The sequence below is a fragment of the Cryptomeria japonica genome, chromosome 7 (assembly GCF_030272615.1).
Source record: "Cryptomeria japonica chromosome 7, Sugi_1.0, whole genome shotgun sequence".
Taxonomy (NCBI): Eukaryota; Viridiplantae; Streptophyta; class Pinopsida; order Cupressales; family Cupressaceae; genus Cryptomeria; species Cryptomeria japonica.
Window position 1 is genome coordinate 726,738,385 of NC_081411.1, and position 72,089 is coordinate 726,810,473.

Here is a 72,089-nt window from a genome sequence, read left to right on the forward strand (position 1 = left end):
AGGGTCCCATTGTTCTCTATCTCACAATGTCCCTCAAACCAACGTTTTTGCTCTCAGATTACTGAGCAAAATGGTTTAGGGATGGCAAATATGAGAACGAGAGATGCTTTTTTTAGATTTTAGTATGAGATGTGTTGTAAGCTATGTATGATGCTAAAATGCAATAAACTAACTATAAGATGACAAGATGAGTATGAATACTATCCTAGCATACTATATTTAGTCTATAATTGAACTAAAATGATAAAGAAAGTAATCTAAACATGCATATTAGTCTAATTTATGATCTAAAAGAGGCTAAATGATGAGCATATATGAAATGAAAGCTTGAAAGAATTTGAGCATAAGTGTGATGCTTCAAATTTGAAAGATGATTGTTTTGAATGGAGGAATGAGAGCTCTATTTATAGCACAAAAAGGGCAATGGATGGTCAAGATTGAAAGGTTTAATCAAGGGCTAGGTTTGAAAGTTGGGGATCCATGTGCACAATTTGTACCAGTGAAATGGTGACAAGTGTCAACATAGGATTGGGTTGAGAGAAGAGGTTGGAGGCATTAAAGGCCTGAGAAGACCTCATGGTTATCTAAAGGCTAAGGGTCAAGTCTAAGTTCGGCTTACCCACTGGATTAAGAGTTAATCCAAGGATAAACCTTTGTGCAAATGATTAAGAGATAATCATGGTCAAAGCATTAATGGCCTGATGAGACCCTTGGGTTGGATAGAGGTTGAGTCAAAACAAATGTTTTAACCATGTGGGAAGGTTTGAATTAACCATTAATGGTTATTGGAGACTTTAGGGATTAAGTGGTTGAAGGTTGGAAGCCTTTAATGGTTTTTAAAGACTTTAAGGGTTTTAGTGGTTGAAGGTTGAAAACCTTCAATGGTTATCCAAGACTTTGGGCCATTTGAGAAGTGACCTCCCTTTGCTTAGGGATGCGACAAAATTTAGAGGAGGGTTAGTTTAATTAGAAGCGATTAGAAGATTCTAGAAGGGATTAGGAAGGGGTTTGGGATTTTGTAAGTGGATGGAGGGATAATAGGATTTAATTGAAATTATTTAATTCAATTTGGTTGCAATTTGGAGAAATTAAATAAATTTGATTTATTCAATTTGGGATAACTATTTAATTAAATTTGAATTTAATTAAAAGTGGATAGGGGGATTTAATTGAATAAAATGATTTATTCATTAAATGGGTATAGTGAATTTTATTTAAATAAATTGAGTAATTTACTTAATAAAATAGAAGAATGTGGATAATTTAATTAAATTGAATTTAATTAAATAGAGAAATGAACATAAAATATTCATTTAGGAATGTGGTCATTTTTATACGTCTACATTTTGCCCCTCTTTGAAGTGACTTGTGTGCACATGTTATTTCAAAGAAAATGATGTGTTTTTGTGATTTTATGATCAAATGCAATTTTTGTTGTGTCGCTCTTATGATTTGTAAGTTGTGCCCCAGATTTGATGTGATGCCCCAGATTCGATATTTGATGTGATGCCCCCTCGGGAGATGAATCAATATTTTTTGAAATTTTTTTGATTTAAATTGATGAAGTTGGTATGATGTGTAGGATTCTGTACTTGTAGAAAGTGTGTAAATTGATTCATCTCCCGATAAATTACAAATGTTTTGGTATAGGGGAGACCCGCGACCATATTACAGGTCCAGTTGGCTAACCCTAATCTCATTTTCCTCCTATAAAAAGGGAAAAGGGCTTGATTTAAAGTCATTTGTGCTTGTTGACTTTTGAAGAAAGATAATTTGCTCTGGAGAGAAAATGCCTATTCCCTATCACAGACACCGTTTTGAGCGCGTTCGGAGGTACCGGAGACCAGTAGCGCGTGGTCCACCAGTAAGTCAACATCTTTGACCCCTTTTGGATTTTTTGTTTTGTCATTTTTAGCTGTTTTTTGATTTTTAAAGTTCGGACAAATCGTTTTAGCACGTCTAAGCTCTAATGTAGCGCATACGAAGTATAGAGTAGCGCATAGATGTCAATTTTAGGGGTTGCATCCGAAATTGTTTTGCTAGCGCATAGGTCATTTAGGTTAGCGCGTGCACATGGAATAGCGCAGGTGTTGTGTCTAGTAGCACGTAGGACTAATGGGGTAGCGCGTAGGACTAACCTAGCGCATAGGAGTCACAGAAGTTCGCATGGAGCAAGGGGTTTAGCGCGTAGGTATAACCTAGTGTATAGGGCTGAAAGGGTAGCGCTTAGGAAGAGTAGATTAGCGCGTAGGACTAACCTAGCGCATAGGATGAAAAGGGGAGCACTTAGGGAGGGTAGATTAGCGCGTAGATAGAGTCTAGCACATAGATTAGATTGGGTAGCGCAATGGAGGAAAAGAGTAGCACATAGACATAATCTAGCGCATAGGGCAAATTAGATAGCGCAGGGGAAGAAAAGAATAGCGCTTAGATATAATCTAGCGCATAGGGCAGATAAGCTAGCGTGTAGGACAAGCAGTCTAGCGCATGGGATTGTTTTAGCATTTTGGAGGTCTGTTTTAGCGCATCCATGAAAAATTTGTAGTTTTGGCCGATTTTGAAAAGTTGTGTTTTCGCATGCCTGTCGTGTTTTTGATGCATTTATCCAAGATGAGTATTTGTATAACTTGTTTTGATGTGCAATTTTCCAAGTGATGTATAGATATCAAGTTGTTTGTGTTGATCAGAACATGATTATTTGCATTATCTGTTTCGAGTTCAATGTGTGTAAAAGCCTGAGTTGTTTTACAAGCTGATATGGGTTGGAAACTTGAGTTATTTTACAAGTTTTGATATGGGTGGGAAACTTGAGTTGTTTTACAAGTTTATGTGATTGTGGTACTTGAGTTGTTTTACAAGTTTTGATATGGTTTTTGAGAACTTGAGTTGTTTTACAAGTTGATATGAAATGATAGGATTTTGAACTTTGATTGTAGATGAGCAAATTTGTTTCATATTTTTGATGTAAGTTTGATTTTGGTATCTTTGTGTTTATGTGAAAACTGATATTGGATATGTTTTGTTTGTTGACAGGAGCATTTGGTTATTGTGTAGTCAAGCGAGAGATTCCCGAGACCATGGACGTTGATACCACGTCTGTCATAGGTAGACTTGGATATTATTGAGAGATGCGGATTGACCTCGCTTCTAGATATGCCTCGGTTCACTGTGAACCAGGGACTGTTGACAACATTGGCAGAGAGGTGGCATAGCGACACGAACACCTTTCATTTTGCCACTGGAGAGATGACCGTGACACCAGAGGACTACTATCGTATTCTGCGCATTCCTGTGGTAGGGGCACTGCTACCCTACGAGCAGATAGAGGGCGGCACAAAGGCACTGCGCCGTATATTTCATGATGAGAGTGTCTGTGGCTATGAGATCCCTTGGCAGGAGTTTTTGGATCTGGATTATGCATCGCTGCCATCTGTATTGGCAGGATTCATTGGAGGATTTCTTTGTCCTGATCGCAGGTCAAAGGGATTTTCAGTAGGATGGGGGCTGGTCTTGGAGCAGATGGTGACACAGGGGCAGAGATTTGCATGGGGGTCAGCGATGTTGGCCCATCTTTTCAGGAGCTTGCATGAGGTAGTATACCTCGGTTATGGGAGTTTATCAGCAGGTGTTACCCTATTACAGGTATGGTGCTGGGAGCACATCCCAGTAGCGAGGCCATTGGCAGACAGAGATAGGCCCGTAGGCGCAGCATACGCCTATGGATATAGAGGCCTAGTTGTCCAGCGTAAGCTGAGCATACTAGAGCACTGGAGGAGAGTTTTTGATGACATAGATACGGTCATTTGGAGACCGTATACAGGTTGTGAGGTGTGGGCAGAGGATGGGATAGAGATGTCGTTCATTTTTATGATGAGGTATCTGATTGGGAGGACTCCGTTTGTTATTGAGCGGTTTGTGGTTACCCGAGTTTTGCGGCAGTTCGGGAGGCAGCAGGGGATTCCACAGGGGGCGTGCTTGTATGCACGGCGGTAGCTGGATGTGGCCAATTGGGGGCCGACTATTCACAGTGTCGTGGCCATAGAGGATTTTACAGGGTTAGCTGGACAGGTCTGGGACTATGCCCTAGAGATACAGGATGTCGGGATGACAGAGGAGTTCGCTCGTTTGTTTACTGCGCGAGCAGTGGCGAGGATCTCAGATCCCGAGGAGATGAGGCCAGCATTTGATTCAGATGGAGAGGAGGGGGGAGATGATGGAGATGATGGAGATGATGGAGGAGGTAGAGGAGCCAGGGGGAGGTAGGGTGGCAGAGGTGTGCAGCGGGTGGTACGACAGGGTAGGATTGAGAGGGGGAGAGGAGGTTTGGCCATTGGAGCTGGGAGAGAGGGGGGAGTGACAGAGGTTTTGGCGGCGGTGGGGGGTGAGGAGGAGATGGTGAGACCAGCTCAGAGGAGGAGGATAGATATACTCCCACCTCTAGTACCGAGGACAGGGCGAGTGGGAGGGGTTCCTCCAGCACAGGGACCATTGCGGGTTCGAGTGCCGGGTCATGTAGAGGATGCACAGATCCGGACCTTACAGATTACTGTGCAGTAGCTACAGGCACAGATTTTGACCTATCAGTAGCAGATTTCATAGTTGACCATTGAGAGAGATATGGAGATAGAGCGGCGGGGTCGAGCGGAGGAGGCCTTGGCGAGTGTATAGAGAGCAGTGGCGGGTGGTCCATTGAGAGACACCCTGAGAGAGCTGACATGGAGAGTACAGGAGGTCGAGTATTATAGGCGGCATTATGAGGATTCAGTACCTAGAGAGCGACGTGTAGTGAGTTTTGCACAGTCGAGATCGAGTCAATCTCGAACTGCTGGGACACGATCTGAGAGCCGAGGAGTGACAAGGCCAGCGAGACAGGACCCTCCTGCAGATCCGGGGTGAGTGTATCTGGAGCTAGGCAGGATCCTCCTGGAGATCCAGGGGCAGGTGCATCCGGAGCTAGACCATCTCCATCAGGGGATAGTCACACTTGAGAGACATAGTCTCTATTGTATTTTGAGTAGTGTATTCTTTGTACTGGACACAGTTTTGACACATTTTGTAGATTTTGATCATTTTTTGAGATATATATATAGAGCACCATTTTTTATCAATGTAATGTGTTTTATGGATGAATGTTTATGTGTACCACTTCCTTTTATATGATGATGTAATGTTTTCATATAGGATGCAATGTGTGATGCAGGATGTATGTTTTTATATGCTGTGAGATGTATCTTGAAAATAAGATGTATGATTTAATAAGCTGCTATATGTAAAATGATGTAAAAATGATATGATGTGCGACTAATTTATAAAATGATATGCAACTAATTGTAAAATGATATGCAACTAATGGTAAAATGATATGCAACTACATGTAAAATGATATGCAACTAATTATTTTTGGAGTATCTCTCATTCTGTATTTGCCATCTGATATAACCATTTATTTTCTTTCTTTGTAAATATCATCATGGAGCATTTATTGATTTTTGGATATGTTGAAAATTTATACAAGCATAATGGTATAATTAAACCATAATGACCTGAGTAAAATTTACATGATAGTTAATTTTGCAAGATAGCACAAGCGTCAAGGTATAATTGAACCAGGATGACCTGAGTGCGTATTGCGTAAACATACAAGATTAAATCATTTATATGCGTGAAATGGAATCAGGCCTTCAGTGATATGGATCACGTCTCGAGGCAAATATTCACATAGTACAAGTGATCGCCTCCCAGACAGAAGACTAAGAAAATTTTGGAAGTTCCTTATGATCTCTGGCTTTTGAAGCTTTTGATGAGATAAGGAGAAGATTCCAATTTATTTAAAAAGTTCAAAATGCAAAATAATCAAGACTTTAATGTGATAATGCAACATTGAGTACTTCAAAAAATCATCCATCCTTGAGATTTTTGTGTATTGTTTGTGTTTTGGTTGTTTGTGATGAAGCGTAGTTGTGTTTGTTGGATGTCCTGTGTCTGAGTTTTGCAATAGTTGGAATATCTTGAATGTTTGCAAGTGTTTGAATAGTTTAATGCCCCTAGATGAGTGTTCTTCTAGATATGATTATGTACAGTGATTTCCAAGCCATGGTGGAATGTGGTAGATGAATAACTCAGGATAGTGACTACACTAAGTATGTCCTAGACAGATATATGCTAAGTGTCGGGTGATGGTCAAGAGTGTTTTGATGGATAAAATGGCATGGATATAGATAAAGGAGCTGGTCTTTCACAAGGGCGCCTGTTTACCAGGTTTTCACCATTTGTTTTTATTGTACTTTATATTTTTGCTTTTTCTAGATTTTTTTGATTTTTTTGTTTGTTTTTGGCTTTTTCCGTGCACTAGGCTACCTTAAGTATAGTACTTCTTCAGATGAATGCTGTTAGTTGGATCATCGAGCACATCTCCTTCAGAATTTGTTAGCTGATAGGCACCTGATCCATAGAATGAAATGATGACATAGGGACCCAACCAATTAGGTTCAAATTTCCCTTTCTTTTCTCTATCTTGCTGGTTTCTTGGATTTTCTTTTAGGACTAGATCACCAACCTTGAAATTACGAGGAATGACCTTATGATTGTAGCTCCTACACATGCGTTGCTGATGTGCTTTGAGATGAGTATAAGCATGTTGGCGTCTTTCATCTAATAGTTCCAGTTCTTGCAGTCGGTTAACTCGATACTCCTCATCTGGGATCAAACCTTTCAAAGAGACTCTAAGAGATGGAATTTCTACCTCCAAGGGTAAAATAGCCTCTGATCCATATACCAATGAATATGGTGTTGCCCCTGTAGGTGTGCGAATGCTGGTCCTGTAGGCCCAAAGTGCTGGATTGAGTTGTACGTGCCAATCTTTGCCTGCATCATTTACTGTTTTCTTGAGGATTTTTAGGATTGTTTTGTTAGATGCTTCTGCTTGACCATTTCCTTGTGGATAGTATGGTGTAGAAAACCGATGTTGGATTTTGAATTTTTCACATAGTTCCTGTACATCTTGGTTTTTTAAAGGTCGTCCATTATCTGTGATGATTGAACTTGGAATACCATATCTACAGATCAGATAATTTAGGATAAAAGAGGCAATTTGTTTCCTAGTCACTGTGGTCATGGGAACTACTTCAATCCATTTGGTAAAGTATTCGGTTGCAGTTATAATGAACTTGTGTCCATTTGAAGATGAAGGATGTATTTTGCCAACTAGGTCCAGTCCCCACTGACAAAAGGGCCATGATGTTGTAAAGGGCTGCAGTTCTTGTGCTGGTGCATGTATCAGATTGCCATGGATCTGGCATTTAGGACATTTCTTGGCAAAGTGATATGAATCTTTCTCCATTGTAGGCCAGTAGTATCCCATCCGTAGAAGCTTTTTAGCAAGAGTAGTGCCACTTGAATGTGTGCCACAAATACCTTCGTGAAGCTTGTGTAAAGAGAAATCGGAATCATTACAATCAAGGCAACGAAGACGAGTACCATCGAGACCTCGACGATATAGAGTATTAGCGATAAGGGTGTAACGGGCAGCTTGTCGAATAAAGTTACGTTTTTGGTTACGGGATTGGTCAATGGGTAAGATATTATGCTTGAGGTAGTCGTATATCGGTCCATATAGCGGAGAATCGAAACCAGTCAAGGCATAGATAACATGGGATTCGGAGTGGTCATAGGCGGGGGACAACAGTTGCTCTACCAGAAACTCATAACGACTCTGTTGCTCAGGAATTTGTAGTAGCGAAGTGATTGTAGCCATTGCATCGGCTGCTTTGTTGTTCAACCTTGGTATTTGCTCAAAGGTGATGTGCACAAAATACTATTTGAAGTCATCCACCATTCATTTGTAAGGTAGTAGCTTGTCGTCCTTTGTCTGATAGTTGTTATTAATTTGATTAATGACCAGTTGTGAGTCTCCATAGACTTTTAACTCTGTGATTTTCCATTCGACGACCATTTTGATGCCGATGACCAGTGCTTCATATTCAGCCACATTATTTGTGCATGGAAACATAAGTCTGTATGATTTTGGCATAGTGTGTCCTTCAGGAGTGATGAACAGAATGTCGGCACCTGAACCATGTTGAGTATAGGATCCGTCAAAGTATAGGGTCCATTGTTTAGTAGAAAGAGCGAGTACATCCCTGTCTAGAAATTCAACCTCCATGGTTTGTTTGCCTGGTAGCGGTGCTTCGGCCAATTGATCTGCAATTGCTTGTCCTTTGATGGCTCATCTTTCTGTGTATTGGATGTCGAATTCACTGAGAATCATGACCCATTTAGCCAATCGTCCTGTAAGAGTGGCTTTGCTGAGTAGATATTTGAGAGGATCAATTTTTGCAACTAGCTTTATGGTGTGTGCTAGCATGTAATGTCAGAATTTCTGAAATGCAAAGACTACTGTTAGGCAAGCCTTTTCAATAAATGTATAGTTGAGCTCATAGCCATTCAATGTTCTACTGATGTAGTATATGGCACGTTCCTTTCCTTGTTGGTCTCCTTGTGCCAATAGTGCCCCCAGTGAAATATCTGTTGTTGAGATATATAGAATAAGTGGCTTTCCAGCAACTGGTGGTACTAGAACTGGTGGATTCATCAGATACTGTTTAATTTGGTAAAAAGATTCTTCACACTTAGCCTCCCATTTGAAGGGTACATTTTTGTGTAGCAAATGGTTAAATGGTAGACTTTTATCTGCTAGCTGAGCGATGAATCGCCTGATTGATTGAAGCCGTCCTTGGAGAGATCGAAGTTGACTGATATTCTTTGGTGGTGGCATATCCATGATGGCTTGTACCTTTGATGGATCAACTTCAATACCTTTAGCTGAGATGATATAACCTAGTAGCTTGCCTGATGTAACCCCGAAGACACACTTCTTAGGGTTGAGTCGGACTTGGAATTTTTGCAACCGATCAAAGATCTTTGTTAGGATGCCAAGATGTTCAACTCTGGTGAAAGATTTTGCTAGTAAATCATCCACATAGTCTTCCATAAATGTGTGCATCATATCATGGAAGATGGTTGTCATTGCTCTTTGATAAGTGGCCCCTACATTCTTTAAGCCAAAAGGCATGACATTCCAACAGTACATCCCCCAAGGACAGGTGAATGTTGTTTTGTCTTGATCTTCAGGAGCTATTTTGATTTGATTATAGCCTGAGAAACCGTCCATTAAGGAGAGCATTGCATGGCCTGCTGTGAGATCTACAATTATATCAATACTTGGCAGAGGAAAGTCATCCTTTGGGCAAGCTTTATTGACATCTCTGAAGTCAGTATATATTCTGATACTACCATCTGGTTTTGATACTGGAACAATGTTAGAAATCCATTCTGCATAGTCAATAGGTCGGATAAATCCGACATCTAATAATTTCTTTAATTCCATTTTGACCATGAGTGCTACCTATGGATTCATCTTTCGTAGTTTTTGCTTGACTGGCTTGACTCCTACAGAGATGGACAAGTGATGCATGATTAGGTGTGGATCTACTCTGGGCATGTCAACATATGACCAAGCAAAGTTGATTTGCTGTTCTTTAAAGAAGATGACGAATGCCAATCTTTCTTCCACTGTTAGAGATTCTACAAGATGTATATTTCTGGCTGCTTCTGTGGTACCAATGTTGATTGATTGAGTGGGCTCAATCAATATGGGCGATTTCTCTTGAAAGTGCTTAGGAAGAGTGTCAAGTCTCCCATCGTTAGGTGCCTTAAAAAGGTTTTCACCCTCAAATGCGTCCTTTATTTTTACTTTTTTGTGATCTATAGCTGCCATTGACTGGTTTTCAGCATTAGATTCATCATTTGATGCATTTTTGCAATTGAGAGACTTGGCACTCCCTGATTGACAGATATCATTATTCCGTTCACTAGTAGAGCCTATTTCTGGATTTACGGTACATAGGTAATGGACAATAGATGCATCATCTAGGAAAATAGGTATATCACTTGTTTCAGGTTCGTCCCAGTCGATTAGGTCAGGAAAGACAAGTGGTAAAGAATCGTTGGGTGGATCAAGTTCGGCTACTGTAAGTGTTAGGATAGAGTTTTCATCGTGTTGGGTTTTTGGTTTAAAGAAATTTAGGATTGCGTCGAGGTCCTCGATGGTATCATCTTCCACATAGATTTGTTCATAATGTTTCTGTTCACTTTCCGGAGCGTCATAGATATGTTGTGGTCCAAATTCAAGAGGTCTATCCTCTGCGTTATGTTCTTCCTAAGAAAGGGATATAGAATCAGTATCATCCAGGATATCAGTAGTAGCATTGGAGCAGGTACCCCATTCATATTCATTGGAATCTGTTTCATAGGCATCATCCTAGATTCTATATGTGCTGTAAACAGGGGTGTTGTACGGTGAAAACAAATCTTTGATGATGGATACTATTTTGATATTTTGTGTTGATTCTATATCGGACCCATCTTCTACTTGCTGGATTTGTTCATAAACTGTGCTTCTTCGGGGAGTAATAATGGTATTTGAAGATGTCCTGATTTGTTCTTGAGATATTGGTGTTTGAATATGAGCTACTGCTGCAGATAGGGCCTTCTTATGACTTAGAAGTTTTTCCTGATGTAACTTCTGATCTTGACGTTCTCGTGCCTTACGGATTGTTTCTGTTGATTCAAAGAGAGCTTCCTGCCAGGATTCTTCCTTGTATTTCTTCTTTTCCTTCCATTGAGGTTTTGCATTTGTGTGTGGCGGCCGTTTCAATAGGAAAGTGAATTTAGAACCTAATCCTGCTTTATTTCTATTAGGTTGTGAAGGAAGATCTATAGGTTTAGTGACTCCTTCTTGGCATTTCCCAATAGGTCCTTTACCGTCATATCCCATTTGTTTCATGATCAAGTAGCCTTTTCCATACATGTGTGTTGGTAGCACAATGTCTAGAGCGGCCGCTCTATTAGCTTCTTCTTCATCTTTGTATAGCCAGTTAAGAACATCCTTATCTTCTGATTCATGTGCTAGAGTCCCTTATTGGATGAAGGTACCATCAAATTTAGTTATGGGCTGAGTTGCCAGATGTGTTGATACAGTAGGTAAACCATGAGATCTAGGTGACGTTTGCAATCTGGTCAAACATAAAGGCTCCATAGAGTATTCGCCCATGCCTTGGTCTTTGATTTGCATTTTCTGTTTGAAGTCTCCCCATAAGGAGTTGGATTTTGCTGTTGGTGGATCAGATGTTGAAGACCGTTGCTTTTCTCTGTTATAAGGAACCAAACTGTCTTGGGCTGCCCCCATTGCATTGCAATGTTGAAATGGATTGTGATCAGCTGATATGGAGATTTCCTATCCATCATAAGGAAACTTGACACACTGGTGGTATGTAGAAGGTACTGCTTGCATTTCATGTATCCAGGGTCGGCCTAATAAGATATTGTAGGTGAGATCAATATCTAAAACTTGACATATAGTATCTTTTTGCATTGGTCCTACTTGAATAGGCAATATCACTGTTCCTTTAGAGGACCTTTCCTCATCATCATATGCTTTTATGGTAATCTTTTTACATGGATCAATAGATTCTTCTGAGAAGCCTAGTGCACGAATAAGCTTTAAAGTACATATATTAAGTCTGGCTCCTCCATCTATTAAGACTCTTTTGACACGGTGTTTGCAAACAATGACTTCAATATGTAGAGGAGTATTATGCGAATGACTCAATGAAGTATTATCATGCTCTGAGAAGGTGAGGTTATGAGATTCTGTCATGTGGGCAACCATAGCTTGGAATCTGTCTGTATCCAGATTTTGAGGTACATTTGTTTCTAATAGTGCTTGCTCCAATATGTCTTTGTGTTTTGGAGATAGTTTCAACAATTCCAAGATAGATATCTGAGCCGGAGTCTTACGTAATTGGTTAACCAAGTCATATTGGATCTTTGGTGTGGTAGTTGGAGGTGCAGTGTGTCCCTTCAAGACATATTTCTGAGTCCGAGTTGTTACATTGATAGATTCATGATCACGTTTATCTCGAATAGTTATAACATTGATTTGATGGTCTTCGGCTTATATGTGATTGATTGTGTTGTTGTAGATGTGATTAATACGAGCTCCGCATGTATCATTTGAAGTTGATGCTCCATCTTTGTTGTAATTTGGGAGAGGATCTTTGAAGGCTTTGTGATCATGATTTGTTTTGAGACCGTCCACCGTTAAGTCACCTCGATCAATCATGTCTTGGATTATGTGTTTCAATCTCATGCACTTGTTTGTTTTATGACCTTTGTTGCGATGAAAATCACAATAGTGTGAATCATTCCACCAAGGTGGTTTGATTGGGGGTTCATAATTGTTGATTGGAGGCAAAGAAAGAATCTTGTTTGCCAATAGTTCTCTGAATGCGGACTCTAATGATTGGCCCAATGGTGTGAAGATACGTTTCTGGAAATTGTTGGTGTTGGTGCGTGAATTGTTATTAGGCTCTGGATTCAGGTTTTTGTTTTGATTATCGTTAGCGTTATTGGTATTGAGTTGTCCTTGAGCATTATATGTGTTAGCACTGGGAGTAGCATTTTTAGGATTTTGAGTATTTTGAGTATTTCCTGATAAGGCAAGCACTGGCTGTTTACATTTGGGATCATATGATTCATTGTTGCCCTCGTTTTTGTTTCGTGTCCAAAATCGAGTTTTGTCTAGATTGGTGTTGTTTTGGTTATTGTAGTTTGATGAGTTTGTGCCTTCTTTGTAGAACTTGAGTGTTTCCTTTTTGACACAAGCTTCCTCTACTTGGATGCCATTTTCGATCAATTTGTCAAAGGATGGGATGCATTGGAGTTTGAGTCTGTAACTCATTTCACCATTCAAGTTATCAATGAAGATTTCCATTTTCTCTTTTTCAAGAATATCTCGAGGATATCTTGATACCATGCGTCGCCAACGTTGAAGGAATAACATGAATGTTTCATTGTTCTTTTGTTTGGTGTTGCAAATATCTAGCATGGTCATGGCATGTTGGATGTTGTAAGAATAATGGGTGATTAATTTGTTAACCAATTCGTCAAATGATCTAACAGGTGGTGTAATCTTGGATAACCATTCCATTGTTTGTCCTCCCAGACTTCTTGGGAATAACCTCATCAGATAAGTGTCATTATGAGCAAATTCAAGACTCATGGTGCAAAATTCTCAGACATGATCCCGAGGATCACCTTTCCCATCATATTTATCAAATTTGGGGATGTCTGAGTTTGGAGGAAAAGGTATCATGTTTAAGCTTCGGTCAAATGGATAAAGATAGATTTCATTTATAGAGTACCGCACTGTTGTCCCTTGTTGCATATCGTGCATTTGTCTTTGCAACATTTGCATTTGTTGAGTAAGAGCAACCAAGGGCACATTATCTTGCCGAGGGAAGAGTTCTTCCCTCGTATTTGTTCTCAACTGAAAAGGTGTAGTAAATGGTATGTGTTGTTCTGGGGTTTCGAACGCGGGTACTCGCATTTCTGGTATATGTTGTTCTGGAATATGTTGTTCAGGTATGCGAGTTTCTTCTTCTCGTTGTCGTTCTTGATATGTATATTGTTGAGACTCAGTTTGAAAGACATTTGCATCAAAATCTTCAGGAAGTTTGACGCCTTTGCTTGTAAGCATGAGTAGATATTTTTCTTTGTCATTTTCCATGAGCTTTTCGACAAGTTTTTGGAAGGAAGGATTTTCTTGACATTCCTGGAGAAGTGCGTCAGTAATTTCAGGTTCTTCTACGGGTGGAATTTCAAAAGGATTTGATAATCTGCGATTCATACTTGATTCTGCGGTTGTCTCGCTTTGTTTGTTTCATTGAGAGTGAGTGATAGGCATTTCAATAGAAGATTTCAGTGATGAAAGGTACAAATTCCTCGTTGATGTTTTGCTCTGGCATTGGTGGTTCTGGTCGAGATGTGTTATATGTGATGCACTCGTTGGGTAGGAATGCTGGATTGATCTTTCCTCCGCGGTTTATCTTTTGATTAAAAGCAGATTTTTGACAGTATGCTCTTGTTTTCAAGGGTTCTTTGTCAAATTCGCTGGATTTGTTTTGGATATAACATTTGATGTGATGAAGAAATACCCAATGGGATTTGAAGAGTTGACGATTGATGTATAAAAATTTATTTTTCTTGATGAATTTGGAAAAGCTAGGTTGTTGTTTCTTCAACGTGATGTTACGATAGAGGTTCTTTCTTCTCAGAATGAGCGGATTAGTCATGCATGAGTGATCAATGATTTCCTTTGATTTGTTTGGATTTAGTTGATTTTTGTTTTGAAAATTTCAAATCTTACTCTATCAAAGTGAAGGCTGCCCCTTCACGACAAAGTGTGTCAAATGATATGGATAAAAGCTTCCCGATCTGGAAACTGGATTTTGACAATTTGGAAAATTTTTAGACAAGTGTTTGTGAGATAAAATCCGTAAGATGTTAAAGGATTTGATTGATACTAATGATGAAAATGTTCCGGATTATGATAGGAAAGACGTCCTCTATTGCTCGATTCGTTTTCAGATTCTGACAACTTTGTTTGACACAAATTTGACTTGAGAAATAGTTTTAATGATTTGTTTTTGTCACTCTGGTTTGATAAAAGATGTGTTTTGATGAAAAACTGTTTTCAAAATATTTTTGAAATTTTCAAAATTTTCAGTTTTTCAACTCTCTATTTTTCTACCTTTTCTTACGCGCTAAAGTAGAGGTTTGATGCGCTATCTAATTTTCCTGATGTGCTAAAATGTTTCTCACACGCACTAGTCTGCCCCCGATTACGCGCTAAAGTATTGATTCTGGAAAAAATTTGTTCTTTGATTGTGAAAGATGTACGCGCTAGACTGGGCTTCAGAAGCGCTAACTGTTTAGGCCAATGCGCTAAAATAGGCTTTCTATGCGCTAAGATGTTTGCTTCACGCGCTAAGACAGGCTTTTTGAAATTTGCTGTGAAGTTTGTTTGGAAAACAACGCACTACACTGTGCCTCCTATGCGCTATTTGTTTTGGTTAATGCGCTAAAGTAGGCTTTCTACGCGCTAAGATGTTTGCTTCACGCACTAAGACAGGCTTTTTGAAATTTGCTGTGAAGTTTGTTTGGAAAACAACGCGCTACACTGTGCCTCCTACGCGCTATCTATTTTGGTTAATGCGCTAAACTAGGCTTTCTGCGTGCTAATCTTTTCCTGATACGCACTAGAATTTGTTTTGCACGCGCTAAAGGATTATTCTCTATTTTGCTTTGCAGTTGAAATGCTACTGTTTTTGTTGTATGCGCTATTTTGTTTTGTGGATGCGCTAAAATAACTGTTTTACGCGCTAAGATGTTGCTCTTATGCACTAAACTGCCCTGATTTTTCCTTTTTGGTGTTTTTGTGAAGATTTTGATTTTTGTTGAGAGAATTTTTAAGTGTGATGGATGATTTTCTGAAATACAAAATGTAAGCACGACACACAAAGTATAATCATTTCACTTAATCTAACATAAAGTGTATGTTCTGTTGAGGATGTGTTCAAATCCCCAATGTTTTAACAGGTTGGATACAAGATAAACACTTCAGAAAGACTCTTTATTCAAGGGTCATAAGTAACATCATAGCCCACTAGTCTCAATACTCCATCAACTCAAACAGTCGTGTCACCCCCTAGAGGCCCCTTGTTTTGCCTTTTGCCAGAAGTTAACCCAAAGTGAATTGCTTCACAGTTGAGTAGTTATCTTAGGAGATATATGGTGAGTAATCTTGGGGGCGGATTCTTCCCCACCCTTGCACTATGATGTTATAAATGTTTGGATACTGACTTAGCTCAAAGTTTCTAATACTAAGGTTCTTAATTAGGCTTCCTGTTCGACCGTCAGTGATAAACTCCCTCAGGAGGCTTCCCAACCTTTAGAACAAAGGCTTTACGTATCTCGAGGATACTGGGGGAAGGCTAATCACTGCGCGCAACCGTTGAAAAGGACTTTCATCACTTTTCACATTTGATTATAGTGGGTTGGAATTCTTGGCGTCAAAGCCGTTCCCCACTTAGGTCGTTCCCTTCACACCGGCCATAAATGGCTTTAAGAGTTGATTGCAACTCCTCAGGAAGGCAGGCCTGCTAAAGGTTTTAACTGCTTGAAATACTGAAAGCATAAGAGTGGTTTGGCTTTTTGATCACCCAATTAAGGGGAGAGCATATACCTTCCACTTTCGAGACAAGGCAAATAAGTTTGTTCTTTTTAAACTCCAAGACAATAATTTGCTAACTTCTATTTGGAGATGTTGCTCCAAAAAGCATGGTGTTCTTTTTAATCCTTCATAGCAATAATTGTCTAATCTATGGAAAATAAATCGTCAACAAATCAAATTTGATTTTGGAGGTCAACAAAAGAAAAACGTTTTTGCTGTAAAAGCAAACTTCCTCGCTTTACTTGCAAGAAATTGTTAAAATCCTGCAAATAAACAGAACAAGAAGACGGTTAGTTTGTTTCGGGGGACTTCCACAAGTCTAAAATTTTGAAATCGGTTACAAAAAATCTTTTTGTTTGTTTTGTTTGTGACGCGCTACAGAATAAACTGTACGCGCTACAATACTTGTCAGATGCGCTACAGTTTCTTTTGCATGCGCTATTCTGTTGCCCTGATGCGCTACTCTATCTATCGTACGCGCTAATTCTGTGTTTTATTTTTCCCGCAATCCGTTATGCAGGAAAAATTTGAATCTTATGCGCTAACTATTGGTTTCAACGCGCTGTAATATGTTTGGAAAGCGCTAAAAGGTTAGGTGGATGCACTAATCTGTTAGGTCAATGTGCTAATCTGTATTTTGCCGGCGTCGACACCTATAAGAAAATTTGTCAAATAGTGTCATGTGCTGAGGAACCGTGTTTACGCGCTAAGACAGAAAGTACACGCGCTAAACAATAGGCTAGAAGCGCTAAACTGTTGGGCAGATGCGCTAAAATGTCTTTTCAACGCGCTAATTCTGGTTTCCCACGTACCTGCAAAAGTCATCAAATTCAAAAAACCTTGTGGTCGTGGGTTCGATCCCCACGGTGGGCGCCAGAAATGTATGCAGGAAAAGTGGGCTGATAGAATTCAATATGTGAAAATATTACTAATACTAGTCCACACACACACACAAGACTTCTTGATGCAAGCTATGGAGTAACGTAGTGTTACTCAGCTTCCCAAGGAGGGTCCCATGGTTCTCTATCTCACAATGTCCCTCAAACCAACATTTTTGCTCTCAGATTACTGAGCAAAATGGTTTAGGGATGGCAAATATGAGAACGAGAGATGCTTTTTTTAGATTTTAGTATGAGATGTGTTGTAAGCTATGTATGATGCTAAAATGCAATAAACTAGCTATAAGATGACAAGATTAGTATGAATACTATCCTAGCATACTATATTTAGTCTATAATTGAACTAAAATGATAAAGAAAGTAATATAAACATGCATATTAGTCTAATTTATGATCTAAAAGAGGCTAAATGATGAGCATATATGAAATGAAAGATTGAAAGAATTTGAGCATAAGTGTGATGCTTCAAATTTGAAAGATGATTGTTTTGAATGGAGGAATGAGAGCTCTATTTATAGCACAAACAGGGCAATGGATGGTCAAGATTGAAAGGTTTAATCAAGGGTCAGGTTTGAAAGTTGGGGATCCATGTGCACAATTTGTACCAATGAAATGGTGACAAGTGTCAACATAGGATTGGGTTGAGAGAAGAAGTTGGAGGCATTAAAGGCCTGAGAAGACCTCATGGTTATCTAAAGGCTAAGGGTCAAGTCTAAGTTAGGCTTACCCACTGGATTAAGAGTTAATCCAAGGATAAACCTTTGTGCAAATGATTAAGAGATAATCATGGTCAAAGCATTAATGGCCTGATGAGACCCTTGGGTTGGATAGAGGTTGAGTCAAAACAAATGTTTTAACCATGTGGGAAGGTTTGAATTAACTATTAATGGTTATTGGAGACTTTAGGGATTAAGTGGTTGAAGGTTGGAAGCCTTTAATGGTTTTTAAAGACTTTAAGGGTTTTAGTGGTTGAAGGTTGAAAACCTTCAATGGTTATCCAAGACTTTGGGCCATTTGAGAAGTGACCTCCCTTTGCTTAGGGATGTGACAAAATTTAGAGGAGGGTTAGGTTAATTAGAAGCGATTAGAAGATTCTAGAAGGGATTAGGAAGGGGTTTGGGATTTTGTAAGTGGATGGAGGGATAATAGGATTTAATTGAAATTATTTAATTCAATTTGGTTGCAATTTGGAGAAATTAAATAAATTTGATTTATTCAATTTGGGATAACTATTTAATTAAATTTGAATTTAATTAAAAGTGGATAGGGGGATTTAATTGAATAAAATGATTTATTCATTAAATGGGTATAGTGAATTTTATTTAAATAAATTGAATAATTTACTTAATAAAATAGAAGAATGTGGATAATTTAATTAAATTGAATTGAATTAAATAGAGAAATGAACATAAAATATTTATTTAGGAATGTGGTCATTTTTGTACGTCTACACTTACTATTAGGATATCTGCATCAGGAAATTCGATGTGCAAAGGCATCTCATTTTGTAAAGGTGCATCAGCCAATTGATCAGTGATGACTTGTCCCTTGATAGCTTTCTGTTTAGCATATTCTATTTCAAATTCACTTAGTATCATAACCCTTTTGGCTATTCTCCCTAACAATGTTGACTTTCTCAACAAATATTTGAGAGGATCTATCTTTGCTATTAGTTTCACAGAATGAATCAACATATAATGTCGTAGCTTCTGAGTTACAAATACAATTGCTAGACATATCTTTTCAATTGAGGAATAATTTAATTTGTAGCCAACAAGCATTCTACTGATATAGTAAACTTTTCTTTCTTTTCCTTCATCATCATGTTGGGCTAGGAGAGCACCTAATGATACACTTGTTGCTGAGACATAGAGTAACAATGGTTTCCCTTTGGTTGGTGATATCAATACTGGAGGACTCATAAGATGTTCTTTTATTTGCAAGAAAGCTTCTTCACATTTTAGATCCCATTTGAATGGAATATTTTTATGTAGAAGATGGGTAAATGGAAGACACCTATCGGCCAACTGAGAAACAAATCTCCTGATTGATTACAAACTTCCTTGCAAAGATTGCAATTGACTTATGTTCTTGGGTGACTCCATCTCCATGATAGCTTTGACTTTTTCAAGATCTACTTCAATGCCACTAGCTGATATAATGTACCCAAGGAGCTTTCCAAAGGTTACCCCAAATGCACATTTCTTTGGATTTAATCTCAATTGATATCTTTCAACCCTGTCAAAAATCTTGCTTAAAATGTTCAAATGTTCTTTTCTTGTGTGAGATTTTGCAGGTATGTCATCAACATAATCTTCCATAAATGTGTGCATCATATCATGGAAAATTGTTGTCATAGCCCTTTGATAAGTTTCTCCTGCATTCTTAAGCCCAAATGGCATAACATTCCAGTGATATGTTCCCCATGCACAGGTGAAAGTTGTTTTCTCTTGATCTTTAGGTGCTATTCTTATTTGATTATATCTTGAGAAGCCATCCATTAATGAAAACATCTCGTGTCCTGCTGACAAGTCCACTATGATATTAATGTTTGGTAGCGGGAAATCATCTTTTGGACATGCTTTATTCAGGTCTCTGAAATCTGTACATACTCTTATGCTTGTGTCTGGTTTTGATACTGGTACAATACTTGAAACCCATTCTAGATAAGCAACTAGTCTTATGAAACCCACTTCTAATAGTTTCTTCAGCTCGGTCTTTACAAGAAGAGCAATGTGCGGATGCATCTTTCTTAGCTTCTGCTTAACAAGTTTTTCTTTTAAATCCACATTAAGATGATGCATGATAAGATCAAGATTAAGTCTTGGCATATCGACATAAGACCAAAAAAATTTATTTGTCTTTGCTTAAAGAATTACATGTATTCTTTCCTCTCTTTTTTTGATAATGAGGCAGCAAAATGAAGTATTTTAGGATCCTTTGATGTATCAATGTTTACTGCTTCTGTTGGTTCTATTAGGATAGCAGATCTCTCTTGAAAATATGTAGGAAGAATGTCAAACTTTCCATCTTCTAGCACCTCAAGGAGGTTTTCACCATTAGATATGTCCTTTGTTTTCTCTTTTGATTGATCTAATGTTTCCATGAAATGGTGTTCAACAATAGGTCTCTTTCCTTATTTTATTTCTCTTTTGTGACTAGACAATTTGGCATTCTCCTAACTATGAGAAACATCACTTGATTCTGCAATGGAAGATATCTTAGTTGGGATGGGTTCAATAGTGTTAAGGTACATCACTAAGTCATGATCATTGGAAAAGACATTCAATTCGGGGTTGTCTAAATTATCCTGATCAATTAATTTAGGATGAAGAAGGGGTAAATCGTAATCACTGTCATCATTAGGTGTTTCAATGTTCATGACATAATGATCATAGTTTGGCATAGAATAGGTATTGTTTAAATGTTTTTGAGAATTGTCTTTCCCAAGCGTTTCCAAATTAGTCTTAACAAAATTAATATTAGCATTGTGTAGTTCACACTCAAGTGGTTCTTCAACTGACGTTTGTCCCTTAAATGAATGGATTATGTCCACATGCACATCTTTAACACTGCAAATTCCTTCTTGATTGACCTCATCTGTATTTTGGAGTTGACATACTTGTGTATGTGATAAAGAGGATTCTTTTTCTAGATTTTGTCTTCTTTCAAATTCAACTTCTTTTGGGCTAATAGTCAATCCAACTTGACTATCTCTTAATTCTTCTATGGTTCTTGCACATCTGATCTTTGTTTGCGCTTCTTGTGGCATTGCTTCTCTATCTTTATCATTCCCTTTTCTTTTTGCATACGCCTCTTTTCTCTGAAGTTTGACTCTCTCTTGTCTTCTTTCTAACTTCATCTTTTGTTCTGCAATAGACAAGTCTTCTTTCATGATAGCTGCTTGATCTTCATTGTTTTCCTTACTTGATGTAGTAGATAAGACATCTGGACCCCATTCATATTCATTGGAATCTATCTCTGAATCTTGATCTAAGATTACTTCACTATACCATACTGGAATGTCGTATGGTGCAAAAAGTTCTCTGATTTCTATCATCTCTATTTTAACTACTTCTGGAATATCTTGTTCAGATTTTGCCTTTGTTTGTATTTTCAGAACTTGTTGACAAGATTTTTTGTCACCTTGGATGATTATCTCCTCCTCTTTCTTTTCATGTTCTTCTTGCTTCTTTTGTTTAGTGGTTACTGTTTCGGCCGCTTGATGTAGCTTTTCTTGCCAATTTTCTTCTTTAGAAACCGATTTCTTTCTCCATTTTTGTTGTTGATGATTATGTTGCTTTTGATTAGACTTTAGATATCCTAGCCTAGATTTATCTTTTGTGTATTGTGAATGCAGACAAATAGGTTCTCAAATACCTTGATGTTGCTTACCAATTGGTCCTTTTCCTTCATATCCCATCTTTTGCATGATTTCATATCCTTTGCCATATTGTTTTATGGGAATATTGACTTCTGCTATCATTGCTATAGTTTTGTCTTCATCCTTGTATAACCAACCAAGAGTGTCTTTGTCTCCACTTTCCTCTATAAGAGTTCCAGCACTAACAAATGTTCCTTTAAACATATGTTTTGATCTTTCTAATGGCTTTGATTGAATATCTGTAGGCTTTCCATATGACTTAGGGGAAAGTGGAAAATTATGCAAAGAATATTTTCCCATTCCTTCATCATTTAACTTGAGCTTTTCTTCAAAAGTTTCCCATAACTTTTCTTGAATTTCTTTGGTAGGATATACTAATTCTCTATTATGTGGAATTCTTGTATCTTGTGCGGGTTTCAAATTATTGCAATATTGACTGGAATTTGCAATTATAGTGATTTCTTTTCCTTCATGAGGAAATTTCACACATTGATGATATGTAAAAGGAACTGCTTGCATCTTGTGAATCCATAGCCTTCCTAGAAGAATGTTGTAAGAGAGGTTCAAATCTAAAACCTAACACAATGTATCCTTTTCCACAGGTCCTATCCTTATTGGTAGCACAACAGTTCCTTTAGAAGAACGTTCTGCTTCATCATAAGTTGTGATGGTTATTTTCTTTTTCGGGTCTACTGCATTCTTTGAATATCCCAAAGCTTTTATGAAACTTAATGCACAAATGTTTAAGCCAACTCCTCCATCTATGAGCACACATTTGACATGATTTTTAATAATGGAGACTTCAACATGTAAAGGAGAATTGTGAGGATGTTGTAAGGACGCGTCATCATTTTCAGAAAATGATAACCAATGAGGAGCTATGAGGTGTCCTACCATTATCTGGAACTGATCTACATCCAAATCTTTTGAAACTGTTGTTTCCACTAAAGCTTTCTCCAAAATTTCCTTATGCATAGGTGAAACATTGAGAAGTTCCAGAATTGATATTTGAGTGGGTATTCGTTGTAATTGCTCTACTAAATTGTATTGTTGTGATGTGGATGTTGGGTCTTTTGCTATACCTGGAAAAGTAACCTTTGCTTTGCTTCTTGTGATAACATTGATTGGTTCTGAAGATGGATTTTCATTAACAATGATCACATCTACCACATCATCATATTTATAAGTATAATTAATTTTGGCTTTTCCTTTGTCATCTTTTAATTGGGACGGTTCACCTTTGCCATAATTTGGAAGTGGAGTTTTAAAAGCCAAGTGTGATTTGTTTGTCTTATGGCTATCCACTGTGATGGTTCCATTATCAATTAGATCTTGGATAAGGTGTTTCAATCTCTAACAATCATTTGTTAAGTGTCCTTTATTCTGATGAAAATTGGAAAAATGATTGTCATTCCACCAATTGGGCTTGACTGGTGGTTCATAACTTCTTGCTTCTGGTAAAACAATCAATTTGTTGGCAAGCAAAGTTTTTAGGGCTGATTCCAAGGATTCTCCAATGTTTGTGAATTTCCTCTGAATATTGGAAAAAAAAGACTTGGCTTTATTGTTTTCTGGATTGTTATTGCTTGGGATTTGACTTGATAGGTTAAAAATTGGTTGTTGTTATTTTGTAGCACTATTATCGCCATTCCCTTCATTGCTAACATTCCTATTCTTTGACCAGAACTTGGGTTTGTCATTGATGTTGTTGTTGTTGTTGTTGTTGTATGAATTATTGTAAAGTTTCAGTTCTCCTTTCTTTACCATGGGATTCTCTATTTTCAGACCATTCTCGATCATTTTGGCAAAAGAGGGAGGACATTGCATCCTTAGTCGATAACTTATTTCATTGATAAGATTATCAATGAATATGTCCATTTTTTCTTGATCAGGTACATCTCAGGGATACCTATTAAAAATGCATTTCCATCATTGTAATAAAATCATAAAGGATTCACCATTCTTTTGTTTAACATTGCAAAGATCCAGCATTGTTATTTCATTCCTTATATTGTAGGAGTATTGTGAAATAAACCTATTCACAAGTTCTTGAAAGGATTTGATTTCGGATGGTAATCTTGAAAGCCACTCCATTGATTGTCCATTTAAACTCCTAGGGAAAAGATGCATAAGGTAAGTTTCATCATGAGCAAATTCCATGCTCATAGTACAAAACTCCTTGATGTGATCTTGAGGATTAGATTTTCCATCGTATTTGTCATATTTAGGAATCCCGCAATGTTATGAAAATGGTATCATATTCAGATTTTTATCGAAAGGATATGGGCATATATCTTCTAATGAATATTTCTTGGACCTTGTCCCATTTTTCATGTCTTGTATTTGTTGTTGTAGAGTTTGTATTTGTTGAGTAAGGTTTGACAATGGATTATCCACATAGTTTCTCCTTGTTTCTTCATGAGTTCTCTTATCACTACATTCTTTTCTTGTGTCATCATTTTCTTTCCTTGTTTCTTCATGAATTTCTTTGTTTATGTCCTTGTTATTTGGATCATCTATGTTTTGGGTGTTACTTGCCTCCACATCTTGTTTCAAGCTTTCTATGTTAAAGTCTTGTGGTAGTTTAGCTCCAGATTTTGCCAACATCAAGAGATATTTTTCTTTTTGTTTTGCTAACAATTTTTCCATTAGCTTATCAAATTTGAAATCTTTCTCAAGGTCTCTAATGGTGCTATTGACTGCTTCTTCATCAACAACAGTAAATCCAAAAGAGTGGAATATAGGAGTATCTTCTTCCTCCATTTGTTGTTGTTTTCTAAGTTGTTTGTGTTGGGCTCTAGTCAAAAATGACATGTGATTATTTTAAAAGTTGTTGAAAGTTCCAAAGAACAAAGTCAATAGGTGATTATTGGTTTAGGAAGATATGCCTTGTTGATTTTACCACTATTGTTTGTTCGTTGGGATAAAGCATTTCTTTGTTGAAAAACACATCTTTGCAAAATTTCACCATCAAATTTTGTACCACAGCCATGTAGGTAGTGACGAAAATGGTGTAGGAATGTCCTATGTTTCAATAAGATCTTGCAATTGATATATAAGAATATTATCCTTTTCCGAGTAGCTTTATAATTGGGTTTTCTTTTCTTAAGGTGATACTTAAAAGTCATATAAGCATTTGGCAATTCACAAGTTTGTTTGATTCCAATGTTGGTGTGATTCTAGTTTTGATATAACCTAGGTTCAAAATAGGAAAGATATATCCAAGATTAGGAACTTAGTATATATTGATCAAGCTTCGTGATAGAGGATTTGATTATCCTGATGAGAAACTTGACAAGGATGTTGATTTTTGCACTTAAGATGTTTGAATCAATAGCTTGTTGAATGTTGATGTTTATAGAACCTTTTGGGTATAACCTGTTGGATTAGTGACCTAGTTATTTGAGCTAGTTTTGAAAATATGTGATGGTTTAGAGACGAATCTACTTCAAGAATTATTTTGATATTGATGTTTTGATATTTTTATTTTGATTTGGCATTTCAAGTGTTGGAAAGTTTTTGTATTCCCCTTTTCAATCAAACTTTTTCAGTAATTTGTTGGATTTTTGCTCACTTGTAGATGATAATTTTCTTCAATTTTTGACCATTTGGAACATATTATAGACATAGTAGACATGGTGTCTAATAAGTAAAATGCACAAGCAAGTACAAGCCCTATGGTAGGCTGAGACAATAATTGTTGAATCTCACGTGGGGTTTCCCCGAAGGCTACGCTATTCAAAGCGGATATTTAGATGCTTGACCCCACTGGCTCCACCCTCAGCACTCATTTCTTTGGGGCAGCCAAGCACCAGTTTCCATGAAAACACCCCATGGAAAACTTTATATCTCTACTAAGAACCATATGTATGTGAGCTGCTTCAGAGGTCCGACCTCCTGCGCCAACAACTAGAAGGATTTTGGCAACTAGTACAAGTGGTTTTTAGTAAAGGCTTCAGGTCATGTGGCCATACATGTGGCACTTTCAGCTCTGTAAATACAGAATGTTCCCAACCTATAGAGGTTACGCTCCATAGGGTTTATGGGGAAACATAGTGTCGGTATGAAATTATCAGCACATGTTGTTTGGGACTTTTGTCACAAACATGATTTATTTATAGTGGATTGGAAGGACTCAGTATTACCTCATTTCCACTTTAGGTCATTCCCCTCTCACTGGCCCCCTCAAGGCAGCTCGGGAAGGCAGGCCCTCTAAAGGATTTAATTGCTTGAAAGTAAAGAAAGTGTAAAAGAGTGGGTTTGGCTTTTTGGTCACCCAATTAAGGGGAGAGCATATACCTACCACTTCCGAGACATGGAATACAAGCGTTCTTTTTAACCTTTTCAAACAATTGTTGGCTAAGTCTTATTTGGAGATGTTGCTCCAACAAGCATGGTGTTCATTTTAGCCCTTTTAAAAGTCTATGTGCAACTATTTTAGAGAAAATACTAAAAATGCAAGTTGCATGTTGTCAATTCATCCTCTTAGTTAAACTAGATGAACAAGATATGATATATTACTTCCCAAATAAAGACTTTTAATTAACTAGATGAGGAAATGCATAAAATTTGCCTCAAACACCATCCTACACATGCATGTTAGTAGTGAAAATTTTGATTTCTTGGGCATTCTAACCTGCAATAAATTTTGTCAGTGTGTAAACAGAAGTGCTAATTTAACACATGTGCTATCTTTTTGCTCAAAAGCCCTAACCTGTAGGTCAAAATTTCTAACCTAGGCTACAAAAGCGTTGCTTTGTGGATACAAAAGCATGATTTCTTTGAAAAATGTGCTAACCTAGGACACAAATGCACGAACCTGTAATGCATATAAGAAAATTTTAAGAGAAAAGCACTAACCTAAAATGCTCATTCGCTAACCTATAGTGCAAATGCGCTAACCTAGAAGGCAAATGCGCTAACCTACAGAACAAAAGTGCTATCAAAATTCACACATGCGTGAATCTGCATTAAAAATGCATTAATTTAACTTTTTGCAAGATTTTTAAAGGTATATGTGAGGTCCAGCCCCATGGTGGGCGCCAAAATGTGTCGACTTGAATTTCATCCTCAGAATGTTACCTGTAATAAGTTAGTTTCACAAAAATACAAATGGAAATGCATACAGAAAATCCAAACTCAACCAATGAAACTGCATGAAATACATATGAAATAAAATATTAATATTACCTTAATGGCTTATGTCTCATTGTGTCCTAACTCCACTATTCTTGGTTGTAGATGATGTGTTCTCAGATAATGCACTGATGGCTTCCAAGATGACATATGAAGAATGGACTGATAACTTGTAGTTAACTGATACTATGATATGCAATACTACATGATTATGCTATTTGCTATTTTCTTCAAAACTAAAACTCACGAATAGATATGATTAGCTTGCAAAATGCACTTGAAGTCTCTTGAAGTCTAACTCTCTCTCAATTGAAGCTCTTGATTTTATAGACTTTGAGAGGATGAGATGATGTGGCTTAGATCAACGGTCATGATCAAATCTATAGATTTGGATGGCTGTGAGCAAAGGTGAAGGTTGAGAGAAAGGGGGAAGGAGAAGATAAGTGTCACTCATCTCACCTTGGCTAGGTTGTTGACTAAGGGAATCTAGGGATGGTTGGAGAAGATTTAGGCATGAGAGGACAAGTGGACTCAAGTCCTTCCTAAGATGTAGAGGGTGTTGGAGAGAATATAGGAAATGGTTATGAAATATGTGTGCGTACACAATATTCATTAAATTTGGTGGTTGAAGATAAATGATAAATTAATATTTAAGAAATATTAATTTCCTTAGCCATATGTTGGATGAGTTGGCAAAGGGAAGATGAAGTGGAGATGGAGGGTGAGTTGGAAAAGGGATTAAATAATTTTGAGAATTATATAATATTTGAGACTATAGGATAGGAGAATAACCATTAAATATTAGATATTTAATTAATTAGAAGAATATGGTAAATGAATTAATTAATAAAATATTAATTAATAGAAAGACATGAAAATGAATTAAATAAATTAATCTTTTCAAATTAACTATTTAATAGAAGAATAATTATTAAATAAATATAAAAAATTTATTTAATTGCTCATAACCAATTTTTATGTGTATACAAAAAGCTATGGCTAGGCCATAGTAAGTATGTGAGTTAGTTTTACAAAGGTTCAACATGCAAAATTGCAGACCATTGTGTGTTCCTTTTATAGTTGGAACAAAATTATCTATTGTAGATTGTCCTATAGCCTTGTCAGAGATAGAAGACATGAGCAAAGTGCCTTACTAGAGTGCAGTTGGAAGTTTGATGTATGTTATGGTCTATATTAGACCAAACATTGCCCAAGCAATGGGATTTCTTTCTAGATATATGTCTAATCCTAGTAGAATTCATTGGGATGTAGCTGAAAGAGTCTTCAAATATTTGAAGGGCACCTCAAAGTATTCTTTATGTTGCCATGTAGATTTGGTAGGAGATGTGATTTACCTTGATTCATGGTTATGTGGATTCAAACTGCACAGGTGATATTGATAGCAAAAGTTCCACCAATGCTTATGTGTTTACTTTATTTGGTGGTGCAAATAGTTGGATGAGTAAGAAATAGGTCGTGCTTACTTTTTCCACTATAGAAGTAGAGTATATGGTAGCTACTCATGCTTGTAAAGAAGCCATTTGGCTTAAAATATCATGTTTAGATATTGGAATAAAATAAGGTGCAGCGATAGTTTATTATGATAGTCAAAGTGTGATCTGCCTAGCTAAGAACTTGACATTTCACACCCAAACCAAACACATTGATTTTCAGTATCATTTTGTTAGAGATATGGTCAAAGATGACATGATGAAGCTAGTTAAGGAAGAAACTTTGATGAATGTTGTAGATTCTTTAACTAAGGTTGTGAGCATAGAGATGTTAAGATGGTGTTCGAGTTATATAGGCCTCATGACCCCTAAAAAAATTATTATGTAGATACTCCCTTTTCTCTTGCAAGGTGTTCAACAAGTGGGAGAATGTTCGAAAAATGGCATCTCAACATTACATTTACATAAGGTTACTATTTATAGTAATTTTTTCAATTGGGCAAAAAGTGGTTCAAAATTTCCCTAAAGCTTCGGATTGGCTAGATAAGCATGCCAACAAATTTTTGTTGCAAGATCATAACTAGATTTGAGGATATTAAAGTTTCCATATTTGAAGGTTGTAATGAATGGTTGAAATTTAATTTTGAGGAATTAGAGGCTTTGAAATGCCTTGAAAGTTGGGAGTAACTATCATAGTGGTTTATGAGGTGATAGCACACTTCCTACGCTTTTCGATGCTTCAAATGGTTCGTCAATCGGACACTTGGTTCACAAGTTATGACCTCAGAAAGTTTGGTCTCCTAAAATAGGAAATATAAAAATACATCAGACACATAAATGAACTATAAAAGGGAGGAATATGTGTTTATGTGTGTTTTGACATATCATAGGACATCTAGATTGGAGATAAGGTCAGTTCCACTTTATTGGATGGTTTTAATCCATGTTTTTGTAAAACTATTTGACGGTTTCATGTATTGTATCCCCTATATATGAGGTGCATGAGATAGAGCTTGTGTGTAAGAGTCTTATGGCTATTGAGTTACCTTTGAATCTCTGGTTGGTGCTACTCATGTGATAATATTTGTTTGCAAGCATATTGTAATCTATTATCCATTCCTAAATAAAACATTGGGCAGATTTTGAAGTCTAGGGTTTTTGTCATACCCAAACTTTTGGGCAAAAATGGAACAACAATTTTTTTTTTTTTGAACAACATAAACTCATAAAAAAGTCTACATTAAAATGAAATCAGTTGAGTTTTGTCTTAACTAAGATGTAAATAGGATTGTTTACTAAGATTGGATTAATTAACTCTCTCATTAAAGCAACATTAATTAATGAAGACTAATTATTCCCTAAGAGGGTTATCACAATTTAATTAGTTAATTTAATTAACCTAATTAAATTGCCGCTAATTAAAGTCGAGGGATATTTAAATATCTCAATTGCATTTAAAACATTCTAGGCGAAAACAATGATAATGCTATCTTAAATTTAAAATTAATTAATTGGGCGCATGCAAATTCAATATTTAAATTTAACCAATAAGGTTTCAAATTCAATGATGTTATTTGCCAAATAAAACATATTTATACTATAGCCAATATTAATTCCCCTAAACCTTCCAAATTTTGACTATTAAATAATCTGGCCAAAATTGGCCTCATAGGTTAAAAATTCGTACAAATTAATTAATAATTTTCATTTACAAATTTCCCCCAAATTAAGTTTAACTTGACATCCACATTTAATTAAATACAAAAATTATCTATGAAATATCTTTATTAATAATCCTTGATAAAAATACGTCAATAATTGTGATATTAGAACTATGTAAAATTAATCCCTCAATTTAAAATTCTGCTAAAAGTGAAAGGTGTCTAATTTTACTTAAGCATTCATTAATTAATGAAATAAAATTAAATAGGTTTTCAACTTAACCTCTTATATATATATATATATATATATATATATATATATATATATATATATATATATATATATATATATATATATATATATATATATATATATATATATATATATATATATATATATATATATATATATATATATAATCTAGATTTATACCCATTTATACATATATTTTTTTTTTAATAAAAAGAACCAACTATACCCACTAAATATTATATTGCAACTTACAAATAAACCCTAAATTTAAAAGTTATAATTAAACTATAATTCAAATCCCTCACTTATTTTTATTTGCTAACCCTAACCCGAATATGGGCTAGGGTTGCATTACTAATATTCTTTTATTATTTAAATGCTAACCCTAACCCGAAATTGGGTTAGGGTTGCATTTTTATCAATCAAAATTCTTTTCTTTTCCTCTTTGCTTTTGCCCTAACCAGAATTTGGGTTAGGGTTTAATAATTTTATTTTTTTTTGTGAGTGTGTGTTTTGTGTGCATTGCAGGGTACAACGGCCATGGAGGCGGCGACGAGTTTGAGAGAGAGAGCCACAGAAGGGGGGGGGGTTCGAAGGGGGGAAAAGGTATCCACAGGGAAACCACTATGGACACCCACGGTGGCGGCCCCGTGCCGCTAACTGTGGTTACCCACAGTGATGGCCCTGACACCTCCCACAGTGGTGGCACCGACGCCACCCACTGTGGTTGCCCACATTGGCAGATGCGGCTCTGCCCACTATGGGTACCCACAGTGGTGGTGCTAACACCACCCACTATGGATGCCCACAGTGGTGGGCATAGCTTGTGGCGCCTTCCATAGGGAGGGGTAAGGGTTTCGGCCCTCCCAACAAATTGTTTTTATTTATTTATTTTTTTTGTTTGTTATTTTTTTTTTAGTAAGGTTTTAATGCATGTAATATATATATATATATATATATATATATATATATATATATTACATGGTTTTAATAGGTTGCAGGAATAAAAGACTGTAAGATAAAATACACATTCAGCCAACATCCTAACTAGATTACTTCACTTTCTTTATTATGTATATATTCTTTTGTTTTAAACAACTTAGTCATTTGAATAAGAAATATGCCTATTGTTTAACTTGTAGGAATGAATAAAATATAGATAAGAAAGTAAATAGATAAGAATTTCTTTCTCCCTTTTGTTTTTATAGTTTCCCCTCCGTTCCTTCCCATCCTCCTTCCGAAGGAGGGGGATTTGTCTTGCCTTGTCTGGGGAGAATTGGCAGGGTAGTGGGAAGGCTTCATAGGGAGGGATGGTATCCTAGTATACTCTTGCTGTATTTATAGTAACAATTAAATAATCAATGGTTGATAGAAAGCAGTAGGACATAAACTCAATAGCTATCCTTTTTTTTTAACCACATACAAACAGTCCTTTTAAAACTAATAGATTTATCTACTGCATTTCTTTTCATTCTAACTTCTAATAGTTAACTGTAGGAAGAGATATATTTAGATTTGCCTATTTTAACTTTCTATTTTTTTTTTAAATAAAGGAAAATGGCAGTAATAAATATAACTACAACAACATTTAAATATTCCAGAAAAACACTTAAAACATTCTCATTTCTCTTTCTACATTTCTTTTTTTTTTTTCCTTTATATAATTACAAAGATAAAAAGATGACAGAATTTAGTTAAATGATAGATTTAAATAAAATACAGTTTTTAGATAAATGACAGATTTAAATAAAAGACAACAACATAATACATTTCCTTTCCTTTCCAATTTATAAAAAATAGAGCTAACCAACTGCACTCTTTTTTTTTCATTTTAAATGATCCATACATCAATAGAATACATCTTAAGGCTCAGTCAATAATATAGATTTATGAATTATTTACAATATCATTACAACAGAAAATCTCCTTCCTTTCTCTTCTTTTCTTTTCAACAAAATACAATTTTACATTCTTTCTGCAACTAAAATAAAATCTGCAACTCCTAGATTTCTTTTCCAAGCAACCTACATTCAAAACTTAAGGTTGTGACCATGGGGTGCTCACCTCCTAGCCTAGGCTTATTGGAAACCACCCCTAAGCTTGGAGAACCAGGTCCTAGATGGGTTACACTCAAGCAAACACAAACAAGCAAGGGGAAAAACTCAACAAACACATTCCCATCCCAAAACTGAAACTTCATCACATAATGTGATGTTTTACAAGGGTGGAAGTGGAACAAATACCTTGAGAAGATCTACAAGCTAATAGATCACAACCAACTCATGGCAACAAAGAACACCACAAAAATCCATCTCAACCCAACATCCTTATGACCCGCAAGGCATACATGCCATATTTTCTCCCCTTATGACCCTCGAATGCATAAACAAGACTATGCAGCAAGGGTCACATACACAAACCCTTGAGATCACTCTCATAATGAGAGCCTCTCACTCTAAGGCTGTCAAACTCCTTCCACCCACAAGACCATTCTTCCCTTCCAAGGGTAGAAGGCCTACACAAGAAAATGCATACAAGAAGAGAAATACAGAAAAGATCACATAATATTTTTCACAAAGGAATACAAAGAAAGCAACATTTACATTCAAGCAATCCTACAACAACTTTCCAAACATACAAGTAAGAATAAGCACCAACCTTGAATCTGCCAAGGGGTTTCTAGGGATAGATTGGACAAGAGCAACCCAATTCCACAAATCTTTTCTACAACACTTAGCCAAAATTCCTATTCTAAAACTAGTTTTCTTCCAAAATTGCCAAAATCTCAAAAAATGGAGAGTGGGTGATTAAATCACTAAGTCTCAATCTCTAGCCTAAGAAGGCTTCTCTCACTCCTTCCAACCTCTTGGATAGAGTGAGAGACTCCCATTGGCTGGTCTTCCCTAGGTCTTACACACTCCCTAACCAAGGCACCTCAAGAAGAGGAATGAAATGGGGAAGAGGAATGACACATACCAAGAAGGTTATCTAACTAAGGATGGCACTCCTACAGATGAAATTCGTCCATCTTGGGAAAACCACTTTTTTGGGTGGTTAAACAAGCCCTAGGGGAAAGACACATGGCCAAATTTGGCCTTCACCCATAGGTACCCCATGAGGCCCAATAAAAATGCCCCAAAACTGACTCTAGGAGTTGATTTAACCCTTTGAAAGTCCACCTAAAGTTAACCTACAGGTCAACTCTGAGTTGACCCTCCCTATGGCTCACTATCCTAGATTTCTTGTAACCTTCAAGGATAATTTGGAAATATAACAATTAAACAAAAATAAAACTCTCCAAAAAGGTGACATGACAATTGCCAACACAACATACAACATATGTGTCAAGTGAAACTACAAAAATAATTCCACATCACAATTACACACATGGCAATTGTCCCTTGAATGATTTACACAATTTCATAAATACAATTTACACACATGCAAACAATTACGTTTACGAATAAAATATGATACATATGGGGTGTTGTCTCTCCAAATAGACAACCCCTGGTTTTACGAACATACATAGGCTTAGGCTTGATTCTCCATAATGTTTCCATGGTCACATGGATAATTTTCCTGTGCATCTCAATTACACATTAGTACTTCCCAATAGTCTCATATAATAATAAACACAAAATAAGAATACAAATCAATCACTCTGCATACAATTGACATCATACAAATCAATTTACCATATATCCAAGCAAATCCACATAAGCAATTATCATAATCCTCATAAACTCAATCCATTCATAAGATATGCATCATATTTCTAGCATCATAATAAAGTACTGCAAATCAAATAATGACCTACACCATCTCAATGTTATCCTATTCTAGAATCATATAAAATTCTATATCCACAATGCATAGAAATGAAGCATCAATATATCAATGTTATCCAATTCTTGGGATCATATAAAGTTCTATATCCATAATGCATAAAAATAAATCATCCATAATAGTTCCAACATGAAAATCATTGAAATGCTAGGATGGGTCAAGGTAGGGCCTCACATTTTTCTTACAAAAGGGTTCTCCCCACATAAATCACTGTGTTAGGGTATGCATGCTATTTATGTTTATTTTTGTTAAGTTTCTATAAATTATGTAATGATCTATAAAAAAATTTGCATTACCCTCCTCTCAAGGTTAGTGTAGGAAGTTGTTCCACTACTTAAATTCCTTACATATATCTTCATCATTTATTTTAATATTTGCATTATTTCATTCAAGGTTAGCTCCTAAACTAGGGTTGGACTTAGGAAAACCCCTATTCTCAACCCTTTTCTCGTCTCTACTATATGTAGGAATAGGTGCGAAGCTACAATTCTTAGAATCACCATAATTTTCAAAGACAAATAGATTCCCCTTTGGATGGTAAAAAGTGTATAGGACTAGAGTGATGAGCATTCTAGTTTTGGGAATAGATTTAAACATTCACATATTGCTCAGATCCAAGTTCGTGGCTCCGTTTGATGATTGTAGCTCACTTTTTATGCATAATTGCTTTAATTTCAACACATTTACCTTAATTTCAGCATTTTCACAATTCAACTTAAAAAGAGGGTACACAATCTTAACTAGTGATTCCAATCAGAATCTCCAACCCTATATGTTGATTTGAGGCTAGATATATTGGATTCACCCCTCTTTAATGTTGTGGTCCCTAAGAAAAAATTAAGGGTTTTACTACACTTAATGATGGAAACCCTAATATTCACCATTACATTTTCGTTCAAACTCGACTCCTTACACCCTTATTTCTAATTTATGTTCTCAGATATAAGTGTTTATACATTTCCAAATTCAAATTTAAATTTACATTTTAAATTTTCAATGGAATTACATAAATTTATAGGTTAAATTCACATAAACCCTAATTTATAATTCTAAAATTAAATTTGTGGGTTGCTTAATTTGGATTAATTATTTCAAATCTGATTTGGTAACATTTTTAATTTTGAATTTTGCATTCATAGATCTTATTATAATCAAGTTACATAAATTTAGAGGTTCTGGTTAATTTTTTGTGGGTTGCATAATTTTTGAATTACATTTTCAAATTTGATTGTTATGACATATTATGTTTATATTTAGATGCATTCAATCATTATTTATGTACTCGGATTAGTGAAAACATCTTAAAAAATTGAACATTATTATCTCTTGTTATCATGCATTTTTCATATTTTGTCATTTGAAAAAGAAAATTGTCATTTTATTTTCAATTAGTTCCATGATGCATTTATTTTATATATGTGATAATGGGTTAGCCTCTCTTGGTTCACTTTATCCCTCTATTAAAGACCCTCCTATCCATGAGGGCATTTTAGTGCAAAAAGAGACCATTAACAATTCTTTCAAAACTCTTTGTCCTAAGGATGAAGTTTTGAAGAATGATGTTGATATTTCTCCTAAAATGTTCCTCTTCCATGAGAGTATCTTAGAGGAAGAGGATGATATCATAAACACCTTCCTTAATGTTACCTTACCTTACATACCTGGTACCTCTCCTAGAGAAATTGTTTATGGATATTGATTTATCCTCTCCCAAATTTGGTCTTACCAATGAGGGCACATTGATGCAAGAAGAGGTTATGAACACTTATTTCAAAGATCTCCTTGCTAAGCATGAATCTTTGAAGAATGATGTTCTTCTTCCTCCTAAAATGTACCTCCCCCATGAGGATCATTTGGTGTAAATGGATGATATCATCACTACCTTTCCTAGTGATACCATACCCTCTTATCATTTCAATGAATTTTCCACTAGAATGAATCATTAACAAGTTATGTTTTTCCTTCTCCTAAAGCTAACTTGGAGCAAGAAGATGAAATCATTAGCAATTTCATTGATGCTCTCCCTTCTAAATATGTATTTTTTTGATAGTAAACAACCTAATCAAGTCAATACAATTCATGTTTATATCTATAAGAATACTAGACCTAAAAAACCTCCAAATATCCTAAAATCTGCAAAATACATATGTGAAAGAGGTGATATGGAAAGGAAACTAGAACAAAAACATGGTTCTAAATTACACCACAAATTTAATGCTTGTGACAAAAAGAAATATCCCAATGTTATTTTCACTTCCCTTCCTTCCCCCCTCATCCTAAGAAACATGTTTATAGGGAACCTAGTCTTGTTGAGAAGCTCCATGACATTTTAAAGCTAATATTTCCCTTTGGGACTTGATTAAAATTTCTCCTTCACATCATAAGTTGATCCAAGAAGTCTTACAAAGGGTGGATCCTCATCCTTCTTCTAAACCAAATGATATTACATTCTCAAAAGAAATTTCCTTCTATAGAGGTTAAATTAAATAAAGATGGTCCCCTTATGATTACTCTTTGTGTTTATGAAGAAAATATAAGAGGTATTTTAATTGATAATGGGTCAACACTTAAAATTAGTTCAATTGACTAATTAGATAAGATTATAAATTGGGATTATTCTTCTATTCAACTTGATCCTCTTTGTGTGTATGGCTTTGATAATTTTCCTAGAGAGTCACTTGGTATAATCATATTACCTATTAAAGTAGGACCTAAAACTTTACCTACTCCTATTCATGTCAATCCCATTTGTCTTAGTTATAACCTTCTTCTAGGTAGACTATGGATTCATGCTATGAAATAAGTCCCTTGTGGCCTTCATCACACAATCAAACTCATCTATAATAATGATCTTCACATAATATGGTTTGATCCCAATCCTTGTAATTTCACTCATGATGTTCGGGGGGATATATTTCCCCCTTTAGTGCTATGATTACTTCAACAACTCCATATCCTATCAATGATGCTTCTGTAGCAAAGAATTGGGATACAATAGGCTTTAAATCCTCCTTTAATGGGTATAAGATCCCTCAATCTAAGAGTGAAGCCTCGAAGGATCCTTTTGTGTCTTTTATCTGAGCTTCTTCTAAACCAATTCCCACCTCTCCTTCCAACACATGTCTTGATGATGATGAGGATTCTTTATATTTTGATACTAAGAGTGAACCCTCTCCTTTAGACATTTCAACATATGGGTATGATGGAAATGGCGAAGCTAGGTTTCCAACTCCTTCCTTTTTCAACATCCCCACCTTCATTTACTAGTGAATCCACATCTTTTCATTCCAATATGGTATTACAACAAGATAATGTTTTGAGTTATCTTCTTCATGCCAAGTTAAGATCTCTCTTCTTTGGCCTAAAAGAAGAAGGAAATATAGACAACATCTTGAAAATTCTTCTTTTTGCAAGTATCATCAAATTCATGATCATTATACTAATGAGTGTCAAGCTTTGAATATAAAAATATAACATTATATTGATTTAGGTATCATAAAAGTAACATGTGACAATGAATGACATATTTCTCATTTTTTTTTTCAAACAACATTCATGTTCCTATTATGTTGCTCCTCACTATGTGACATTGTTAGCTTACCTATTGGGGGCTCATTTTCATTCATGGTGGTACAATTCCAGGTGCAATCATACTTAGTGAGTAACATAATAGTCTATTTATTCTTGTCTCTATGCCTAGGGGGACAAAAATAATTTTCTCTCTCTTCTCTCTTTCTTGGGATTCACTTTTTCCTTTATGGGTTGCAATTTTTTATAACATAATGTCCTCTCTTGTATATAATTATCCTTCATGCGATTACATGTGTTTCCCTTAGTTAGGACCTATTCTTTGTTTGAAACAATATGTCTCTTATGAATAATCTCTCTCTGGAAGTTGTCTAATCCTTCTCTTTGTCCATGCACTTTGGGGGCATTGATCTCTCTTATCCTTTTTAAGGATCCAATTTTCCTTCGTTGAGTGGTTTTTTCTTATGATTTGATGTCATTCCTTGTGTGAAGTTGTTGTTTTCTCAAGGATTCTCTCTTATGCAAGAGGTGTATATCCTTAACTATAACCTCTTTTACACTTGGCAACATATATCTATTATAAAATTATCCCTCAAACTGGGTAAAAAGTGTGTCATCCTTTATCAAGAATCCATTTCACCTAGCAATAGGATGAAGGTAGGCATTATTGTTCTCCTTCTCCTATTTTGGTAGAATATGCTATGTTTGTTCAAGAAAATTCTCTTGGAGGTAGATGTCTTTTGAGAAAAGATATCTTGTCCTCCAAGGATCCTCTTTATACTTTGTTGCAAGCTATCTCTTTCTCACATAGATATTATCCTTGCTTGTAATAGTATTGCCTCTTTAGCTTGGATATATGAACATTGTTGGCCAAAAAGGATATCTCCTTAGTGTTGAAGGTGGGTATCCTTGTTTCTAGATTCCTTAAGACATGAACATAGGGTTGTTTTGACATCTTAAAGGGGGGCATACATATCACCCTCTTTTGTACTATATTGTTCTATATTCTTGCATGTCTTAAATGAGGTGTTCATTCTTGAAACTTGAGAAAATAAACTTTTAAACAAGATCCTTCATGCTGAAAACTAGAGGCAACATTGATATATGTCTTATATGGTGTATAAATTCTCAAAACTAGATAACACACACTCCTATATGAGATGTTCTTGAAACTAGATATGCCTCTTGGTATTTTTCATTTTATGTCTTACACAAGTTTTTGCATGCTTGAAACTAGAGAAAACAAACTCTTATATGGGATGCTTAACACCCGAAAATAGACATCACTTGCACACACACATGAGGATGAGTGGAACTAGAAAAACACAATTAGATTATTCTTACTCTCCTCCCCAACATGGATCACCTAGAAAAACACATCGAGAATGGGAATCCATGCTTCTCTCTTTTTCTCTCATGAGCTCAGAGCTTTGCTATTTTTAGTTCATGGATGATGTGTGATCATGCTCTTTTATGTGATCACTTGTGTTCTTTAGATGGTATTTGTTTTCAAGAATGATATTAGTGGTTGAGACATGTTGATATCAAGGCCTCTTCAACTACTTCACTTGACGTCTTATTTTTGGTCTTTAGCTTTTGTGTTGCATTTCTTTTTGTCTTTTGTTTTTGTCTTGTTTTGTGTGCCCTTGTATGCTATTATGAGGACCCAGTAACTACTAAGAGGGGGGGGTGAATCAGTAGTAAAAAAAATCTGCAATACTTCAAAAAGTAGTATCGGTAACTACTCAAACATTTTGGTTAGAAGATTTACCAAACCATTCATTCAAGTGTTCATCATTATGAAAACATAGTAAAGATATCAAATGCACACATCAAAAATGCAACCACCACATGAACACAGAGATTTTTCACGTGGAAATCCAAATGGGAAAAACCAAGGTGGGAATTAGCACCCACAAAATATTTGCACTCTTTCGAAATGCACCACACTAGGTTAAAGGCCTAACTCGGTTAGGAGCTTACAATATGCCCAATTAGGAGAAGACCCTGTTAGGAGTCACTTGGCTAAGGGATTTGCCTCATCCCTGTTAGGAGCTCTACTCTGTTAGGAGTAACCTTGGTAGAGGATTTTAAACTCAAGTTAATGAGCCACTCGATGAAGGGATTTATAAATAAGACCTGTTAGGATCTACCCAATTAAGGGATTTCAAACTGATGTAACTATTAGGGAACAACACAGCAAATGATCTTATCACAACTCTTCCTTGCTTGCTAGTACAGATCCTTTTCAACTCAACTATGCTAAACACATGTAGACACTTCAATCTAGTTTGGCAACACCTTCTCTCAAACTACCAACACACAATATCTTCTCCAACTAGCCCTAAATACATTTTTTGTTGGAACTCTACACACACATGAGAATGGTTGATGTTGTCATTGATGGAAACCAACTAGTAACAAGATTCTACAAGTTCATCAGCAACATAGACATCATCTACTGACACTGGCAAGAACAACAAGTTCATTCACTAGCATCTAGTTTACACCGGCAATGAAACATACTGGCATCCAGGCTGACATGAGACAAGCTTTGTTTATGTGAATTATTGATAGGGAGAAACTCAAAAACTGGCTCAAATTGTGTGCTTGTAATCAATTTGGCTTGCAAGTTCCCTCTAAGGTGATTGTTGAAGGTTTTTCCACTTGTTCAAGTACTATTTATTTGATTTGTTTCCTTCTCTATGCTTCATACCAACCCTGAGATCTTCCTACCATGTTAGTTCTTATTTTCATTCATACTTGCTCTCAAGACTCACAAAAGTGCAACTTTGCTTCCTAACTCCAAACACAATAATCACTCACCAAGAGTTGTAGGAGGTTTAGGGCATTGTCTAACATCCTATTAGGCTTATTTAAACTTGCCTTGGTGATCTATTCAATTGTCTTCTTATCTGATTTGAAGAAAAGATCAAAATAGAGCTACAAGGAAAGAGCCCCAATAAGCCCTCCAAAACTACTAAAATGCTTATAACTCCATAAACTGCCAAAATACTTCATGAAACCCTTGCATATCGGGATACCCTTTATGGACAAATTTCAATTTTGTGCTATGGGGAGGTCTGACAAGGTCGTACAATTGTTGTCCTATAAATGTACCTAAAAACAAGGGTTTTCAAGGGTTGCGAGTCTTCAAACACCTTATCACCATTAAAAACTCTTCTTCAAACCACCAAATATTTTGAGAAGGTTTGTACCATCATTATGAAGCCTTCCAAATTCCTTCCCTACAAGCATAAAGACAAACACTTGCTATGCAATCAAGTTTCAAAAGGAAAAGTGCTCAAAAACCATCGTATTCAACACTTTGGCTACCCAAAATGTATTTCCAACAAACTATTGATTGAAACATCCTCCCATTTAGTCTAAAATATTTGTCCAAACTTCATTCAACCTTAGGAAGCTAAAAATGAGGTCCACTTGGTGGGGGTTTGCAAAGAAGCTTTGTTTTACACCATGAAAATTCACTACCTGGGCTATAGGAGCTCGCCTAGTAAGCAACAAAAACCATTTTCCTTGTCATTGCCATAAAAAAAAAACTTGTATATACAAGAAGGCTATGTACAAAAACTTGACTCTCAGAGGCCATGGAGAAAGAGCCAAACAAAATCAAGTTGCTTCCATTGTTGAAGCCAAACCCTTACTCAACTGAGAACAGGGCTAAAACAAAATAATTTTGATACAATGTTAAAACTTCACACCAGCACAAAAACCCAGGTGAGAAAGATTTAACACAACATGGCACAACTTCGCAAATGAAAATAGTACATACAAATTCTTAGGAAGTACGAACTGCTATAGCATATAGAGCAAAAATGCAAGAAAAGTGACAAAATTCTTAGTTTTTGTACTGAGTTCTTCTTGTTTTCGAATGCCAACCTAATAAAAAGTTGTGTGAGGCTTTAAATAGACACTCACCACCCAAATCATTCCCAAGTATGGACCAATAACCACCTTTTGCCTTATTTTTACAAATTTTCCAAAAAATGTCAAAATGTTGCTTAACAACTTTGACAATTTTTAGTACAATGAGCATTTTTGACTTGTGAGCCAAATAGAATTAACTCCACTAAGTGAAATAGTTTACTATAAACACAAAAAAATATTTCAATTCCTAACAAGGCTTTATAAGGCATTTTGACCAGTTTTCCACATTTTGCCCATTCTAGGCTTACAAAGCATAAATGGTCAAAAATAGACCAAAAACTCAACAAACAATAAAACTAAGACACAAAGGACACTTAAACACAATAAAAACACCCTTTGGACATACAAAAATTCTATTAATTAATTGAGACCAACATAGTCCATTTCAAACCAAAATTTGATGAAGTGCTCCATGAGCTTCACTAGGTGCTCCTGCACCAATTATATTGTAATGTAATTAATTATTTGTGAGCAGACATGATGTATTCTTCAGACTCATATATGTATGAGATCTTATAGGTTATTTTTGATATAGCATATTGAGGCAATTATGTAATGGTATTATGTAGAAGATAGCGAAAATATTTTGTAATAAGGCAGATAGGTTATGTGAGTGAATATCATTCATCGATAGGTTTTTGGTTAAGGTTTCTAACAGAGCTTAAACCGGTACTGAATCGAGAATTGCAGATGCTATTTTGAGCAGTACATTATCTTGGATTTAATTATCCATTTTGTAGTCAGTGAGAATCTTTCATTGAGCAGTGAGCTCTAGGCTGTTGGCCTTCCTGCATGTGCAGGCCCCTATTTTAAGTAATATTTATTCATATTGGCTAGTGAGTAAATGTTGTGGCTCACAAATCCCACTGAGGTTTTTCACTTACCAGTTTTCCTCGCCAAAATATCTTGTGTTATGGTGTGCATTTATTTTGTCTCTATTATTTCTATTTGCTGCATTATTACTTGTTTACTGGTACATAAATTTGGGTTGCAAAGTTATAAATAAATTCAAATATTCCATAAACTAGTTAGACACCAATTCACCGCCCCCCCTCTCAATGTCTTTGGGACTGCCATTGCATCTAACAATTGGTGTCAGAGCCTAGTCCTTTATTTGCAAAAGCCTAATAGCTTGAGGAATATTCTGAAACCGGCACTGATAGAGAGCTTGAGAAAACAGTTGGAAGGAGCTCTTGAAGATTTTGATGTAGAAAAATTGAAGAATATCAAACTTGAAGATGATCTGAGGACTGTCCAGGAATTCATTAAAAGACTTCAGGAGAACCTGGCTATAGCACAAAACAAGAGGAAGGAACTTCATGAGAAAATGCAGAAACATGATGATGAAAAGGAAACTCTTAGAGATATTGCAAAGAATTTGAGGCAAGAGAACACTAATATGAGGAATGAAATGCAAGATTTATCCATGAGACTATGTAAGGATATTGAAGACATGAAGAAGAATGAAGAAAACTTGACTAGGAGACATAATAATGGAGCAAATGAAAATCTGAGACTTTGTCATGAGAATGATATGCTAAAGATAGATCTGATTCACATGCAACATGATAAAGAGGAGCTTAGGAGATAAATTGGCATTCTGGAAAATGAGTTGATCACTGCAAATGAACACAAAGACAAATTCAAGAAAAGTTCAGAAAGGATTGATGACATGCTAAAAAGACAAAAACTGGATGGAGATACAATTGGACTTGGATTTGAACATGGAGAAAGTTCTGGGACTACAAATAATCAAGATCACAACAAATCAGTAAGACAACCTAATGCTTATAAATTTAATGGGAAATGTTTTAATTGCAATAAATTTGGTCATAGAGAAAATCAATGCAGATTTAGAAATAATCATAATACAAATTTGCCCCTTAGTCAATGTTCCAAATGCAATAAAGTTGGTCATAACTTAGAAAATTGTAGAATGAATGTGAAATTCTATGTTTGTGGTAGATTTGGACATTTATCTAATCAATGCAGAACACAAACTAGTCAGGGACATGGGAAGGCTATTCAAAGGAATAATGTAACTTGTTATGCATGTAACAAGATTGGACATATTGCAAAATTTTGTAGAAGCAAGACTATACCAGCAAACAATAAAGGATCTAATGACAAAGGAAAGGAAAAAGTAAATGAAATAAAGCAAGAATTTTCAAAACAATGGATTAAGAAGAGAGATCAGAGAGTTGATGAATCTGTCTCTGAACTAGTAGAACATAGTAACCCTCCACTGAAAGGAGATTCTTCATCTAACTAAGGAATAATCCTTAGAGGGTATGACAAAAAATTGAAAATCATGTATTCTACCCTTGATTGATGGTAAGAAGTTATATTTCTTCTTTACCAACAGATATGTTAAGATTTCACTTAACTGAAAAGCATTTAATGCGGTTGTTGAAGAAATTTTTGGTTATAAAATACCGAGAAACCCTCATTTCAATCCACCAAGCATCCAAGCATCTGAAGAGTGCAAAGAGAGAGCAAAGGCATTCTAAAGGTGAAGCAACATAGATTTTTCAAGCATTCAAGGATTTCAGAAGTTTAAAGGTATTTATCTTTCAAAATGTCATCTTCACCTTTTGCACTTGAATTTATTGCAAACCCTATTGTGGTGTAAAAAACATTAAGAGCCCTAGACTCGTGTTTAAAATAATTCCTAAGATTGCTAAGCAAGATGATTCCATCAGAGCCTTTTCTAAGATTTCGAATGGAGTTGCTTTTGCCGAAGATCCGAGGATTTATATTCATTGCAACATAGAGAATTTAGGGTCTGATGACTTGAAGAACTATTGGTATTTTGGTATGTTTTTGTCATTGATGTCAACACCTACTAAAACACTAGCACTTCGGAGATCCAGCAGCATTCACCAGCAAGCAACTATTGCACAGTTACTGGTATATGGTTCACTGGTAGGATATAATGATCACCAACACTCAGAATTATATGGAAGATGTTAAAGTATTCAGGTATTTACTTGATTAATTAAACATTATTTGTTTAATTATTTAAGTTCCCTTTATCTCTTTTACACTTAAGCTAGCTTTAGGTGCATATAATTAATTATTTTAATTAATTATTATGTGCAAACCTAGGTTTTCCCTTTTTAGGGTTTCTTGACCTATTAAAGGTTGAGTTCTTTCTTTTCATTGTAAAAAGAAGGATTATTATTTTCAATACATTTTGGAGATTATTGAGCTCTCATCTTTTGAAGCATATTTTTCCTGTGTATTCTTTCCTTCTGTGATTTGCTTCATTACTTCTCCTTGTAATAGGTTTGTCAGCTTGCAAAGATTATTTGGGCTCTTGTGGTGTTGTATTTTCTCAACTCCTATATGGTATCAGAGCTTTAGATTTGCAGCTACCTATTCTTGTTTTGAGAATTTTGCTTTGGAAGCAGATCTAGAGTTTCAAGAATTTTTTATGTACCTAGGGTTTGACCTTTTTTTGAGCACTTTGGGCCTAAATGGACCTCACCATCGTGCTCAGAAGGCCTGAAAACCCCTATGGTCATATAAAATTTGACCTATTTTGGTTCCTAAGCCTTTGGGAGCATTTTTTTCTCAGATCTAGGCCGTACGACCCTAGCACGCAGATCGAGAAAAAAATTTGAATTTTTTTTTTTAACCTTTTTATGGCATGGAGGCCGGATTTTTTCTTTTTTATTAAAAAAAATTTATTGAAAAAAAAGCAACAAAAAAAAATAGGGTTTTTTAAAAAAAAAAAAAAATTTGGGAAAAGTTTTTTGTGGGTAGCGCAGGGTACCGGACTAACAGGCCTGTCAGACCTGTCAGTCCAGCCCCTGCAGCCCCTCCAACCACCACCGGCCCCCACCGGCATTCCTCGACGGCATTGCTTCGCCTGTGCACCGCCGCCTGCGGTCCCCTGCTCCCGGCCATCGCTCAGCCGCCCGACCCCTGCTCCTCCCGGTCATCGCTTTGCTCCCCAGCCTCTGCTCTTCTTGCACCTCGGATCCCCACTCAGCTCTACCTTTCTCCTCGACCACCTCCCGTAGCACCCGACCGGCCCATCGCTCAGCTCCTCGGCCCGCCGCCCCTGCCCGACTGCCGCCCCGCCTCCCCGGTCACTGCTCCGCCCGGCCCCCTGGCATTGCCCGCAGCCTCCCTGCACCACCCGTCCACCAGGCTTAGCCACCGGCCATTGGAGCTCAGCTAGAGTGCCACTGGAGTGCCGCTCCCTAGCCTCCTCCACCCAAAATGGCCACCAGACCCCTTTTTTGGCTTTTTTAGGCGGGGTTTGGTTTTTTGGCGCTATCTTGGACATACGGAGTTGTTTTTTCAAAAATGAATAGGCTTCGGAAAGCTAGTTCTAAGGCCGATGTCATGGTGTTGGTATTTATTTTCCAATTTTTTTGTTTGACTATGTTTTTTTCTAGTCAAAGTGAGGTCTAGTTTTTGCACTTTTGGAGCCATAGAATGAGCATCCGACCTCCATTTTTTGAAAACTTTATATTTTTGGAAAGCATGTGTTGTGTACTTTCTAGCCATCTGAGTTTTATTTCTAGATTCTACTCTATGCATATTTTATTCATTTTTTTTGCTTTTTAGCACTCTGGTGGATATTGTGGTTGTTTCAGGTCCTGGGATCTCTTCTTTGAGTAGGGTGTCTCTTTTTTGGTTCATGTTTCTATTTCTAGTATTCTTATCATTGTAGCTTGTATTTATGCAAACACACTGAGATAAAGTGCCATCATGCATTATTTACTTGGAATCTTGCATATCTTATGTCTTTTTGTACATGCACTATTGATCAAGTGCCATGAGGGGGTTGATGTTTGCCTATTGTTTGCCATCTTCCTTTCTCATTATGTGTGTCAAGTGAGTGTTCCTTCCATGACACCATGTACTTTTCTCAGCACCTTTGATGTTCCTGGTTCTTCATCATGCAGTTTTTCTTGGCTATTCTTTTCAGTGTTCCTATCCCTCTCCCACTTCCGTAGTATGGGGAGGTTTATCCTGTTGGTTCTACTGCTTCTATGGTTCAATTGATCAGCTCTTCAGGCTTTGGTGTTTTCATGTCATCTGTATCTTCGATTTCAGTTGTTTTTGCCTTGTTTGCCTTTTGATTTGAGTAGTGTCATTTGAGGGCACTCATGCAGATTATATTCTTCTCTACCTGGTCATGTTCTAGTTTAGTGGATGATCTATAGATTAGCAGTTATTCTTCGACAGAGTTTGCAGGTTCTTCATGCTTCAGTGATATTCTTTTCCATCTTTTTTTGGAGTAGAGTTTTGTTCCCACATGGTTTTCTCTATTTCTCCAGTTCATAGAGATTTCATTGTATTTGGATACTTGATCAGGCCTTGTTGCCGGGACCCATCTTTATTGCTTTCAGTAGTTGTTCTATGTTTTAGCTTCTCCCTAAGTCTAGCTTAAGGGGGGGTGTTAGAGTATTCAGGTATTTACTTGATTAATTAAACATTAATTGTTTAATTATTTAAGTTCCCTTTCTCTCTTTTACACTTAAGCTAACTTTAGGTGCATATAATTAATTATTTTAATTAATTATTATGTGCAAACCTAGGTTTTCCCTTTTTAGGGTTTCTTGACCTATTAAAGGTTGAGATTTACTTCATTGCTTTTCCTTGTAATAGGTTTTTCAGCTTGCAGAGATTATTTGGGCTCCTGTGGTATTGTATTTTCTCAACTCCTATAGAAAACACTTGGTAATGTTGAAGACATCATTTGTACATCTTGTCTTGGAGTTTTGTTAATTGGTATATTCATATTTGCATATTTTCTTTTACCGACAAATAGGTCCAGGGTTACCTAGGGTTACACCGGCAGGTTTATCTTTTCTAGATCAAGATGGCATGCTATGGAGATGATTAATTATTGTTGTAAATGCATTAATCCGACATGTTTAATCAGTTATTGCATCGGATAATATATTGTTTGTAAAATATTTTTATTGTAATATCTTGTAGAGCCGACCTACTAAAATTGGTCTTAGGTTATGGTATAAATGTAAGATCTTATTTGTAAGATCGAATGTGGAATGCGAAGAGAATTGTGTGAAGGTATATGTGAGATTAAGCAGAGCTATACATGAAGACATCATTTGAAGGTGAAGCTAAGTTTTTTTGGAAGCATATCAGCATTACACCGGTACTAAATCTAGCATATGAAGATGTTATTTTGTGCAGTACATTCTTATTGGATTTAACCATCCAACTGTAGTCAGTGTGACTCCCATTTTGTGATTGAGCAGTGAGCTCTAGGCTGTTGGCCTTTCTGCATGTGCAGACCCCATTTATGTACACTTACTATCTGTAGTAGTATCATCTGATTGTGGGTAAGGTTTCCCACTGTGGTTTTTCCCCTTATAGGGTTTCCATGTACAAATATTGGTGTTATGTGTTGTTGATGACTTTGTGTTTATGTTTCATGCATTAATCTTTACCAGTATAGCAATTAACTGTTAAAACTGTCTACCAGCATACTTAACTGGTTTACTGGTATTAAGCATTAAGTTGGTTAAGTTGTTTTTGGTTTGAATTTAGTTGACAACTGATTCACCCCCCCTCCTCTTAGTTGTCTCTGGGACCTAACAATTGGTATCAGAGCTTAGTCCTCTTTTGCAGAAGTTTAACAGCTTGAGGAGATCCAATGTCTACTAATTATTTTAGGAAGGACAATCCTAAACTTGATGGAACCAACTATGGCAAATGGAAGATCAGAATGGAGACACATCTGAATTGCATTGGTAAAGATGTTTGGGAAGTTACAAAGAAAGGTTATACTACTATTGTACTTGGTCATCCCAGACCAACTACCTTGACTAAAGATGAGGAAAATGATTGCAAAGCAAGAGAAGCACTTATGAGCACATTATCAAATTAACAAATCATGGGACTATCAGATAGGTCTACTACTAAAGCTATTTGGGATCATTTGGAAACACTGAATGAAGGAGATTCCATAGTCAAAATTGCAAAACTTGAAAGCTTCCAAGTCAGGTATGAACATCTGAAAATGGAAGAAGATGAAAGGATTTCTACTTTTATGGAAAGAGTAAATGAAATTGTTTTGGGTATTAAATGTTGTGGAGGAACCTTAAGTGAGGATGAAATTGTTTCAAAAATTTTAAGAGGATTGCCACCGGCATATAAAATGAAGGTTACTGCTATAAATGAGTTGAGAACAATACCTAATACATCAGTAACTAGGGATACATTAATTGGAAAACTTTCAACTTTTGAAATTGAAGAATTTGGTCCTGTTGCTACTATAAAGACAGATTTGGCCTTTAAAGCATCAACATTATCTACTCCATCATTTGACAAATCAGATTGGAAAGCCTTTTATGGAAAAGAACTTGAAGAAACTAGGAAGGAGAATGAAGAACTTGAAGAACTTGAAGCACTATTTGCAAGGAAAATGCCTAAAGGTCTAGTTGGAAGTAAGTATGAAGGTAAAGCACCCTTTACATGTTTTAATTGCAATAAGATTGGTCATATGGCTTCAAGATGCCCTGATAGACATGCTAGACTAAGAGAAGAAGCTAGAAGAACATACAAGCCTAATCTTGAATATCAGAGATACAGATTTAAGAAGAATAAAGACAAATCTTGTTACATTGCTGATGAAGGTGTGACTGATAATTCTGATGAGGATCTAGCAGACAATGGATGGGTTTTTGTTGCTATAATAGAAGATCAACCGACACCTACTGCTCAATCAGTAGAACAAGCCCTAGCAGCTAAAGTTGAATTAAAGGATGAATGGATCATTGACTCAGGGTGCTCACATCATATGACAGGAGACAAAGGCAAATTCTTGAACTTTCAAGAATACAATGGAGGTTTAGTAAGATTTGGAGATGACAAAGCCAGTTCAATCAAAGGTAAGGGTGCAACATCTCTTGATGGTAAGCATAACACTGACAATGTCTACTATGTTGAAGGATTAAAGCATAATCTTTTGAGTGTTGGTCAATTGGTTGAGAAAGGATTTCAGTTACAATTTAAGAATGGAAAATGCAAAATCATGAATAGAACTAGTTTAGAAATTGCAACCAGTAATTAGACTAGATGTAATATCTTTCATTTGAATAACAGTGAAAAGACATGCTTGATTGCACATATAGATGAAAGTTGGTTATGGCATAAGAGACTTTGTCATGTAAACTTTGATTTCATGGTAAAGATCAGTACTTCTAAGGCAGTTAGAGATCTACCTAAAATTGTGAAACCTCAGAATACAATATGTAAGGAATGTCAATTTGGAAAACAAGTTAGAGCTAGTTCCAAAAGTATTACAGAAAAATCCAATAATGATCTTGATTTGATTCACACTGATTTATGTGGTCCAGCTAGAACTAAAAGCTTACAAGGTGATAGATATTAATTGCTAATTATTGAATATTATTCTAGAATGTGTTGGGTTACTTTTCTCAGAGAAAAATCAGAAGCACTTGGAAAGTTTAAACTGTTCAAAGCAATGGTTGAAAATGAAACTGGTAAGAAAATCAAATGTCTAAGATCAGATCAAGGAGGTGAATTCACATCTAAGGACATTAATACATTCTATGAAGTGAATGGAATTAGAAGACAACTATCAGCACCTCGGACACCACAATAGAATGGAGTTCTTGAAATGAAAAACATAACTATCTTGGATGCAGCAAGAAGTACGATATCTGAAGGAAACCTACCACATGAATATTGGAGAGAAGCAGTCAGCATAGTGGTCTATACATTCAACAAAGTTCACATCAAAGGTGAAACCGGTAAGACCCCTCATGAACTATGGTTTGGTAATACTCCTACTCTTAAGTATTTCAAAAATTTTGGAAGTAAATGTTATATCAGAAGAGATGAATACATTGGCAAATTTGATCCTAGAAGTGATGAAGGAATATTTCTTGGTTATTTATCTAAGAGCAAGGCATATAGATGTTTTAACAAGAGATTGTAGAAAATTGTTGAGAGTACAAATGTAAAGATTGATGAACAATTCAGAGGAACTTCAAGGTATATAGACTCTGAACCGGCAACAAAAATTGTGACAAATAAACCTACACCAAATCCACCGGTACAGAATGAAGATCTAGTTACCCCGATACCATCTGAGGATTCCATAGTAATTGAAGAACAACAACAAACTAAGACACCCCGGTATGTAAGATTGAATGATTCTGAAGATCTGAAAAAATGGAAACAAATTTAAAGGAGTTATGACAAGAGGAAAATTGTCAAATGAAGAGATATGTCTTATTTCTCAAATTGAACCATCATCTGTTAATGAGGCATGTGAAGATAAATTTTGGATTAAAGATATGGAAGAAGAATTAGAACAAATTGAGAAAAATAATACTTGGACATTAGTTCCCCGGCCTAAAGATAAAAATGTAATTGGAACAAAATGGGTATTTAGAAACAAACTTAATGAAGATGGTAAGGTTGTCAGAAATAAAGAAAGACTAGTGTGTAAGGGATATTCTCAGAAAGAAGGAGTTGATTACAATGAAACCTTTGCACCGGTAGCTAGAATTGAGGCAGTTAGATTATTCTTGGCTTTTGTAGCTCACAAGAACTACAAAGTTTATCAAATGGATATTAAATGTGCATTTTTGAATGGAGATCTTGAAGAGGAAGTCTATATTGAACAACCTGATGGATTTTCTTTGATAGATGACAATGATATGTTTGCAAGTTAAGAAAAGTTCTATATGGACTGAAACAAGCCCCAAGAGCCTGGTATGCAAGATTGGATAAGTATCTTTTAAAGATTGGTTTTACAAAAAAAGAAATGCAGACAATAATTTATATTACAAAATAACTAATGATGACATCTTGATTAGAGAAGTATTGGTTGATGATATAATCTTTGGAGGAGAAGATGGATTATGTAAAGAATTTTCTATTAAAATGCAACAAGAATTTGAAATGTCTATGATTGAAGAAATAAAATTCTTTTTAGGATTGCAGATTTCACAAATTGACAAAGGTATATTCTTGAGTCAATCCAAATACTTAAAAGAGTTACTAAAGAAATTTGGGATGGAGAACTCTAAACCGGTAAGCACACCTATGACTACAAATGACAAATTATCTCAAAGGGATGAATCTACACCTGTTAATCCAACTAGATACAAATCTATGATAGGAGGTTTACTGTATTTGACACAAAACAGACCTGATATTATGAATGCAATATGTATTGTTTCAAGATTTCATAGTAATCCTAGAGAAAATCATGAATCAGCAGTAAAAAGGATTTTCTGGTACTTATAAGGCACTACAAATCTTGGATTATGGTATCCTAGAGATGAAAATTTTGATCTATGTGTATACACAGATGCAAATTGGGTAGGAGATGTGGATGATAGAAAAAGCACCACCGGTGGAGCATTCTTTCTTGGAAAAAGATTAGTTTCTTGGTTAAGTAAGAAACAGAGTTGTACATCTTTATCAATAGTAGAATCACAATATGTTGCAGCAGCAACTAACTGTACACAAGTACTATGACTTAAGAAAATGTTGAAAGACATAAAGGTAAAATGCAAGGAACCTATTACTATATATTGTGATAACACTGTAGCAATTGATATATCTAAGAATCTGGTATTACATTCTAAAACAAAACATGTTTCTATCAAACTAAATTTTCTAAGGGAAAAAGTTGAAGAAAAGGAGATAAAACTGGTTTATGTGAACACTAAAGAACAACTTATGGATATTTTCACAAAACCTTTGCCTAAGGAGACTTTTGAATATCTCAGAGATCATCTTGGAGTCATACCACCACTAGTAGAGACTTAGAAAGTTGATGATTGTCATCAACCGACATAATTAAAAGACAACTTTTACTCTGGTCTTTGATGAGGAAGCTACTTCTCAGGGGGAGTAGTTGGTATATTAAATTAGTTGGTATTTTGTAAATAAACTTGGTATTATTATGAATTTGGCATTTGATGTCAAAGGGGGAGAGATATCTATGGAAAAACACATTATCTTTTAACAAGAGATTGGTATTGAAAAACTTTGGATAAACACATGTTGCTCCTAGGGGGAGAGATTGTTGTTTAGGAGAGATTGTTGGTTTTATGTATTTGGCATTTGTGTTTTGGCACTTTGATGGTTTTTCCATCTTGTGTTGCCATTAATGCCAAAGGGTGAGATTGTTGGTATTTTGGTATGGTTTTGTCATTGATGTCAACACCTACTAGAACACTAGCACTTTGGAGATCCAACAACATTCATCAGCAAGCAAGTAACTATTACACAGTTACTAGTATATGGTTCACCGGTAGGATATAATGATCACCAAAACTTGGAATTATATGGAAGACACTTGGCAATGTCGAAGACATCATTTGGACATCTTGTCCTAGAGTTTTGTTCATTGGTATATTCATAATTGCATATTTTCTTTTACCGGCAAATAGGTCCAGGGTTACCTAGGGTTAAACCGGCAGGTTTATCTTTTCTAGATCAGCATGGCACGCTATGGAGATGATTAATTATTGTTGTAAATGCATTAATCTGACATGTTTAATCAGTTATTGCATTGGATATTATATTGTTTGTAAAATATTTTTATTGTAATATCTTGTAGATTCGACCTACTAAAATTGGTCCTAGGTTATGGTATAAATGTAAGATCTTATTTGTAAGATCGAATGTGGAATTCGAAAAGAATTGTGTGAAGGTATATGCGAGATTAAGCAGAGCTATACATGAAGACATCATTTGAAGGTGAAGCTAGGTTTTTGTGGAAGCATATCAGCATTACATTGGTACTGAATCCAACATATGAAGATGCTATTTTGTGCAGTACATTCTTATTGGATTTAACCATCCAACTGTAGTCAATGTGACTCCTATTTTGTGATTGAGCAATGAGCTCTAGGCTGTTGGCCTTTTCGCATGTGCAGACCCCATTTATGTACACTTACTATTTGCAGTAGTATCATCTGATTGTGGGTAAGGTTTCCCACTATGGCTTTTCCCCTTACAGGGTTTCCACATACAAATATTGGTGTTATGTGTTGTGGATGACTTTGTGTTTATGTTTCATGAATTAATATTTACTAGTATAGCAATTAACTGTTAAAACTGTCTACTGGCATACATAACTGGTTTACTGGTATTAAGCATTAAGCTGGTTAAGTTGTTTTTGGTTTGAATTTAGTTTACAACTGATTCAACCCCCCCCTCTCAGTTGTCTCCGGGACCTAACAAGAACATGTGCAGAGATGTTATAACTAATGAACAAGGTTTAGTGAAGCCAGAGCATAAGATTGTTGAGGATTTAGGATTTGTTGAAATTCTTAACATTCCTTAATTTCTGGATAAGATAGTTCATTTTGTATTGAGCAGAGTTCATGGAGAGTTTATGTGGCTAGACTCTATTTTTAAAATTACTAAGGAAGCAATCAAGGTAGTTACTAGTTTACCCTCAACCTGTACTAGACCTAACAAAAAGAAGAAGATACCAAACAAGGGTGTTATGGACCTAACCGGAGCTACATTTGACAACAAATCTGTTAGGGTTAATGATATCACTGATGTAAATGTGAAATATGTGAGAATGGTATTTGGGTATAGAGTTACACATGTAAATAGGTTAAATTATTTTTCTAGTTTGTGTATTCATAGTGCATATGAGATGGTTAAGAAAAATGCTAAAATTGATATATGTGAGTGGCTTAATGATGAACTGCTAGATAACTTAAAGAAGATTAAGGGTGATAAGAAGGGGACATTCCATTTTGGGAATCTACTAGTGTGTTTAATGCTTTACTTCATAAAGGAGATAACCGATATTGGTTACAAGGACTTTGCATATGACATCCTGGTAGGTAGACAGATCAAGGAAGCTATTACCTACATAGTTGCTAATAGTGATGACATGATAAAAGACTACTTCAAAAACTTCCAAACCAAAATGTAGGCTAGAGAAAGGATACCACAAAGCATTGTGGATAAGTATGACAAGCAAATTTGTTTTGTAATCAAAAGAGTTGAAACATGGATGGAAGCTACTACTCCTAGAACTATTTGGATAATAGAGATGGGATATGAAATTGATCTAAATATTCTTGAGGCTTATCCTAAGATACTTCTTGATGCACCAAGGGAACCCTTTGAAGAAATTTTTGGCAATGTTGAGACTATTGAGAGTGTTGTTTCGATGCAAAAGAAGAGAAAAAGAAGAGAAAAACTCATCAAAGATGCATCCAAAATGGCTAAAGAAGTTAAGGAAAATGTGATGAACTTGAGTGGTATTTCTACTACTAAACTGGAAGGACAGGAACCAGTAGCTCATGTTTCATCAGTTGTCACTTCTTTTGATACAGACAGTGGTAAGGTAGCAAAGTTCAAGAGAGTTGAAAGGAGGAAGAGGAAACCCTCACTGGTACCTTCTCCTTCTCCTAAAAGGACAAGAACATTAAGGAAGAAGCAACAAGTTGTAAGGGAGCCTAAGAAGAAGTTAACTCCAAAGAAGAAACAACAACCTAAGGCACTAGATACCCTTACACCAAAGGAATTGGTAAATGAAATTACTCAAGATGGTAATATTTGCAATATGAATAAAATTCATCATTCATTCAAGGATTCTGATAAGGACACAATAGAGGAAAGCATCATTTTACATCTTGACATCTACAAGAAATTTTTGATTAAGGTTGTAGATGATTTGCCTAATGACTTTTACATAAGATTAGAGGCTAAAAGAATGTCAGTGATGGAATTGGATAAAAAGTTAAAGGTTGAAGCATTGTTGGTTGTTCACCTTGTTAATTCCAGGGAAGAGATTGATGAATTGATTGCTAAAGCCACCTGGTTAGTTTTTATGAGTGGTCACTGGCAGGTTAGTCTAATGGCTAGAAGAGTGAAAGAGATAGTTGATAAAACTAAAGACAAATGGGACATATTTTTTGTTGAAAAGGAAAATAAAGAGGAAAGGGAGAGATAGAAATTAAATAAGTCTTTTGCAAAGGTATATCAAAAGGACAAAAATAAAAGAAAAATTGGTAGTGTACCTATTATAAAGGTCATAGATAACCTTTCTCCACTGGAACAGAACACCCCACCAATAACTTTAGGAACACCAGTACATATAGACAATCAGCTGGATAAGGAGGCTGAAGAAATAACACATGATGATACCAATCCAGATTCTGAAATTCTCTTTACTATGAATGTAGATACACAAGATGTTAATATTGTTATGGATAAAGAGATTGTAGAGGTTAAGACTGCTGATGCTACAAACATTGAGATCTCTGAGTCATTGGTTAACACTACTGACTCTCAAAACATTGAAATATCGGCAGATGTAGAGGTACATACTCAAACTGAGAAACCAGCAGAAGTAGAGGTAACAACACAAAGTGAGAAATTGACAACAACTGTAAATAATGAGGAAACAAATGATGGAAACAAGGAATAAATTGTTAAGGTAATTGGTCAAGTATCTATGGAAAAGAAAGTTATTGCATAACCAAGCAGATCCACTATTGACTTCAGACCTACAAATGTAACAGATGTTCTTTTGGATTCAAATAAGAGGATCACAAAGTACAATGCCTTAGCATACAAGGCCATTGATGATACATTGCCTATTATGAAAATGATTGCACCGGTATGTAAGTTAGATCATATTGATGGTTCTTTGAGTAAATTAGATGCATTGTCCAAATTTATTGCTTCAAATGTTCTAACTGTAGATAACATCAATGAAGAAACCATTAAGGAAAGGGTAAATAAAGAAAAAGGTGAATTCTTTGAGAAGACTATCAAGGACTATACTAAGCATATTGATTCCTTATTACCGGTACTTAATTCAACAATTTTGGAATACAAAGAATTATATAAGGAAGCTTGTAAGCCTCACCACCTGACTAAAGACATTGGTGAGAAGATTAAGGAAACACAAAAATAGATAGATAACATAGTAGATAATATGATAGGTTCTTCAAAACTTACCTCAATTATTGATTAAAAAAATGGCAGATTTTGAGGAAAAGATAGAGAAATTGGAGTAGGAAAAAGAAAGGATAAGGTTAAAAGCTCAGGAGATGAAAAACAAACTTGGTCCAAAATTGGACAGTCTTATAACTCAATGGGTTGAGCTATCTAAAGCATTCATTCAAGAAGAATGATCACTGAAGCAACATATGCATTAACTGACCAACATGATCTAGCAAACAAAAACCATTATCTCTAACAGTAATTAATTCATGCAGAGCCTGAATCTAATATTGGCAGATATCTTTCAAATTATAAACAACTGGTTACAGGCTATGAGGTAGAATTTTTGTATTCTTTGATTCTTTTTCACATCCTTTGTCATTGATGTCAAAGGGGGATTAGTATGGAGAGAAAAATGTATGGAAGAAAATGCATAGAAGAAATCACTTGCTCAAGGGGAGCACACTCATTTTGAGGATCATTTTTTGGAATTTTCTCATGAGTGTTGCCATCAATGCCAAAGGGGGAGATTGTTGGCATTCTACACTCACATGAGAATGGTTGATGTTGTCATTGATGGAAACTAGCCTGTAACAGGATTATACAGGTTCACCAACAATGTAGACATCATCTACAAACACTAGTAGACACAACAAGTTCATTCACCAGCATTTAGTTTACATTGGCAATGAAGAATACCGACATCCAAACCAACATGAGACAAGTTTTGTTTATGTGAATTATATTGTAATGTAATCAATTATTTTTAAGCTGACATGATGTATTGTAAAGAATCATATATGTATGAGATCTTATAGGTCATTTTTGATATAGCATATTGAGGCAATTATGTAATGGTATTATGTAGAAGATAGTGAAAATATTTTGTAATAAGGCAGATAGGTTATGTGAGTGAATATCATTCACTGAAAGGTTTTTGGTTAAGGTTTCTAATAGAGCTTAAACCAGTACTGAATCAAGCATTCCATATGCTATTTTGAGCAGTACATTATCTTGGATTTAATTATCCATTTTGTAGTCAGTAAGACTCTTTCATTGAGCAGTGAGCTCTAGGTTGTTGGCCTTCCTGTATGTGTAGGCCCCTATTGTAAGTAATATTTATTCATATTGGCCAATGAGTAAATATTGTGGGTCACAAATCCCACCTAGTTTTTTCCCTTACCGAGTTTCCTTACCAAAATATCTTGTGTTATGGTGTGCATTTATGTTGTCTCTATTATTTCTATTTGCTGCATTATTACTTGTTTACCGGTACAAAAATTTGGGTTGCAAAGTCATAAATAAGTTCAAATATTCCATAAACCGGTTAGACACTAATTCACCCCCCCCCCCCCCCCCCCCCCTCTCAGTGTCTTTGGGACTTTCATTGCATCTAACATTTTTCAGTTAGGTCAGATACATAACCCTAACTACATTCAAAATAAAATGAATTTATATTATAGATCATTACAGATCATTACAACAAATTTCTAGACAATTTCCATCGTTGAATTATCACCGCACATCGATTGATAAGCAATCAAACACTTGTCACATTCTACTAAGCAATTTGTTGTTTCCCAAGAAATATGATCCTTGTATGTGCTTAAACACAATCTTATCATTATGCATGGATTCTGACACATCATCACTAAGTTATGAAAATGATAAGATCCATTGCCGGTTAAATATTTGTTACTGGCATACATTCTTCTTCATAGATTTTATGATAGTCAATCATAACTCACTTAATATACTGAATATGTTGATGCAGTTCCAATCACATACTCATGCCAATGTCATAAACATATGTTCTAAACTGAAACATATAACTCTTCACCAATCATCTGTACCAATCTCTTGATTATCACTTTGTTCTTGTTTACCTTGTTGTAAATCGATTCCAATACCAGTTAGGTTATACCGGTAGGTCTAGATGACTTAGATGACTAAGAAAACATGGTTGGCATCAATAAAAACACAAATAAAGTCATCAAACAACTTACAACTCTATCATCATCATCTAGCCAACAATTTCTATCAACTTTACTAGTCATCTTCATCTCATCAACATCTCCATATGCCAAAAATGTCCTCATCATTATCTTCATCAGTTATGCCAACAATCTCCCCCTTTGTCATTGATGGAAACACCAAAATAGCAATACCAAAATCTCACCAACTGCTCATCATGCAAAACTAGAACACTAATTGTTATGACTGTTGTACTTGTTTGTCTCCCTTCATCAAATCTTCTCTTCATGCTCTTAACTATTCTTCTCCTCCTTTTCTTTACTTCTCCCCCTATCACTTTTCTTCTCCCCCTTTGATAATAATTCCAAAGGTGCAAAGTGTCAAATTCACCATCTTCTACAAGCGTTTTCTTCATCTTTGCTGCCCCCCCCCCCCTGAGGAGTACCCCACTTCCCATTAATCCATAGTGAAATATCTTCAATTTATTCACTGGATTGATGCTACAATAGAATCTTAGTTAACCTTTGGTAGGGGTATAACCTCTATCTTTCCTCTGAGTTATTCAAAGGTTGCCTTAGGAAATGGCCTAGTGAAGATATCAACCAACTACTCCTTGCTTGACACATGTTCCATCTTGACTTGCTTTTTGTGCACTCTTTCCCTCAGAAAATGATAGATCAGTTCAATATGCTTTGTTCTATCATGCAATACAAGGTTATTTGAAATACTTATTGCACTTGTATTATCACAATATATGATCACCGGTTTTGTCATATTCTCCTTGAATCCTTCCAATACATGTCTCGTCAATATTGCTTGAGTATAGTTCATAGATGCATCCACATACTCTGCTTCTGTTGTAGACTGAGAAATGCAACTTTGTTTCTTACTAGTCCAGCATACCAGTCTTCCTCCTAGAAATAATGCTCCAATGGTTGTGGTCTTTGGGTCATCTATATTACCTTCCCAATCAATATATGTGAACAACTTCAAAGAGAATTTGCCTTTGTATGGATAAAATAATCCATAATCAATACTTCCTCTAAGATACCTGAAAATTTTCTTCACTAAAACCATATGAGTATCTTTAGGATTATTCTAAAATCTAGCCACTATACCAACTGCATGAGGAATACCCGATCTACTATGAACAACATAGTGTAGTTTTCCAATCATTGATCTATACTTAGATTTATTCACTGGATCTGAATCATCTTCCTTGGATAATCTGCAACCAGTAACCATAGGGGTTCCAATTGGTTTACAGTCTTCCATTCCAAAGGTTTTTAATACCTCCTTCACATATTTGGACTAACCAATAATGATTCCTCCTTTCATCTGTTGGACTTGCAAACAAATGAAAAACATGATTTCTCCTATCAAAGACATTTCAAATTCCTTTTTCATTTCTTTTGCAACTCCTCCAAATATGATATCATCTATAAACACTTATGCAATCAATAACTTGTCTCCTTATGTCTTCAAGTAAATATTGATGTCCTCATTGGTCCTTTAAAATCCAATCTTTATTAGGTGTGAATGGAGTCTCTCATACCATCCTCTTGGATCTTTCTTTAACCCATATAAAGCTTTATGAAGTTTTCATTCCATAGCCTTATCTTCAGTCAATGCAAACCCATCCAGTTGTTCAATGTAAACCTCTTCTTCTAGAATTCAATTAAAAAATACAGACTTAACATCCATTTGGTAAACCTTGAATCCCTTGAATACTGCAAATGCAAGTAGCATTCTTACTCCTTCAGGTCTATCAACTAGTGCAAAGGTTTCTCTATAATCTTCACCTTCTTCTTGTGCATATCCTTTACAAACTAGTCTAGCCTTGTTCCTTATCACTTCACCATCTTCATTCAACTTGTTCCTAAACACCCACTTAGTACCAATCACATTTTTATTAGCTGGTCTGGGGACAAGTGACCAAGTGTTATTCTTCTCTATTTGATCAAGCTCTTCATTCAAAGACTTTATCCAATCATCATCCTTAAGAGCTTCCCTCATTGTCTTAGGTTCAACTATGGACATTACACAAACACTTTCTCTAAACTTTCTTCTTGTTTGAACTCCAACATTCCTATCTCCAATTATCTAATCTGTAGAGTGATTCAACTTTACATATCTAGGTATAACCAGTTCCGATATAGAAGCTTCTTCCTATTCTTCTTCTTCATCGTCATCTTCCAATTGAGAAATATCCTCCACACTGTACTTCTTGACATCATTTTGAACTTTTGATTCAATGATCACTATCTTTTATTCTTCTACTACATCAGATTTGTTGGTATCATTAGATTTGTCAGAATGCTCATCAACTTTCACATTAACACTTTCCACAATATTCTTGGTTCTTTTGTTAAAGCTCTTTAATGCTTTTCTCTTAGTTGAATAACCAAGGAAAGTTCCTTCATCACTTTTAGGATCAAAATTTCCAGTATACTCATCTCTCTTTATGTAAATCCTATTGCCAAAGAATTTGAAATAACTAACATTAGGAGTATGACCATACCATAATTCATAGGGAGTTTTGTCACTACCTTTCTTGACCAATACCTGGTTCATTGTGTATACTGTAGTGCTGACTACTTCTCTCCAAAACATTTTAGGTACATCCCCTTGTATCAACGTTGTTCTAGATACTTCAACTATGGTCTGGTTCCTCCTTTCTACAATCCCATTCTGTTGTGGTGTCCCTGGTGTAAATAGTTGTCTCTTGATTCCATCCTCATCGCAATATTTCACAAATTGAGCTGATGTGAATTTTCTACCCCGGTCAGATCTCAGGCACTTTAGGTTCTTACTGGTTTCTTTCTCCACTAAGGCTTTGAATGCCTTAAACTTGTTGAAAGCATCAAACTTCTCCTTTAAAAATGTAACCCACATCATTCTTGAACGATCATCAATAAATATCATGAAATATTTATCACCATAAAAACTCATAGTCCTCATAGGACAACATAAATCACTATGCACCAAATCTAAAATATTTTCAGAAGAAAATGATTTTCTTTTGAAAGAGGAAGTAGTCATCTTACCCAACTGATAATATTTATAAATCATGTTGTCTGGTTTGACTAGTTGTGGCATACCTCTAACCATACTTGACTTGCTGACCTTAACCAAATTATCAAAATTTACATGACAAAATATTCTATGTCATAACCAACTGTCCTCAACTTTTGCAAGAAAACAACTATTAACATTAGTGTTTAGATGAAATAAGTTACCTTTTGTCTGTTTACTAGTAGCAATCAATTCTCCTTTGTTTCTTAAAATCCTGCACACTCCATTCTTGAACTCAAGATGATAACCTTTATCATTTAGCTAACCAACACTCAACAAGTTATGCTTCAATCCTTCAACCCAATAAACATCATCAACATTACTTTTTCCATTTAAATAAATTGAACCTTTACCTTTTACCAAGCATGGTGTATTGGTACCAAATCTCGCCACTCCATCAAATTATTCAAGTGAGATGAACTTGTTCTTGTCACTGGTCATGTGATGTGAGCAACCATTATCAATGACCCACTCATCATTGCTATCAATATGAGACACTAAAGCTTTCTTGTTAGAGAGATCTTCCTTAACTGCTACAAAAACAATTTCCTCATTATCTTCATCCTCTGATTCCTCATCGATAACACCTTCATAAAATGCAACATAACATTGTTTCCTATCTTTTCCCTTAAACCTTATGAACTTTTCCTTTTGATCACTATTAGGACAATTAGCAACAATATGTCCTATTTTGTTATGTGAGAAACACTTAAGAGGAAGCTTGCCTTTGTACTTATCTATGCCTCTAGGAAGTTTCTTTGCCAATAAAGTCTCAATTTCCATCAGGTTATGTTCACCATCCGATTCTTCATTACCACCACCATGATGACTTGAAATATATTCATTCTTTTCTTTTCTTACCAGTGCATTAGATACTAATGCTTTGAAAGCAGATTCTACTTTAGATACACTATTTTCAAAGCTATTCAACTCAAAATAAGTAAGCTTGCCTATCAATGAATCAATTATAACTTTATCTTTGTTGATTGACCTCAATTATTGGATGGCAGATACTCTAATAGAAAAAGAAGGAAATAAGGTTCTAAGCATTTTACTTATCATTGTTTCTTTTGTCATGGTTCGACCAACACTTTTGATTCCTCTAACTACTTCTTTTATCCTTTGTTTGTATTGGGTGATGTTCTCACGTTCCATCACCTTCATGTTATCAAACTTGCCTCTTAGGATTTCTTCTTTAGCTTTTTGCACCTGCTCATATCCACCATAAATAAACTTCAACTTTTCCATACTTCATAAGTGGTTTCTAAACCATGAACATCAATATACTCAGAATCAGAAAGAGTGCTTACAATGGATTCCAATGCTTGAATATTCTCCTGTGGCTCCTTAAGATGATCTACAATTAGAGTACTGGTAGGAGGTGAGTACTGATTAACCACGTGCTCCCAAAACTATGGCCCAATGCCTTTGATGTAGATATCCATTCTAATGCTCCATATTTTGTAGTTATCCTTTATGAACTTAGGACCCTCCTTCTTCATAATCTTAGATCTTTACCTCAAGCGGTTAAGCTTCTGCACAAAGAGGACCAAGTGCTTTTCTACCAATTGTTATTATCAGGATCTGGTAACTACTAAGAGGGGGGGGGAGTGAATCAGTAGTAAAACAATTCTACAATACTTAAAAAAATACTACCGGTTAGTAGATTTACCAAACCATTCACTCAAGTGTTCATCATTATGCAAACATAGTAAAGATATCAAATGCACACATCAACAATGCAACCACCACATGAACACATATTTTTCACATGGAAACTCAAATGGGAAAAACCATGGTGGGAATTAGCACCCACAAAATATTTGTACTCTTTTGGAATGCAGATGGTTAAAGGCCTAGCCTGCTTAGGAGCTTACAATATGCTCAGTCAATAGTAGACCCTGTTAGGAGTCACCTGGTTAAGGTATTTTCCTTAGAACTATTAGGAGTAATCTTGTTAGAGGATTTTAAACTCAAGTTACTGAGTCACCCAGTGAAGGGATCTACAAATAAGACCTATTAGGATCTACCCGGTTAACAGATTTCAAACTATTGTAACTGCTAGGGAACAACAGGGAAAATGATCTAATCATAGAACTTCCTTGCTTGTTAGTACAAATCCTTTTTATCTAACTCCACTACACACATCCAAACACTTCAATCTAGTTTGGTAACACCTTCTCTCAAACTAATGACACACAATCTCTTCTCCAACTAGCCCTAAATACATTTTTTAGTTAGGTTGGCTACATAACCCTAACTACATTCAAAATACAATGAATTTATATTATAGATTATTACAACAATTTTTTAGACAATTTCCATTGTTTAAAGATCATCCCATATCACTGCACATCGATTTGATAAGCAATCAAACCCTTGTCATATTCTACTATGAACTTTGTTGTTTCCAAAGAAATTTGATCCTTGTACATTCTTAAACACAATCTTATCATTACACATGGATTTTGACATGTCATCACTAAGTTATGAATATGATAAGATCCATCACCAAACCATAAATCATTACCGGTATACATTCTTCTTCACAAAGTTTATGATAGTCAATCATAACTCACTCAATATACTGAATCTTCTGATGCGGTTCCAATCACAAACTCATGCCAATGTCATAAATATATGTTCCAAACTGCAACATCTAACTCTTCACCAATCGTCCATACCAGTCTCTTGATCATAGCTCTATTCCTATTTACCTTGTTGTAAACTGGATCCACTACCGGTTAGGCTATATCAGTAGGTCTAGATGACTTAGATGACTAGGCAAACATTATTTCCATCAATGACATCACAAATAAAGTCATAAAACAACTTACAACTATATCATCATCATCTAGCCAACAATTTCTATCAACTTTACCATTCATCTTCATCTCAACAACATCTCCATATGCCAACAATCTCCTCATCATTATCTTCATCAGTTTTGCTAACATTGCATGCATTTGAGTAAGTTAAGATCCTAAGATTTAGGACTTGGTTCCTTGAAATGATTGATGTCTTATACGTGTTCTGATTATTCTCCTAATTGGTCCTCTCTTTCATCTCTTTTGTCTACTTTACCATGAGTATTTGTATAGGCTCGTACTCATGTTAAAGTGGGGGCTAAATGTAGCATCATAATTTATTGTCGGGCCAATTTGCACCTCATGTTTATGCCCCTACTTTAGCATGTCCCCTCCTCATCTCCTATTTAGGTCCATCTAGTTCCTTATCTCTAGTTTTGATGCCATTTACACCCACTAGTGGATTTCCTAGAGGGGTGTCCTTATTCTTGGGGTTAAATTGACATCCCTAACTGATAAGGACCAGGGCACTAGTTGGGCCCTATTTTGAAATGGGATAAGAGTCCTATATCTCTAGAGGGATTTCAATTTTATAGCTGCATATGATCATTGGAGGTTGGCCTAATTAGTAAATGACCTAGATACCCCTATACAAAGACATTCGACCAACCTAATTCCATCTATCCATCTATCCCATCAACAAGTAATCAAGAATTCTTGCATCCGTGAAGCATTCATCATCAAGAATTTTCAGAGATCTTCAAGGCCGCATATTCTTCATTCAACCATTGTGGAACAAAATTACATCATTCTTATGCAAGCATGTGTGTGATTGGGGATTTTTCATGTTCATTCCATTTCATACAATATATGTGATTACATTCAAGAAGCAAATAATAATCATCAATAATTGCAGATCTAAGGTATTTCTCTCTATCATTTATTTTAGCATTTCCATTATTTCATTCAAGCTAAATTCCTAAACTAGGGTTTGACCTAGGAAAACCCCTATTCCCAACCCTTTTCCCTTTTTCTACTATGCATGGGAACATGTGTGAGGCTACAATTATCAGAATTGGAATTATTTACATAGACAAATAGATTCCCTTTTGGATGATGAAAAGTGTAGAGGACTAGAGCAATGATCTTTCTAGTACCAACAATTCAAGCGACCATCCAGGAATAGATCTGAACATTCACCTATTTCTTAGATCTAGGTTTGTGACTTTGTTTCATGACTTTAGTTCACTTTTTATGCATAATTACTTCAATGTCAACATATTTACCCTAATTTCAACATTTTCACAATTCAACTTAAAAAGAGGGTACCAAATCTTAACTAGTAAATCCAATCATAATTCTCAGTCCTATCCTTGTTGATTTAAGGTTAGATCTATTGGATTCACCCCTCTTTAATTTAGTGGCCCCTAAGCAAAAATTAAGGGTTTTACTACACTTAATGGCGGAGACCCTAATTTTTCACCATCACAATTACCATTCAAATAACACTCTTCTTCTTCTTCAATAATTTGACCAGATCTTCTAGGAATGGTATTGAAATCTTTTCCTTATTCTACATACTCTTCATACTCCTCAACATGCTCTAATAGAGTAACCATGGCTAACTCAATTACTCCATCTCCTTCTGAATCCATATTCTCATCCACCCAAAATTGAGTATTAGATTGGAACGTTGGTTTAGCTAGAGGATAAAGTGAGAACTATTTTTGTTTCTGACCATTGGAAATAGTCATAGTTCTAGATCCACAATCTATTAATTCTATTGTAGTTGCTAGCCATGGTCTTCCTAGTATGATTTGATATCCTAAATCTTTCTTCCTTGGCTTGAGCACTAAAAAATCAACTAGATAGTCCCATGTATCAATTGTAATTGTTACATCCTCCAAAACACATTTAATTTTGGCAATAGATTGGTCTTCCAACTAAAGTACAATTGTTATGGGTTGCATACTTGTTATTCCCAATATTTTCATAGTGTTAATTGTGATAACATTAATATTTTCTCCCATATCAATTAGTACATTGGTTATCTCGACCTCTCCTATACTTAGAGTAATCACAAGACTCCCAGGGTCACTATATTTTTGATGAAGCAATGTTCTTGACATTACATTAGTAAGTTTAGTTCCTACTGGAATTATGGAAGAAAATTTCCTTTGTCTCTAATTTTTTTTTAATGCAAAGTAATTTGACCAATTGGTTAATCACGGGGATGTCCTTGATAACTTGTAAAAAAGTATCTCTATGTTGATCTTTTTGAATTCTTGAAGGAGTTGAGAATCTACCATATTAACATGATCAGGTTGAGAGGCATAAGAAGTTACTTGATCTACTCTAAAGTGCTTAGGATAAGGCTCTTTGTTAGCAATATCTTTAACATCATTAGAATTTTGATCCTTTCCCTGAGATTCTTCCTTCTTCTCCCCCTCCTTGTCTAAAACATTACGTTTGGAAGGAACATTATGATTCCTTAATTGAATATCATTAACTTCTATGAAATTTAGACCTGGAGGATTAGAATGTTTGTTGAGGCCAATTGTTCTTTGGATTTGGAAATGATTGTGCTAGTATTTGACATTGTTTCACTTGCTCATTAGTATAATTAGGGCCAGTGGTTAGTGGTGGAGGTTGCCCCCAAGGATACTTTGCCCCTTGATTCTGCCATGGTTGAAATTGTGTTTGTTTTGGTTGCCATTGTGGTTAGTTCCATTGAGGACTAATCCAATTTGGAGGTCCCCAAGATCTAGGAGGTGGTTGCATTAGAAATGGAGGGGTCCACTAATTTATATTTAGCCATGGATTTCAATTCCAATTGTTTATGTGACCATATTGTCCTTGATAAGAATTAAACCCTAAATTATATGGTCCTTTTCCAACATAATTAAGCTCTTCTTCTACTATAGGAGGTTGATTTAAGAGATTATAAGAGCTTTTTGCATGTTGTTTCTCACAAATTTCATAGAGATCAACTTGATTCAATGGATATTCCCTCAGAAGCTTTTTTTCCCTACATTTCAAATAGTAAATGGCTAAGGGTTCAGTATTCTTTTTGTCCACTTGAGTATTAAGATGGAGGAGTGTGTTGGTTTTCAAATTCTCTATTTTCTCCATTATGTTACACCCCATTGTGATATTACTTATTTACTGTTAGCCTATGTAGTTAAAATACTTTAGCACATGAATATGCTTTGAATATATTTATCATTATTAGAAATTTGATGATTAATATGCAATCAATGTGATATTTTACATATTTAAAAGATGAAATCTATGATATATATATATGTGTGTGTGTGTGTGTGTGTGTGTAGATATATGTATATATATGTATATATACATACATATATATACATACATATATATACATATACATATACATACATATATATACATATATATATATACATATACATATATGTATATATATACATACATACTGTAGTACCCCTAACCCACAGGTCCCAAGTTTCAACACTGGGTACTTTGGGTTTGTAGTGTGCCTTTCAGTTGACCATCTTGCTTGGGTCATAATGTTTGTATCTCTCTTGTCTTATCCTTGCTATAGATCTAAACCATTTTCTCTTTTATGGTACCAGGTCATGGCTAGGAAATCTAGAGGAGGTGGCCATATGGGTGGTCGCAAAGGAGGCAGAGGTGGAGGATGGGGCTGTGGTTCTGACCATCATCCTCCTTCACCACCACCCACTCATGTCAGTGTTGAGCTAGAACAATCTATTCATCAAAACTCTCAACATGCAGGAGAACATGTTTCCAAAAGGGAAGAGCTAAGATAGATGTTTCAGGAGGTTCTGGCTAGGTTAGGCCAAAGGCTTGAGTTTGAGCAGCCTATACATGCTCAGGCTGAGGAGAGAGAGAGAGAGAGAGAGAGAGAGAGAGAGAGAGAGAGAGAGAGAGAGATCACCCAGGAGAGGGGAGATTCCATCTATCTGAGATCCACCTTCCTTGGGTCACATAAAGGGCTTGATGAGGTCCAATCCTCCTTACTTTGATGGTATGGGTATTGGTCTTGAGGTAGAGACTTGGCTCATTGGTTTGGACCAGTTTTTTGCTATGTTTCCATACAGTAGCAACACCAAGGTGAGATGTGCTATTATCCATCTCAATAAATTTGCTTCAATCTAGTGGAGATTAGAGGAGTAGAAGATCGGTGTATGGATTAACACCATTACATGGGAACTATTTCTAGAGAGATTCAGGGCATGATTTCTCTCACCCTAGTGGAGGCAAACTCGAGAAAATGAGTTTTATGCCTTGCATCAGTATGGGATGACTATAGACCAGTATGACCATAGGTTCTATGAGCTCAAACAATATGCCAGAATTGGTAATGATGAGGCTATGCTTGTCCAACATTTCTTGAGAGGTTTGAATGACTGTATCAGTGGAGGAGTGAGGGTGTTTGAGCCACGTTCAGTAGAGATAGCTATGGTGAAAGCTAGATTGGTTGAGCTGAACCTTAGCCATGCACTTGGTGGTTAGACAGGTGTGTAGATAGGGAGTGCACCTACCAATGGAAATCAATCCCAGTCAGCTGCACCATTTAGGACTCCTCAAGCACCCGCTAAGGTTGGGCAACAATAGCAGCAATAGTCAAAACCAAAATAGTTCCAGGGCCAACAAGGTGGCAATTCTCAGAATAAGAAGAGCAGGAATTGGTAGAGGGGCAGACAAGGCCCTATAGGGTAGACCTCGCAGAGTGCATCTCATGCCCCTAGCCAGGGAAGTTTCTAGCAGTCTAGTGGACCAACATGTAATAGAGGAGCTTGCTTCTCTTGTGGGCAGTTTGGTCACAGAGTTGCATAGTGCCCTCAAAATTTCCACAACATAGGTAGTCAAAGGCCAGCAATATTTGAACCTACAATGGGAGATGCAGGGAGATCCCATAGAGTATTTGCAGCGGTAGATGACCGCCAAGATGATCATCAGGGTACAGTCATTGAGGCAGTAGGTATGTTGCATGAAACCCCTATCTCTGTACTTTTTGATTCTGGTGCTTCAGATTCTTTTATTTCTTCATCCATTGTGGAGTGGTGTGGACTTACATCTGCTAAGTAGGCCGATAGGTGGCAAGTAGAGTTGGCTATAAGTGTCCTTGTTTCTATAGATGCCTTTGTTCCTTGTTGTGAGTTGAAACTAGGAACCATAGTTACTTCAGTTGACCTTCGAGTTATTCCTTTGGGTTGTTATGGAGTTGTATTGGGGATGGATTGGCTATCATCTCATAGTGCTTGTGTAGATTGTCAGAAGAAGATAGTAGAGTGTTTAGATGACCTTGGCAGAGAAGTGGAGATTGTTGGAGTATAGAGGTTGATATCCCTGCGTATGATCTCCGCTATGCAACTTAAGCGGTGCATGCGTAGAGGATGTCAGTTTTTTTCAATTACTCTTGAGGAATTGGATGAGTCAGAGAGGCAAGAAATCACTGTTGATAGTCACCCTATTCTTAGAGAGTATGTTGACGTGTTTCCATTGGATATTCCTGGTATGCCTCCGAAGCAAGACATAGACTTTTGTGTCGATTTGGTTCCTGGTGCAGAACCTATTTCGAGAGATCCATATCGGATGACTACTCAGGGGTTGAGTGAGTTGAAGTTGCAAATAGAATAATTATTGGCCAAGGGATTCATTCGTCCTAGTGTTTCCCCTTGGGGTGCGCCTGTTATCTTTGTTAAGAAGAAAGATGGTTCTCTTTGGTTATGTATTTATTATCGACAGTTGAATAAGGTAACCATCCAGAATAGATATCCATTGCCTCATATAGATGACCTTTTTGATCAAGTTAAGGGAGCCAAGGTGTTTTCTAAGATTGACTAGAAGTCTGGATACCATCAGTTGTGCATTCAGGATGCAGACATTCATAAGACAACATTTCGTACTTGTTATGGTCACTATGAGTTCACAGTGGTGCCATTCTGGTTGTCAAACATGCCTTCAGTTTTCATGAGCTTAATGAATGGGGTTTTTCACACCTACCTTGATTGTTTCATCATTGTATTCTTGGATGACATTCTGATTTATTCTAGATCTATGGAGGAGCATGAGGGTCACTTACGTCAAGTTTTGTAGTGCTTGAGGGAGAATCAACTTTATGCCAATTTGGCAAAGTGTGACTTCTTCCAGACTGAGGTGAACTATCTTGGTCAAGTGGTTTCGGGAGAAGGTATATCCCTGGATCCTTCAAAGATCCAAGCCATCGATGATTGGCCAGCGCTGACCAACATTTTAGAAGTGAGGAGTTTTATGGGTTTGGTCGGATATTACCATCGCTTTGCTGAAGGCTTTTCCCGGATAGGACACCTGATTACTTCTCTTCAGAGAAAAGGGAAGAAGTTTGTTTGGTCAGAACAGTGTGAAGTAGCTTTTAGAACCTTGAAGGAACTCCTTGTCAATGCTCCGATTTTGGCAGTTCCTGATCCATCTAGAGATTTTATTGTATGCACAGATGCCTCTTTGGAAGGTATAGGTACAATACTTATGCAGGATGGATGTGTGGTTGCTTATGAGTCTCACAAACTCAAGAACCATGAGTTGAACTACCCAGTTCATGATTTAGAGTTGGTAGTTGTAGTTCATGCTTTGGTTACATGGCAGCATTTCCTGTTAGGGCGTCAGTTTGAGCTGCATAGTGATCACCACAATTTGCAGTATATATTCACACAGCCAAATTTGAATGCTCGATAGCAGAGATGGATGGAATTCTTTTGTGAATATGATTTTGAGGTTCATTATATTCAAGGGAAAGAGAACATAGTGGTGGATGCTTTGAGTCGTAGGCGGCATGGAGTTTCACCATTGTCCCTTGGAGTAGACTTGAGAGAGAGGATTCTTGGATTTCTTCCTCAGGATACTTGGTATCAGGATGTTAAAGAAGTGATAGAATCCGGAAGGCCTTTAGAGGGTAGATTCTCTGGATATAACCTTGAGACAGATGGACCTCTTCATCACCATGGATAGAACTATGTACCTCCTTTGGAGGGTCTTCATGTTTTGATCATGACCGAGGCCCATCGTGCACCTTATTCGGCACATCCAGGTGTCAAGAAGATGCATGTAGATCTTAGATAGATTTATCATTAGGCAGGTATGAAACATGACATTGCTGATTTTGTGTCGAAGTGTTTAGAGTGTCAGTGAGTGAAGGTAGAGCATCAACATCCAGCAGGGATTTTATAGCCTAATCTAGTACTGGATTGGAAATGGGATATCATTTCCATGGATTTCATTGTTGGTTTTCCTATCTCTTTGTGTTGTCATGATGCCATCATGGTCATAGTTGAAAAATTGACTAAGGTTGCTCATTTTGTTCCTATTCAAGCTTCCTACACAGCAGTGGTGGTGGCATGAGTCTTCTTGGAAGATGTAGTGCGATTACATGGGATTCCAAGGTGGATCATATTTGATAGAGATCCTGTCTTTACCTCAACATTGTGGACCTCACTTCAGCATGCTTTAGGGACTCAGTTGAATTTTAGTTCAGCTTATCATCTAGAGATAGATGGTCAGACAGAGAGAGTGAATCAAGTTTTGGAGGACATGCTTCGCATGTATGTTATGGACCAATAGTCATGCTGGGAGGATTATATCTATCTAGTGGAGTTTGCTTATAACAATGGATATCATAGCTCCATAGGTATGTCCCCCTTTCAGGCATTGTATAGTCATCCTTGCCACACTCCTTTGAGTTGTGATTGGTTAGAGGATATGGTACTTATAGGCTTAGACATTCTTCGTGAGATGGAGCAATAGGTTGAGCAAATTTGTGAGCATTTGGTAGCTGCACAGGATAGACAGAAGAAGTATGCAGATGCTCATAGGATAGATCATCAATTTTTTGTTGGCAACCATGTGTTCTTGAGAGTGCATCCATGGAAGAGTCTGATCCGTTATGGAAAGGGTTCTAAGTTGGCACCTCGGTTTGTTGGACCTTTTGAGATCCTTGAGAGGATAGGACTTGTTGCCTGCCGTCTTGCCTTGCCACCGAGTCTATCCCAC